This window comes from Elephas maximus, chromosome 5 (assembly GCF_024166365.1).
Source record: "Elephas maximus indicus isolate mEleMax1 chromosome 5, mEleMax1 primary haplotype, whole genome shotgun sequence".
NCBI classification, from domain to species: Eukaryota; Metazoa; Chordata; class Mammalia; order Proboscidea; family Elephantidae; genus Elephas; species Elephas maximus.
This window is the reverse complement of record NC_064823.1, coordinates 156,197,522-156,268,696: the sequence shown is the minus strand read 5'-3', so window position 1 is coordinate 156,268,696 and position 71,175 is coordinate 156,197,522. Positions and strand designations below refer to the sequence as shown.

Genomic DNA, 71,175 nt, shown 5'->3' with positions numbered 1-71,175 from the left:
GTCCTGTGCACTGTAGGATGTTTAGCAGCGTCCCTGACCTCTATCCACTAGAGACCAGTAGCCTCCCTAACCTCACCCCAGTTGTAAACCGAAATTATCTTCAGACATTGCCAAATGTCTCCTGGGGGGCGAAATCACCCCACGGTGAGAGCCATTGTCCTATTCCACTGAGTCCCACCCCTCATTGCGGAGCAACTTCAGGCACCTGTACTCTGGCTGGACTAAGTGGGTGAGGCAAACAGTTAATAATGCACTTAGCAACTAACTGAAAGGTTGGAGGTTTGAGTCTATCCAGAGGCATCTCAGAAGAAAGACCTGGTGATCTTCTTCTGAAAAATCAGCCATTGAAAATTCTATGGGTCACTGTTTTACTCTGACACCCATGGAGTCGCCAGGAGTCAGAATCAACTCTGTGGCAACTGGTAAGAGATCTGCATGGTCCCCACTAGACTGAAAACACCATGCTTCTATTACACTTATTCTCCAGTCACAAGTCTCCGAAAGAAGGGTGGGAGTGGGATGCTTTATTGATGATTGTATTGAAGCAAAGGCCAACTTTCATTATGGCAGCAAGGGATGAATTGATTTATTACGAAGAGGGGGAGGTTGAGTCGAGCTCATCTGGAATTTTGGATATGGACTCTCCATGATTACGGCCTAAAATTTCAGTATTGTAGATGGTGTGCTGGGGTCACCAGTACTGGCCATTACAACGAGCAAGGGAGCTTTTTAAAGATCCACTCTTGGAGAGTCAAATTCAATTGGTGTGAGGTAGGGCTCAGGCATCAGTATATTTTCAGAGATGCTCAGATGTTTTTCATATGCAGCCAAGGCTGAGAGCCTCTGGGATATATAACTGTCCAACCTCCCTCTGGGATGATACCAGTGGAGGCAGGCATGGGCTTTGCAGGGAGGCGGGCACGAGCTTTGCAGGGAGGCGGGCATGGGCTTTGCAGGGGGGCAGGCATGGGCTTTGCAGGGAGGTGGGCACAAGCTTTGCAGGGAGGTGAGCACACGCTTTGCAGGGAGGCAGGCATGGGCTTTGCAGGGAGGCAGGCACGGGCTTTGCAGGGAGGTTGGGTAACTTTGAGTCCCACTGCCTTTAAGTTAATTATGGGATGGTGGGGCTGTCATTTTATCTCCCTGAGGTTGCTGATTAAATAAAAAGATGCTTTAATGCACCTAGAACAATCCCTGGGAAGGAGGAGGTGCTCAGCTCATTGTCGTCTGCTCCTGCTCCCCTCATCCGGCATGGTGTTAGCAACTTGGGTGTCTCTTTCCCATTGTTTTTATTTAGGGTCCTATTAAAATATAATCATAATTATGCTTTATCTGACATTTATTGAGTTTTGTGATAGACACCATGCTAAGAGCAGGTATTAACTTATTTAATCTTCACAAAACCCCCCTGAGAATGAGTCTATGGCAGTCTTCAGGTAATGGATGGGGAAACTGAGGTGCCGAGAGGTTAAGCAACTTGTTCAGGTAGAAGCTGACAGACTGTAATTTTCCTAATTCTGAAGGCTAAAGCTCTTTCAGGAGGAAATAAAAATGGCATTGCTTTCATATATTACCATGGTGTCCCTAGAAAATTAAAAAAAATAATTCTTAGAATTAATATGGGACTTTAGCAAAAGTGCCAGGGTTAAAAAAAAAACATGGCTGTCGAGCTGATTCAGACTCATACCGACCCTACAGGATAGAGCAGAACTGCCCCATAGTTTCCAAGGAGTGGCTGGCGGATTTGAACTGCTAACCTTTCGGTTACCAGTCAAGCTCTTAACCACTGCACCACCAGGGCTCTGTATATGTACCGCCCTTGATACATCCAAGGAGCAGTCATTTTCCTGGTTAATGACAACAGTCAGTTGGAAAGCATATTAAAAAATAAAGAGTCCACTCACAAAGGGAATAAAAACATAAAATACCTAGGAATAACTGGCAAGAAATATCAGCTATTTGAATGGATAAAATTACAAAACTTTACAAAAAATAAATACACAAACAAAGCAGCTGCCGTGCAGTCGATTCCGACTCATGGCGACTCCACGCGTATCAGGGTAGAACTGTGCTCCACAGGATTTTCGAGGCTGTGATCTTTCAGAAGTAAGTTGCCAGGATAGAAAAGAACAGCATGTTTGCTAGAGCAGAAGGTCAGCAAAAACGAGGGAAACCCCCCATGAGATGGACGGACGCAGTGGCCGCAACAATGGGGACTCAAATATAGCAATGATGATGAAGACGGTACAAGACCAGGCAAGGTTTTGTTCTGTTGTACATAAGGCCACCCTGCGTTGGAGCTGCCTGAACGGCAACTGACAACAAAAACAAAACACTGGTAGTTAACTTTCAACGTGTCTCAACATCATCAGGGGGCAAAATGCAGATTCCCAGGCCCGGTACACAGTGATCAATGCATTGTGTATATATGTATACACCTGTGTAGTCAGGATTCAGATACAGAACGCCTCCAACACCCTAAAAGGCTGCCTCATGCCACTCCCAATCAGTAGCCCCCACGCCCCCCCCAGGAAATCATCCTCCAACTTCCATCACTCCAACTTAGTTCAGCCTGTTCTTGAACTTCGTATAAATACACACACACAGCACACACTCTCTTGTGTCTGGGTTCTTCTGGTCAGCATCACGTTCATGCCACAACGTGTTTCTCTTCTCTCCTGTTGGTGGACGTTTGGGTTGACCCCAGTTTGGGGCTGTTAAGAACAGCACTGTTTGCTGTTCTTACCTGTATCTTTTGCTGGACATAAACACTCCATTCTCTTGTATATACTTAGGAGTGGAATGGATGGGTCACAGGTTAAGTGTATGTTTAATTCTGGTAGACGCTGCCAAATAGTGGAAGTTTTATAAGGAGTTTCTAATGCAGGTAGTCCTGGACCATACTTTGAGAAATGCTACTTAGCTAAAAGCCCCCGTCCCCCACCCCCCGAACCCATTCTGACTCATAGTGACCCCCTAGAGTTTCTGAGGATGTAAATCTCTACGGAGGCAGACTGCCACATCATTTTCCTGCGGAGCCACTTGTGGCTTCAAACCGCCAACCTTTTGGTTAGCAGTCCATTGCTTTAACCACTGTGCCACCAGGGCTTCTTAAAGGCCCCAGTAACCAAAAAAACCTAATCCATTGCTATCATGTCAGTTCTGACTTAGAGTGACCCCACGTATGCAGAGTAGAACTGTTCCATAGGGTTTTCACGGCTGTGACCTTACAGAAGCAGATCTCCAGGCCTTTTTTTCCGAGGCACCTCTGGGTGGGTTCAAACTGCCAAACTTTCAGCTGATAGCCACCCAAGGGCTTCTAAATTATATGGGCTGAAATATTCCCTTTAGCTCATCCCTTCTTGGGGCACTAGTGGGGAAGAGCTTGGTTACAGAGAACACCCGCTAGGTGATTTGGGGAAGGGAAGAGAATGAGAACTTAACACCATCCATCTAGCACCTCTTTGGAATGAACCCTTACAATTTACCACTTTTGGCTGAGAGAGAAAGAAGCTGAGAATAGGGCAGCTCTGATGGGGCTGAAAGGTGAGAAGGAGACAGCTCACTGTGCCCATCATCCCACCCCAACCAGGAGCTAGAATAATGCTCATTGCTTTGCTGGTAGAAAGAGATGGACTTGGGAGCCTAAGTTATCCCTGTGGGAACTGGCTATCGCTTATCTTGCACAATATCACCCTGAACGGTTTCCCCCATCCTGCCTGCCAGACCATCCTCCTAACAAAGGAAAGTCTTCCCAGGAGCTAAAGGAGATGGCATTTGTCCTGCCAGGCGCAGCAGGTTTGCTAACAAGTGTCAGGGAGGGAGAAACTGCCTCTTTCAGTTGACTCTGGACTGTGGCTATTTCCACGCAGGTCCAGCCAGTTTCTCTGAGGTCATAAGGCCAGGGAGCTTGGATTCCTGTTGGCGGAGGCACAGGTGGCAGGGCCTGCCTGGTTTGTTGGCCGGTACCCTGCACCCTCAGCCCCTCTGCCAGGAGCCAACGTTGTCCTTCCTCTGGTTCTTGCAGCATGTAGGTGCAGACTCAGCCCACCCATGACCTCCAGCTGCTCTCTGCTGTTCTAGCTGAGCACTGCAGCTGGGGGCCTCGGTAACCAGAGGCAAAGGCAGGCATCCAGAAAGAGCGGGAGGACTTCCATGCCAAGGCAGGCAGGAAAAGTGTGTGTGTGTGTGGGTGTCGGTGTGGGTGTGGGTGTGGGTGTGGGTGTGGGTGTGGGTGTGGGTGTGGGTGTGGGTGTGGGTGGGTGGAGGGTGTTAAAGGACTGCCTGGGTAATGCAAATGGTTAACATTCAGTTCCTAAGCAAAAGGTTGTCAGTTTGAATCCACCCAGAGGTGCCTTTGAAGAAAGTCCTGGCAATCTACTTCTGAAAGACCAGAGCCACTGAAACCCCTATAGACACAGTTCTACTCTGACACACACAGGGTTGCCAGGAGTTGAAATCAACTTAATGGCAGCTGGCTTTTTCTTTCTTTTCTTTTGTTTTTTAGGAAGGGAGGGCTATTTTGTTTGTCATACCTAGCGTGGGGGATGCTGCTGGCATCTAGTGTGTACAGGCCAGGGATGCTATTAAACACCCTGCAATGCACAGGGTGGTCCTGCAACAAGGAATTGTCCTGTCCGATGCGTTAATGCTGCCGAGGTTGAGAAAGCCTGCCGTGAGAACATGGTCAGCCAGCCCAGCGTACTGGCGTCCGCACTGATCGCTGGAAACTGAGGAGCCAAAGCTGCCATTGAAAAACCTGCTCCAGTTAGGAGTGAGATAAAAAAAAACTGAAACGGACAATGCTGTGGATTGAACTCGGTCCTCCCCAAAATATGTGTTGAATTCCTGGCCATAGTACCCGTGGCTATGATCCTATTTGGAAATAGGGTTTTTCTTTTGTTAAGTACATGAAGTCATGCGTACCGGTGTAGGGTGGATCCTAAAGCTAATAACTTCTGAATTATAAAAAGATCAGGCTAGACACACGCACACACACATATGCACACATACATACATACACATACACACATTCACGCGCGCACACACACACACACACACACGGGAAGAGAGACGCTATGTGAGAATGGTCTACAAGCCAAGGAATGCTGGAAGCTACTGAGAAGGAAGCAATCAACACGGCCAAGACCCTGACTTGGATTTTTAGCCTTCAGAATTGTGAGATAATACATGTCTGTTCTTTAAAACCACCCACTTTGGTATTTGCGTTACAGCAGCGCTAGCTAGCTAAGACAGACAAGGATCACTTACTTAGAGAAGGCTTTACATCAGCAAAAATCAAAGAAATGGCACACCCGCGCGCCGGGGAGCAAGGAAATGGGTGGGGTTTCTATAGAACACGTCAACTATAGCCAGAAATGTGTTTGCATCTTGTGCTGTGACAGTGACAAAGGCAGCTTTTCTCCCAGGCCAAAGGTTGTCATTTGTGGCTATTCAGTTTGGCCAAACCTGAGTGTTGGCTTCATTTTGAGGAACAGTACTTTGCAACCTCCAAATATTATCAATGCTGTTTCCAAATCCAGTGAAGAAGATGCTATAATGGGGAAAAAGGAAGGAAGGAATGGAGGGGGGAGAAAAAGAGGGAGGAAGGAAGGGAGGAGAGGGGAGGGAGGGAGGGAGGGAAGAGAGAAAGAGAGGAAGGGAAGGGAGGAAGGAAGGAAGAAAGGAAGGAGGGAGGGAGGGAGGGAAGGAGGAATAGGGAGAAGGGAAGGAGGGGGCAGGAAAGAATGAAAGAAGGCAAAACTGTCAAAACTTCACATTACCTGAGGCATAGTGCTTGACCCGACTTCATGGACTACAAACGGGGTGATCAAGAATTTGGAAGACAAGGGAAGCCCCGTGTTTCCCATGCTCAGAAGTATGATTTTCTCCCACCCGGCACCTCTTTAAAAATAACCTTTCTCAGAGTCCTCGTCCCTGGGGGCCATTTTCATTCAGCTGTGCTCAGGCCCTAACAAGCCGACTACTATAATCAGTCGTCAATGACATGCCGCCATGCTCATCCGTAAACTGCTTACCTGGCTCTCCACGCAGCCCCATCGACGGTTCCAGCCAATATTCTTTGCAATCATTTTTGTTGTTGTTAGAAAAGCATGGTCTAATCTGGGAAGGCTGTACAAGTCTGACCTAGTTTATTTCTGGATTATGTTCTTTTTTTTTAAATATTTTTTTTATTGTGCTTTAAGTGAAAGTTTACAACTCCAATCAGCCTGGATTACGTTCTTAGTCAGCACTTCCTTGCACCTGTACCTGCTGCTGGTCTCACCACCACCCCTCCCCGGGGAATTTGTAGGAGGAGGGTTGCTTTAGTTATCTAGCACCACAAAGTGCCACAAATCGGGGAGCTTTAAAAGACAGAAATGTGTTGTCTCCCAGTTCTGGGGGCTGGAAGTCTGAATGCAGGGAACCGGCAGAGCCACGCTCTCCCAGAAGGCTTTAGGGCAAGATCCTCCCTCAGCGTCCGGGGGTCCCAAGCATTCTGTGACTTGTAGATGCGTCTTTACATGGCTGTGCTTCCTCTGTCTGTCTCTCCGTACTTCTTCTCTTTTATAAGGACACCACTCAGACTGGAGAAGGACCCATTTGACTCCACTCCTGTCGCATGACCTCATAATAACTGATAACATCTTCAAAAACCCTATTTTCAAACAAGGTCACATTCACAGGTATGAGGGGTTAGGACTTCAACCCATCTTTTATGGGGTGGGGGGGGACACAATTCAATCCATAACAAGGAACAGCTCATTTTATGCATGACGGAAGCGAGGTTCAGGGTGTACAATTAGCCTGTCCGAGATCCCTGTCGGTGAGAAGCAGATCCAGGACCAAAACCCATCCTCCTAAGAGTAGGGCTTTGTCCATCAGAAGCACATACCTCCTGGGAGCAGCCTGGCTGGGATGCCAGCAGTGTCTGGCTTTGAAGGTGGGTCCTGGGAAAGCAGGGCTGTTTATTCAGCAGCTTAGGCCATGACTGCTTGCTTCAAGCTTCATCTGCCCAACTGTGGTCGCCTTTGCTCCCTGAGCCCCGAGGCTGGTCCTGGGGTCTCAGTGCTTTGCTTATTGACAAGCCCTGCAAAATCTGGTCTGCCCTGGGGCAGTGGTAGGAGACCCATCCACCAGATACCCTCAGCTGTGAACGGAGGCTTCTCTTCTGGCCGCCATCTTAATCACTCTATAGAGTAAAAGTCCCCCAAACCTGGCTTCCCTGCAGTTCCAGTTCCCACATCTGAAAGTGGAGAGGATAATGCTGGCTGAGCTCACTGTGGCCTGTAAGGAAAATCGATCTTGTAACACCAGGGGATTGAACAACCCCGCCAGCAAACCAGGATACTATTTACACAGAATATGCCAGTGTGGTGTGCAAGGAGGAGGGGCTTGTGTGTGTGTGTTGTTTGTTTTTGTGTGTGCCTTAGGTGAAAGTTTACAGTGCAAATTAGTTTCTCATGCAAAAATTTATACACAAAGTTTTTGTGACATTGGTCGCAATCCCCACAACGTAACAGCACACTCAGCCTTTCCACCCCGGGTTCCCTGTGTGCATTTGACCAGTTCCTGTCCCTTCCTGCCTTCTCATCCTGTTTTTGGACAGGAGCTGCCCATTTGGTCTTGTATATTTGACTTAACTAAGAAGCACATTCCTAGCGTGTGTTATTTTTTGTTTTATAGGCCTGTCTGAAGAAGAGTAGTTTCAGGAATGGTTTCAGTTCTGGGTTAGCAGAGTGTTTGGGGGCCATAGTTTCAGGGATTCCTCTAGTCTCAGTCCAGTTAAGTCTGGTCTTCTTACATGAATTTAAATTCTCTTCTACATTTTTCTCCTGCTCTGTCTGGGACTATCTGTTGTGTTCCCTGTCAGGGCAGTCACTGGTAGTAGCCGGGCACCCTCTAGTTCTTCTGGTCTCAGGCTTGTGGCATCTCTGGTACATGTGGTCCTTTACTCCTTTGGGCTAGTATTTTGCTTGTGTCTTTTGTTTTCTTCATTCTCCTTGGCTCTGGGTGGCTTTGCCCATTTTTTAAATTGGCTTGTCTTTTTTGTTACTGAGGTGTCGAAGTATTCCGTAGATTTTAGAGATTAGACCCTTGTCAGATATGTCGTAGCCAAAAACTTTTTCCCAGTCCTTAGGTTCTCTTTTTACTCTTTTAGTGAAGTCTTTTGATGAGCATAAGTGTTTAATTTTTAGAAGCTCCCAGTTATCTCGTGTATCTTCTGGTGTTTGTCCATTGTTATTTACGGTTTGTGAAGTTTTTTTTTTTAAACCCTTTTTCTTAAGATGAGGGAGCAGAATGGCCATTATACAAGATCGGATATACAATCACAAAATGCTGCAACAGAATCTGAATTAAAAGACCCAACTTAAGGTTATTGGAGCTGGTCTGGAGTCCTTGAGTGGTGCAAATGGTTAAAGGGCATGGCTGCTAACGGAAAGGTTAGAGGCTCTTGTCCACCCAGAGGTGCCTCGGGAGAAAGGCCTGGTGATCTATTTCTGAAAAATCAACCATTGAAAACCCCATGGAGCACAGTTCTACTCTTGACAAACGGGCTCACCGTGAGTCGGAGTCGACCTGATGGCCGCTGGTGATGGTGGAACGACTCTGACTCACAGCACAAGGAAATGTTTGGTCTCATAGGCATCCCTTCTCAGTAGAGGGTTTCTAAAGTCTCCAATTCTCTTCAACCTTATTTCTTCCAAGGTTCTTCCTTTCAAAGCAAAACCTTTAATGGTTGCTGAAAAAAACGACAACATCAAAGTTGGATATATTGAAGAAAATATGGTAAGAAAGAATAAATTACAAGGACCTCAGACTCCAGATGAAACGCAGTTCCCCAGGACAACTAGTTAGCGTTGAAGGCTTTTAGGTCACAGTTGTGCTTTACAAGCAATAAAGACGAACACTTGAAGTCTTGATGTCTCGAGGGGAACTTTTCAGGACTAACTGCAGCAAGGACAGCGTTACGGTGACAAGGTGGTCTGGAGCTCACCTCCACGACAGAAAAGCCTCTGAGCTCTTACAGATGCACCTAACTTCTCTATTTACCTGACAAGATTTACTAAGTGGCGGCCCCCTCAGAATTTCACCTTGCAGTAAAACCTACAGCAGCTGCTCCTCTTCGCACTGTTTCCCTTTCCTCGTAGCTGCTAATTAGGAGGCCCACAGTCCTTGACTTTAGACAGAGTTATGACAAACCAGCGGCCCTGGAGGTGATTCTGACGCACGGAGACCCCACCTGTGTCAGAGTGTGCGACTGACTTTTCAGAAGGAGATCACCAGGCTTTCTTCAGAGGCGCCTCTGCATGGATTTCAAACTCTTGGTTAGCAGCCAAGTGTGTTAAACGTTTGTACCACCCAGAGAGACTCTAAAGAAACAAAAAAACCAAACTCGTTGTCATCGAGTCGATTCTGACTCATAGCAACTTTACAGGACAGAGTAGAACTGCCCCATAGAGTTTCCAAGGAGCGTCTGGTGGATTTGAACTGCCGAACTTTTGGTTAGCAGCCATAGCTCTTAACCACTATGCCACCAGGGTTTCCAGAGACACTCTAAAACCGAAAACCAAACCCGTTGCTGTCAAGTTGATTCCAACTCATAGTGACCCTGCAGGACAGAGTAGAACTGCCCCATAGAGTTTCCAAGGAGCACCTGGTGGATTCGAACAGCCAGCCTTTTGGTTAGCAGCTGTAGCACTTAACCACTACACCACCAGGGTTTCCAGAGACACTCTAGCCAGATGTAAATCAGAAAATAGAAGGCATAATACAAGAATAGAGAAAATTAGAGGTTTTTATATTAAAGACTGTGAAGTTTATAATTGTTTTACTCTCAGAATGAATGAATGAGTGAACCCATGCAAAAAGAACACTGGATGGGGATATTAAACTTTGCCTTGATTATTTTCCAGGAGTCACATCCTGAGTCCTGTTTGGCTTTCTTAAAGTGTTTTCTCTAACCTCTACCTCACTGCCATCAAGTTGATTCCGACTCATAGCGACCTTAAAGGGTTTCCAAGGTTGTAAATCTTTATGGAAGCAGACTGTCTCATCTTTCTGCCATGGAGCTTCTGGTGGCTTTGAACTGTTGACCTTTTGGTTAGCAGTAGGGTGCTTTAACCACTGTGCCACCAGGGCTCCTTTCTCTAACTTCTGTTGTTAGGTGCCGTCGAGTCAGTTCTGACTCATAGCGACCCTATGTACTACAGAAAGAAACACTGCCCGGTCCTGCACCATGCTCACAATCGTTGTTATGCTTAAGCCCATTGTTGCTGCCACTGTGTCAATCCATCTCATTGATGGTCTTCCTCTTCTTCACTGACCTTGTACTTTACCAAGCATGATGTCCTTTTCCAGGGACTGATCCCTTCTGATAACACGGCCAAAGTAGTCTCACAATCCTTGCTTTTAAGGAACTTTCTTGGTTGTGCTTCTTCCAAGAAAGATTTGTTCGTTCTTTTGGCAGTCCATGGTATATTCAGTATTCTTCGCCAACACCACAATTCAAAGGCATCAATTCTTCTTCGGTCTTCCTTATTCTTTGTCCAGCTTTTGCATGCATATGATGCGATTGAAAATACCATGGCTTGGGTCAGGCACACCTTAGTCTTCAAGGTGACATCTTTGCTTTTCAACACTTTGAAGAGGTCTTTTGCAGCAGATTTGCCCAACGCAATGTGTCTTTTGATTTCCTGACTACTGTTTCCATGGGTGTTGATTGTGGATCCAAGTAAAATGAAATCCTTGACAACTTCAACCTTTTATCCGTTTATCATGATGTTGCTTATTCGTCCACTTGTGAGGATTTTTGTTTTCTTTCTGTTGAGGTGCAATCCATACTGAAGGCTGTGGTTTTTGATCTTCATCAGTAAGTGCTTCAAGTCCTCTTCACTTTCTAACGTGGGGTGTTAATGAGTCTTCTTCCAACCCTGATGCCCTGTTCTTCTTCATATAGTCCAGCTTCTCGGAGTATCTGCTCAGCATACAGATTGAATAGGTATGGTGAAAGGATACAACCCTGATGCACGCCTTTCCTGACTTTAAACCATGCAGTAATCCCCTTGTTCTGTCTGAACAACTGTACACTTCCCTCATGAGCACAATTAAGTGTTCTGGAATTCCCATTCTTTGCAATGTTATCCATAATTTGATATGATCCACACAGTCAAATACCTTTGCATAGTCATTAAAACACAGGTAAACATCTTTCTGGTATTCCCTTCTTTCAGACAGGATCCATCTGACACCAGCAGTGATATCCTTCGTTCCATGTCCTCTTTTGAATCGGGCCTGAATTTCTGGCAGTTCCCTGTCGATATACTGCAGCAGCCACTTTTGAATGATCTTCAGCAAAATTTTGCTGGCATGTGTTATTAATGATATTGTTCAATAATCTCCGCATTTGGTTGGATCATCTTTCTTGGGAATAGGCATAAATATGGATCTCTTCCAGTCAACTGGTTAGGAAACTGTCTTCCATTTTTCTTGGCATAGATGAGTGAGCATTTCCAGCACTCCATCCGTTTGTTAAACATCTCAGTTGATATTCCGATTCAGTCAATTCCTGGAGCCTTGTCGGCCGATGCCTTCAGTGCAGCTTGGACTTCTTTCAGTACCAATGGTTCCTTATCATATGTTACCTCCTAAAATGGTTGAATGTAGACCAATTCTTTTTGGTATAATGACTCTGTGTATTCCTTCCACCTTCTTTTGATGCTTCCTGAGTTTTTTAATATTTTCCCCATGGAATCTTTCAGTATTGCAACTTGAGGCTTGAATTTTTCTTCAGTTCAGCTTGAGAAATGCTGAGCGTGTTTTTCTTCCTTTTTGGTTTTCTATCTCTAGCTCTTTGTACATGTCATCATCATCCTTTAGTCTTCTCAAGCAGCCTTTTGAAATTTTCAGTTCTTTTACTTCATCTCTAAGCTCTAAAACCTCTAGGGACCACCTATTCCAGGAAGCCTGCCCTGATTTCCCACCCAGAGCTGACCCTCCTCTGAGTTCCCTGGACTTCTCCTGGGGCACTGGTCACTATTTGTTGTGTATTATCATCAGTTGGATACTTATTTTGCATCCTGCATTGATAACTACCATACATACACTTCTTAGAAACAATGGTGGCATACTGGTTAAGTGCTATGGCTGCTAACCAAGAGGTCAGCAGTTCAAATCCACCAGATGCTCCCTGGAAACTCTATGGGGCAGTTCTACCCTGTCCTATAGGCTCGCTAAGAGTCGGACTCGACTCTATGGCAGTGGGTTTGGTTTTTTTTTTAATACAGTTCTTATAGTTTGTTGATTCCTTTCAAATCTCTAACAACAACTAACATTTATTGTTGTGACCTGGAGCCCTGGTGGCGCAGTGCTTAGGTGCTCAGCTGCTAACCAAAAAGTCTGTGGTTCAAACCCAGTAGCCGCTCTGCGGGGAAAGATGCGGCAGTCTGCTTCCATAGAGATTACAGCCTTGGAAACCCTATGGGGCAGTTCTACTCTGTCCTGTAAGGTTGCTATGGGTTGGAATCAACTTGACAGCCAAGGGTTTTTTGGGTATTGCTGTCACCATGGGCCAAGGACTGACTTAGGAACTTTACCTGGAGTATCTCATGTCATATAAAAAAAAACACAATTCTGAGGTGTGCCCTGTTACTATCCCCATTTTCCAGATGTGGAAATCAATACACTGATGTAGATACTGCTGATGGTCCCCAATATGCACCCCTTTTTTCCTTCCTAGTAAGTCAGCATAGGCTGGGCTCTGGTGTGGAAACAAATCAGCCCAGAAACCTCAGTGCATTGGTGACTAAGTGTTTATTTCTTGCTCACACCAGTCTGATACAAGTCTGATGGCCTTTCTGCACCTTAGGGCTGAGTCTCCTGGACCCTGTGGCCTCCAAGGTCAGGGCTAGAGAAGAGACGGAGGATGCACATGGGCTCTTAACCACCTCAGTCCGGCAGCATCCTGCACTTTCTCTCAGTCACAACGTCCCAATCAAGCTGCAGAGACTGGGAAATGAAACATCGAAACCCATCAATGCTTCGTGAGTACGAATTGGCTCTGCCATTTTTACTGCCCGAAGTCCAGCTTTGATCAGTGTGCCTCGCTGAGTCACTACATTCCTCAGTCTCCCTTGTGGCTAGCGTTGACCCAGTTCTGGCCAATGGAAGTCAACAGTTACTTCAGGAAAAAGTCTTGCTTCTGTGATAAGCACCACTCTTTCCTCCTCCATTTGCCATCTTCCTGCCGTGAACGCGAATATGACATTGAAGAGAGGGCTGCCAAATGTAATGAGACAAGAAGTATAGGATAAAAGACACAAAGATGCTGGAGTCAAAGACAAGAGCTGGGACAATGGTGGCATCATGGCGGCCATACACAGGACTTCCCCGTCAGTTGAGTCATGGTGGTTGCTCAGTCACTGAGGAAGTCACATAGATAGGGAGGGGAGGAAGCAGGCTCTCTGGCTTCTTCCTGTTGGGTTTGGCCAATGGAAAGCACCAAGAACAGCCCGATCTTCCAGTGCTGGCTGTCACTTTTGTTGGACACTTGTACTGATTCCCTCCCCTTGCATCTTCAAGCCTAGGGTTGCTGACCGCTGAGCTGGTTCCTGGGTGCTTCACCACCTGTTTCCGAGTCCCATAATCCTAAACCACCCCTCACTCCCTTGCCAAAAAAAAAAAATTAAAAAAACCTAGTTGTCATTAAGTCAATTCTAACTCACAGAAACCCCATGTGTGAGTAGAAACGTGCTCCATAAGGTTTTCAATGGCTGACTTTTTGGAAGTCAATCTCCAAGCATTTCTTCGAAGGTGCTCCGGGTGGGTCTGAACTACCAACCTTTTGGTTAGTAGTCGAGCACTTAACCATTTGTGCTACACAGGGACTCCTAGGCCCACTCAATTCTCTTCAATTAACACTTTGAGTTGACACCCATCTCCTGCACACAGTGACAGGCTGCCCATTGCACCACAATGCAGCCTGTCCCATTGACAGCGGCAATTTGTGTCCCTGTGGCCCCTACATTTTGGTCTTCAACCTGCCCTCTTGAACCACCAAGAACTTCTGGGGAGGATTCAGACAAGGCAGGCCTAATTTGGAGCACATATTTTTCGTCTGGTATAAGGACAAGGTAAGCAATGCTGTTTCCCAGGTTGTTACCCAGTTTCAGCAACACCATTTACTGAGTGATTCGCCCTTTCCCCATTCATGTGAAAAGTACCTTGTTCTGAACCCAAATACACACTGGGATGAAATGCGTTTCTGGACTCTGCTTGATGGTGGCACCAGCCTTCAGTACCACAGACTGACTTGAAGATCCTGTGAGGGTGGCCCCCTATTTCGTTTCCCTGAATTTTTAGCTTCTTTTTCTATAGGAACTAGAGAAGTAGTCTGATTAGACAGGAAGGGGGAAGATACTTTTTATTGGGATCGCATCACATTTATAGACATCCTTATGATGTTGTCTTCCTACCCGAGAATAGGGTATGCCTTCCATTGATTTGGAGGCTTGGGAATTCAGTTTTCTTTTTCATCACCTAAATGCATGTTACTCCCTACATGTGAAAGAGAAAGGTCAAGGAGTCCTGGCGGTACAAGGGTTAAACATGCGGCTGCTAACCAGACCGTTGGCAATTCAAACCCACCCAATGGCTCCGTGGGAGAAAGCCCTGGCAATCTGCTCCCGTAAAGATTACAGCCTAGAAAACCCTACAGGGCAATTCTACTGTCACATGTCCCACTGAGTCAAAATCAACTCCACGGTACTCAACAACCAGAAAGGCCACCTGTTTACCCTAGAACTTAAGAACAAGACGGGATGCAGGTATCATCTAGTCCAACATTATCTGCTTACAAATGAAGAAAAAGGCTCAGAAAAGGGGGTGGTGTGGCCCAGGTCCTGCAATGCTGGGAACAGGATTCAGGTATCCCGGCCCCTTCTCCGGGGACCCTTCTCCACCACGTGGTGGCTGTGACCTCCTAGCTTCCTGAACCATCTCCCTCTGGAGGCCTCAGGCTGGTGAAGGAGATCCCTAAATCCACCAGGGCCACAGGCAGCTTTCTGCCTCCCCGCCCCAGGGCCCCATCACACAAAGTCAGTGATCCACAACGAAGAGAAAAGATATTTAATGATTTCTCAGACTAATCTCTTAAAGCGCTCCAAGTGTTTTCACAAGTGCAAGGGGAAGGATTGTTCTCAGCCAGCATTTACCAGTGATTCCGACACACACAAAAAAACTCCAGAGCACGGTGCTTTATACTTACTTTTAATTTCTGCACTGAAAATGAAAAGGTGAAAACGATGACAGGTTAGTGAGTTGGCCCTTAAATTAATCTTTGCTCTTAGGGACAGGAGGGAAAAGGAAGGCAGAAAAACACCAAAGCATGAGTGGGCGTGAGATGCAGACGTCTGTGTGTGAAGACGGCGCTGCCAACACGCTGGCTTGTAAACACCGACAGGCAACAGTCAGATACATTAAAAAAAAAAAAAAAAACCCAAAAACAAAAACCACAATGCCGTTCTTAAAATCAAGCACAAAAACTGACAATGAATACACCCCAGGTTTGTGTGGGCCCCCTCTGATCGGAAGGAGGCTTTCTGGAGGCAAAACCACGGAAACAAAAACACCCGGAAACACAGATTTCCAGGGGTGTGGAACTGCACCAAACATTCACTCTCCCCGAGCCCAGCAACGTTCTGCAGGTAGAAGGGGCAGGTGTGGCTCTCACCTGTGCCCCTCCCTCGGTAGAGAACAAGAGCCACAGGTCGGTGTCTCACCAGGCTGCTGCCCCTGGAATGTTCAATACGCTAAAGGCTCGGCTGGGCAGCTGGGTTTTAGTTATGCTCCACACGTGGTTTAAGTGCTCGTTTTATTTTTCATGTGCAAACTGTTACCGTCTAAAGCTTTCAGGACACGTACAGATATGGACACCCTGTGGAGACGAGGATCTCGCTCCTTACAGCCCTCCTCCTTGAGGCGGGGTGGGGGCGGGGCGCGTTACAGAAACATCAAGAGAAAGAACACGGTCTGCTGCAGTGAAGTTCTAGTCCCTGATTGGCTCGGTCCGAGGGGGCGGGCCTCAGTAGATGATTGTCCACTCTTTGACGGAGGCATCGTGGGAGGTTGTGACCAGCGTGTGCTCGTCCAGCCAGGCCAGGCTGCTGACGTGGTGTAGCCTGTGTGCGTCTGTGAAGAAAAAGGCTTGGTTTTAAGGAAAACTCCAACTTAGCATCTACATATACCTCGGGCTAGGAGGACGGAACCACCTGTGCCTGCTACAGTGACAGGACCCCAAGAAGGAGACTCCTTTCCCTCCTGCAGGAGGCTGACTCAGAGCGACCCCGTGTGTTACAGAGTAGAACTGTTCCACAGAGTTTTCTTGACTGTAATCTTCATGGAAGCAGACTGCCAGGCCTTTCTTCCACTGTTTTATTGGCGGATCTACACTGCCAACCTTTAGGTTAGAGCCCATCGGAAACTACTTACTCCACTGAGGGTCTGCTTCGCCCTGCCCCCAAGGGGTGAAAAATCTATTTGCTTTTATGTATAGAGTAACAATACACAGATAAACAGCGTATCTGTGGTACTATCCTGGGACGGCGATTAGGAAAAAAACACCTAAAAAGGCGATAATAAACAACAGGGGGAGGACATGTCTGACTTATGAGTTGGTAACGTTCCCCTCTGTGAGGGCCACACCTTGGTGACCACTTGTGATTCCAGCAGACAACGCCGATGTGGCCTGGGCGTTTGCTCTTTCCTTGTGGCCTGCACCCATTTCTGAACCCTCCCAGGAGGAGGCGGACCCTGCTCACTTTCTGCTCCCCCGCCCCTTGCCCCATGTGGCACACAGGCCTTGGGCTCTAAGGCTGCAGCTCGTCTGGCCAGACTCCGTCCCACAACCCCAGCACAGCCCACGGCCTGAGGCCAGGAGCCCAGCTTCGGGTAGCAAGTGGGTGCTGATGTGGGAGAGCCCTACAGAGCCGCAGGGTACAACTTGGTGGGACCAGTGGGGCTGGAGCGTCCGTCCTTACCACCAGGCTGACCCCTGACCCTAACGTGGAGAATTCATCTGTGTGCACAAAAACAGCTTAATGCTCGGGTCAATGGGCACTGGGTTACCTGTGACCCATGCCCCGAGCAAACTAGGACCTAGACTAGAAACGGTGTGCCAGTCCTTGGGCTGTTGCCTACCATAGCAGCTCTCGCTGCATGTCTTTCTTGCCCTACTTCATTTGTGACCTTACTTGACTCTCACCCCACAGCTGTGGATTTCCTTACAGGCCCAGACGGCCGTGTCTGCACTGTGTGCCTCCCTTGCCTGGCTGCTAGCAAGCCCGCCCAGGAAAGATATCTAGGGGGTGGGCTGAGTTACTTTTAAACAGAGGAAGTTCAGGAGCCCATGTGTGCTGCAAAAAAAGAAGACCACCTGATGTGTAGAAAATGGAGCAAAGACTGTGGGGGCGGTGAGTCAGATGGGGGTTGGGGTGAGATTCGAGGCAGGAAGAGGACCTGTGAACCCCCTCAGAGCTGTGCTGTCCGGGCGGCAGCCACTGGCCCCACAAGACAACAGGTCTTTGAAATGGGGCTGGTGCCACACATGGAAATGAGACTAGGCTGGGTTAGACAAAAATATGTTATCAAAAATACTTTCCTCTGCTTCTTTTTACTTGTTAAAATGTGGCTACTAGAAATTTCTAAATTGCATGAGCAGCTCACATTCTTCTCCTAGACACTGCTGCCAGAGAGAGAGCAGCTGGTGCCGAGTCCAGGTTTAAGAGGTGGGCGGGATGGGGGACAGGAAGGAGATGTCCAGTGTTCCCATACTCAGCACACAATGTCCTATGCAGGGAGCCGCCTGCTCCCTCATGGGGAACACAAGGGCTGCCAGGTCTCCTGCGCACGCCTAGCACGGCCTAGCAGAGCACCTGGCGTTGGCTGGAAAGGAGGAGGAGCCCTGCCTCCACTGGAAGCAGAGGGCGACACTCGGTGCCCAGGGACCCTGCCTCGGGAGGGCTGAGGTGCAGCACAGACTCACCTTGGAACCTGACTCTGCTCTTGGGGTGCCCAGGGACCCGGCCTTGGGAGGGCTGAGGCACAGGCGTGGACTCACCTTGGATCTTGACTCTGGTCTCGGGGTCACTCAGGGTCCAGACGTACACCATCATGTCCATGCCGCCGGAGGCAAAGTGCTCGTTGTCCGGGGACCAGGCCAGGCAGACAATCTTCGCGTGGTGTCCGTAGAAAGCGTTGTTCTCCTAGTTGGAGGTTGAAGAGAGAGGAGGGTATGCCAGGGTTCAGCCAGAGTTCCCACATATCACCCCACATAGCCCTCACAGCCACAACGGGAATGGGCACTCACTGAGCACGCACGCTATGCCAGGTGACACTGGGTGCCTCACTGACCCTCTGCCAATTCCCGAGGCAAGAGAGGTACAGTCCAGGCCCCTGGGGCCCCTCTGTTACACACAGCTCACACAGAGCTTCCTGAGCCCTTGGTCTAGTGAGGTCATAGGCAGAAACACTTGCTAAGAAACGCAGAAGAGCAGCACCAGGAGCCTGTGACAGCAAGACTGGCCTGCCGCCCCCGGGGTCCTCCCTGGGCGGGAGGCTGAGACCTCGAGGCTGGCCTGGCTCCCCCTGGGTCCTCCTTGAGCAGGAGGCTGTTACCATGAGGCTGGCCCACCTCTCCTGGGTCCTCCTTAGGGGAGGCAGGCTGAGCCCATCTGTGCATCTGGGTGGAACCTGCTGGAGGTCAGGTGAGATGCATTCCTGGGAGCCACAGGCTTCGTCCCTGACCATGCTGGGAGTGTCCCCACCGGCACCCTGTACATCGGGACTTAGGGGACGTTGCCCAAGGGGTAGGTGTGGAGAAGAAGCAACACTTTTCCTAACGCAGAACGTTTCTTCTTCAAAGCAATCTTGTCCTTGCTTTCCACCTTTTTTAAATCCCCAGAGGTGGTCGGCCTAGACAGGCTTTGCTTTTTCAAGTTTACCTACTTCATGCTTTGCTACTCCACCCATGTGGATTATCTGAGCATGCCACTGACAAGCCTGCCACGTCACATCAAATGACAAGGTAACATGAAATCTGATCAGTGCAGTCCCTGTGCACACAGTCTTGCTCATCAAGCCCCCATGGTGCCGAGGCAGGAGGGAACCTTTTCGGGAGGGGGGTGTTCTGCATCTTGCTGGGGGTTGGGGTTACACGGCGTACACATGCCCCAAATGTGTGCTTACACTGCCCTAGGCCTTTTACTATACGCACATTTTTCAACAAAAGGAAAACTAGGCAACTACTGTCCTCTAGTTAATACCACGCAACAAGCTTCAGGACCGACGGGGACTAAGCGGCAAGCTTCCGTACCGACGGGGACCATGCAGCAAGCTTTAGTACTGACGGGGCATGTACTGATGTCTGTATTTACAAGGCACCAAAAATAAGACAGACTGGTGGACATCTGAGAGTACGGAAAATGTTAACGGTAGGTTCCTGATAAAATCTTCTGACTTTGCTGTCGATTTGAGAACTGTTGGCAGTAAACACTGGGGGTGGGTGGGCAGCTGGTGCATTGGACAGTTGGGGAACTGGGGTCCCCCCCCTGCCTTGGGCTCCCATGTGGGTCACACCCACCATTTTACACTGAGCTAGTGATTTACTCCCTCCAATGCATGGTCTCCTTATCTGTAAAACAGGACTGATACCACTCAGCTCAGCTCTCCTGAAGATTCAACGAGCCGACTCCTGCACCTTCACCGTGAGCTCACTCAGCTGCCTTCCAACGCCCTGCTTTGCCCAGAAGGGATTCACTTGCAGAGGCCTTTAAAAACGGACCCTCACCTCCCCGGTCTCCCAGTGACCCAGGTGTAGGGCAGTGCTGGACAGCTAGTGTTCACGCCTGACGAGATTTCAGAAGCAAAAGAGGCTCAGGTAAAAAACATCTAGCTTAGCCCTTTCACAGGAGAGAAAAATAAGACAGAGGGGTCAGGAAGTCACTCAGGGCCCTGGGTGACCCACAGGCTGGTCCCCTTAGAGGGACATGCCACCTCCTGAGTCCCCAGCTTTTTGGTAACTATGTTCTAGCTCGGCCACAGGCCACGTGCTCCTCTAAGGCAGGGTGGTCTCCTTGTCCAAGTCACTCAGGTCTAGTAGCAAGGCAGCTGCCCAGTGGTGACCACAGGAGGGAATCCTGGGCCACGCAGCAGGCCAGTTGCAGCCCCCCAGGTGCCTCCAGCCAAGAAAGGAGGCTGGGGCCCACTCACCGAGTAGCCATCAGCCACACTGAAGACCGTGACCACTTTGCTGGCGTCACACACAGCGAGGAAGGCACCATCCTGGGAGTAGGCCAGGTCCGTCACGGGGCCCTTGGCCTCCAGGGTCTTGCCCTCATTCTTCAGAGTGGAGCCCAGGATGGAGTAGAGGTGGACGTTCCCATCCTGTGCAGAAAGGGGACAGAGGGGAGTCAGGATTTCTACTGGAGGAGAGGCGGGGTTGGTGTATGAGTTAAAATGGGCTTCCCTCTCTGACACCTGCTTGACAGACCACAGCACACACCCTGGCCCCCTGCCCCTCCCTCCCCCACTCCCCGCCTCCAGATGAGCGGCTCCACCCTCCACAGGGCACCTCCAGTGGCTATGGATGACCACGAAAGGTGGGGTTCCTCAGGAGTCATTGTAGTGTGGGTGCCCAGGCCCAGACCCCCGATTCTGCATGGCTGTGGGCACTTCTGCCACCCTGTGCTATGCTCTCCCCCACACCCGAGCACCGGGGCAGGTTCCAGGCACCAGCTCCACCTCTGGCTGCCCTAGCACAATCGCCCTGACCAGCAGGACTGTCTCTCAGCAATCGCCACCCCACATCAGTCTTCCTTGGGAAAGCAGTGTCTGCTGTCTCCCAGGGTGCATACCACCTATTCCCCAGCCGTCACCACTGACCCCAGGGGTCCCCAAAGCAGGAACACCCGGGGACATACAAACACGCCCCAGTGCAGCCTGCTCTCCTCAATCGCTCTCTAGGAGCGGCGCTAAGCACCCTGATTTGTTATGTCCCACTGCAGTCCACACCCCGGCCAGGGTGGCTGCGTCCTTGAACACCTCCTGCTCCATGGCACTGGTCTCCTACCCCTCATTTCTACCCCTTCATGAATGTACCATGAAGGCTTCAAGTGAGGAGACAGGAGGGACCAGGGACACAAAGCCACAGGGCAGGGGACTCACTCTCCTCCTCTGGCTGTCACAGGGCCTCCTGGAGCCCACAGAAAGGTGCCGTGCCCCTGGACTAGAGGTGAGGAAGGGTCCTCTGGGCGTGGAGGGCCCCTTGACCACCAGATGGACCCCTGCCTCGACTGGGGAGAGTTCCAGCAGTGTAGGCTGGCACTGTCCCGTTGACCACTGCGTTTCTGCCCTTGACCCTCTGCAAGGCTGGAGGGGGGGCCAGGAATGGCGTAGGTGGGATGGCCTGGGGGTGAAGTGGCGGAGGCACGGCTGGAGACAGTGGATCCCAGGTCTTCCTTCCCACGGGCCAGGCACTGCACCCCTCCCTGAGACCAGCCCTTCCCTGCTCATAGCCGCTCACTCTGGGAGGAAGGCTGGCTTTCTCATTGTCAACCACTAGCTGGTGGCAAAGCTGACCTGAGCCCAGCAGGCAGCCCTGAGAGCCTAGCTGTCTTACAACTGACATCTCAAGGGGAGACAAGCTGAGGCAAGAAGATCCTAGCGTGTGGCAGGCACCCCCAAATGCTGGCTTCCATCCCTACAGGGCTCCGAGTCCAGCCATTCCCGCTGTGGAATTTGGTCAGTAGTGGCACCACCCACCCGGGGCTGGGTGAGGATGAAAGTGCTCAGACCCGGGGCTGGTCGACAGTAACCGCCCAGCAGATGCTGGCACCCATGATCACAGGGCAAGAGACCCACACCATAGGCACCCAAAGTCAGTAGGCAAGGAGAGCCACGTCACCACCACGTCAGCACTTTAGTTTGCAGGTATGAGGGCAATGCTCGTCACTCTGCCCAGCAACCCACAAATGCTAAGCGCCAGTCGCTCTGTTCCCAACACACCCCTCGCCCCCACTTGCTGGGCAGACTCCAAGTGCCCTCCCCCTCTCGGCCAAGATAGCCTTCCCTTGGCCTCTGCCCTGTGAGGGCTCCTTGCAACATGTCCCCCACTCACTGCAGCCCTACTGCCTGAACCACCGGCCTCCCATGAGTCTGGGGATGATGGGGGCGGGACCTAGTCCACCTTCTTCCCTACTGCACCTAGCCCAGCCAGCACTCAGCTCATGGAAATGCTAACTGGACGCTGATGGAATGACCAGAGCACCACTGCCCCTCAAGGCTCGCTCTCATCCTCTGCCCAACTGAGAGGACAGAAGGGCTGACACCACCCCAGTGTCACTGCTCGGACACTGAGCACCCACTGCCTGCCCTGCGGCAGGGCCTTGACAGGCATCGCCAAGGGCCAGGGAGCCTGGAATGGGAGGATGGGAAGGCTCTTCCACGGGGGCTGCAGGAGGCCGCTGGCTCCACATTCAGGATCCTTGTGCCCCTCTCAGGCTGGTTCTGGGGAGCCCAACCCCACTTCTTCTCTCCTCTCCAAGACAGTTCCAGGACTTGCCCCATTCCTGCCATCCTGCAGGCGAGAGGGCGTGAGGGAAAGGGGCCTTACCGTGCCACCAACAGCCACTGTGTCACCCCCGGGGTGCACGGCCACCACCTCAGGCTCGTAGTTGGGGTCGATGCTGAAGCACTTCTTCTGATCTTTGAGTAGGACAATCTGCAAGACACACAGAGAACCAGTCAGAGGAGCAGGGCGTGCAGGGCAGGGCCCCACCAGCCAGCAGGAGCCCTGGGTCCACACTCAGGCTGACTATGGGCGCCATCCAAACCTGTTAGGGGGGTGGGACCGTCGGGGGTGGGGGGGGCCCCAGCTTGGGCTCTGAACAACCAAACTGGGTCCAGTCCTGGTCTTGGGACCCTGAATGGTGTTTCCTCCTTATCTGTCAAAGGGGATGATGACAGGGTCAGTCACAGGAAGTACCTCAATCAATACTGGTTGTTTTTGATCAAAAATTATTCTACAAAAAAATCTTTATCAACAAGGGGGAAATGCAGAACAGAATTTCCAATTCTCATGGACTCCAGACCTTCTGGAGCCATGGAGGCTGGATGAGCCCCTCAAACTACTGCCCTGAGACATTCTTTACACCTTAAACCAAAAACATCCCCTGAAGTCTTTACACCAAATAACAGTCTAGCTTAACTAGTGAAAAAGGTCTGCGTTGGGCATTGTGCTCTCTTAAGAGCTGTCTCTGTGGAATCAGAGTAACAGCAGCAGCTTGAAAGATGAGATAGGAACCTTAGGGGGCAGTGAATTTGTGCCAATGGGGAAGGACAACTCAGAAATGCAGGGTGAGAATGGATGCACAACTGGGGAATGTAATCAGCGTCACTAAGTGGTACGCGCAGAAATGGCTAAATTGGTATATGCTTTGCTGTATATATACTCAACGATAACTACAAAATAATTTGAAAAAAAATATGGGCTGTTACTATCATCATCACCATTACCGCCAGCTACACCAGCTGTGAGTTCTAGGAAACTCATTTTGTTTGAACTTCACTCCTCTATAATTAGACAAGGAGTGTAAAACAGTTCTTGTGAGGCTCAAGGGGACAAGACATCGAAGTGCCAAGACTCGAAGCCAACATGGACGTGAACACATGCACTCCATTCCCTGTTCCCGTAAGGACTCTATGTTCTGGCTCCACAGGTCAGAAGAAACACCCTTACCCACCTTACCGTGGAGTGCGTAAGACACCCCAACATAGGCCGGCACAAATGATTCCGCACACGGGGCCTGCCTGTCCCTCAGAGAGTCGGGAGCAGGGACAGGTGCTAGGACTGGGGTTGGTGGCAGGGGTAAGGAGCAGTAAGGCACCCTCCCCTGTGATCCGTACACAGCACCAAGAGGAAGAGGTGCAGCCCCCAGCCCCTCTTCTGCAGAGAGAGCCATCCTGTCTTCTCCTCGCTTCCTGGGGCTAGTCAGACCTCAGGTAAGCTGCTATAACAGGGAAGGAAAGAGCCCCCAAGGACTTGGGGGTCCCAGCTCAGCTGCAGCCTGCAGAATCATCAGGCTTTGGGCATGGTTTTCTCTGGAAAATGGGGGCCAACATCAGTGGCACAGGCTGCTCCAAGGAACAACCTCAGCACCTCCTGAGTGGTTGGCACTGAGCTCAACCTCTCTATGAGCCTCAGCATGCAGCCCGCACTCTGGGTCTCAGCACATGGCCCTCACTCTGAGCCTCCACATGTAGCCCAAACTCTAAGCCTCCATACGAGGCCCTCACTCTGAGCCTCAGCACGTGGCCCTCGCTCTGAGCCTGGAGGCAGGGATAGCGGTCATTGCCATCACTTTACAAATGAGGAAATGGAGGCCTGGAGACACCAAGGGCTGTACATAAGGCCTTGCAACAAGAAGCCGAGCCGGAACCACACACCCATGTTCTTATCACTACAGTTGCAAAGTCCAGGCGTGGGCTCGGAAAGAAGCCCCCATCCCAGCTGCCCAGACCTTCTAGAACTTTTCACCACTCTGTACTGTCTATTCCTTCTATACCCCACTGACCATCGAGGCTGTCTGCAGTAATTACTTGGCAGGATGTTCTTATTATCTAGGACACACAGAAATCCATTCTCCCCAAAGCAATTAAGCTCCAACAGTGAAGTTGGGGTGGGGGTCCTGAATGGAAGCTTTCTTTAGTGGCTTGTTGCTGGCGCCCACGAGACTGGGTCACACCACCTGCCTTCTGCGGTCTCCACGCTGGGATGCCCAAGGCTGCTGACAGATAACATTTGCTACAGAAGGAGTTCTAGATGAAGTGGGTCAAGCGTGGAGCTAATCAAGGGTGCTTTGTTCCAGACATTCCAAAAGAAACGGCTGGTTGCTGGCCTTGCTATCTTCCAGCCCAAGTGCTGCCCCACTGTTCACATGGCCTTGGGAAAAGCAGCCAGCAGCTCCAAGCCTCAGCTTCATTTGCAAAAAGAACACTACTTGTGTTTCGTCGTAACTGTTCCCGCCAGCTTGTTAGGGACGGGAGAACGAGAGCTCAGAGAGGCTGAGGAAAATGCCTGAAGTCACACAGCTCCAACAGAGGGCTGGGATTTGAACATGAGCAAAGATAGCACAAACCCTGTTATGTCTCCTCGACCACATGGCTAGTGGACACACAGCGTAGCCTGATGCTTTGAGAAGACAGCTCTGGACTAGGCTGGCTGGGTTCAAATCCCAGCTCTGCCCTTCACTAGCTAAACACCGTAACCTTTTTTTGTGCCTCAGTTTCCTCATCTGTAAAATGGGGATAAGGTATCTAACTGGCAGGACTGTGTGAGGATTAACTGAGTGAATACATGTGAAGCACTTAGCACAGAGCAAGTGAGTGCTCAGCACCATGCTCTGAAAGCTACTGTCATTGTTATCACCAGTGGGGAAGTCAAAATGGGGAATGAAGGAAACTGAGAAACCAAACCCTGCAAAGCTGTAAGCTCCCACCTGTTACTCCCGTCTCTTCCAGCCAAAACTCAGGACACCACGTACCTGCCCGATGCACACAACCACCGTGTATCCCCCTGGGCCAACGGCCACACACTTTGGTTGAATGTCCAGCTTCACCACTCCTTGTCCGCTGATAGAGAGAGAAGAGAACCACGTCACTTCAGTGCCAAAGTGGCTCCCGGAGGTATTAAATACACACTTTCTGTGAAATTGCAGCAACTTCGGCTATTGAGGAGGAGGATTTCTACTGAAGGAAGAGTTGCTTAAGTAGAGGAAACCAAAACCAAACACACTGCCGTCTAGTTGATTCAGACTCATGGCAACCCCATGTGCTACAGAGCAGAGCTGTGCTCCATAGGGTTTTCTTGGCTGTAGTCTTTATGGAAGCAGACTGCTAGGCCTTTCTTCCGTGGGGCCGCTGGAAAGGGAGATAAAAGTGACCCATTGACTCTGAGGGCAAATAGATGATAAATCACAGTGGAAGTGGAAGACTGGGGGTGGGGAGAGAAGAGGCAGCGGTGAGAGGAAGTCATGGAATCCTGGGGACCAGAATGCCTTCTGATTATTTGTGATGTGGTCCCCTCAACCCCACCATCCCACCCGGTCACAGCTCTTGTCCCTAGTCTGTCGAGGCTCATTCAACAGGCCACCTGCCATCAGGTGACCTCCCGCAGCAAGGGCTGTCTTAAGGAGTCCTGACAGGATTTGACTCCCTGGAAGGAAGCAGGAGCTGGATGTATAGAAACCCTGGACTCCCTTTTCAACGTGGACAGGCCGAACCAGCATACCAGTGGGAAGGTGTTCACTAGGGACACGTTAAGTGTATGGAGCCACTATAAGGAAGTAGAAAGAGACAGACCAGGGCTGGAAAACTGAGTTCTGGGCAGGTTCTGTCACTTATCGTTGGGAGAGAATTGCTGACAGACAGTTGAAATCGGGCAGAGGAGCTCAGGCAGCAAACACCCCTGTCTGCTGTGAGCCAGGCAGTGTGCAGAGGTGAGTTACCAAGATGTCCTCCAGAAGGTTCCACCTCTAAGGTGCGACAGGTCGCTGGGGGTCAGGACAGAGGTCTGTGCACAGAATCTGTGGTGATGTGTGTTGGGGGGGAGCACTGGAGATGGTGAGCCCTTGGCACGATTTGAAAGCCTGCACTTGGACCAATCTCCTCCGTCCTCATCCTTCATAAGCCTTCAGGTGATTTGCTCACAGTCACCGTCCTAGCGCCAAGGACCGCCAATCAAAGGCTCCAAAGCAAAAGCCAACAAAACACTGTCTTTTAATCAGCCTGTGGAAGTGCCTGCCCCCTCCGTGAGGACGGTGGCAGCCTTGTACCTCTCTGAGGGTGCCGGACACCGGCTCACTGAGGCAGGCTCCATGACCGTCACCTTCCTTTATTGGTAAGGCAACCGGGACCAGGAGAGACCTTGGCAAGCTGCACAGTCTGCATTTGTGCAGTGTCTAGGCAGGCTAGGCTTGAGCCCAGCACCAAGCCAGAGGCCTGGCAGGAAAGCAAATGACCGGCACAAGAGCAAGGAGGGCAGATGGTGTCCTGGGGACAATGACTGCTGCTGGTCCCGGCCCTTCATGGGCCCTGCCAGCCTCAGCCCCAGCCCCAGCCCTTCGTGGGGCCCACTAGCCCCAGCCCCAGCCTGCTGGTAGCCCTCACCTGTAGTCCCGCAGTGTGAGGTTGGTGTACCGCACGGTGTCATCCATGCTGCAGCTGACAAGCTGCCCGGCCTCATCGACTGTCATCCTGGACACCTGGTTCGTGTGGCCTTTCCCAGCGAAGGAGTCGTTCTCACCCGTGTCAGAATCCCAGTAATGTGGGGCAGGAGGTTAAGGAAAAGCCTGACCTCTGGGACTGTGGTACCTGCACTGTGGCAAGGCCGCAGCCAATGCCGAGTCACAGGCAGCCAAAGAAGAGCAGCAGGCTGGGGACAGGACCACGAGCATGGGCCTGAGGGCCGCCCCCTCACGTGGCTCTTGTAAGCCAGCAAGACGACCCAGCTGCCAGTCAGCGGGGCACTGTGACCCAGCACGCCCAGCTCCACACAGTTGAGTCTCCTTCCTGCTCACGGAGCCAGGGTGAGCCATGTGGAGCCATGCAGACGGGCTACTCTGGAGCAGCCTTCTGCGGTGGGGCCCTACAGCAGCGTAACTGCACCCCTTTCAGAGCAGATGGTTCCAGAAGACGTCATCTTCCACTGGGATTCTCTGGGCAACCGCACCAACCTATCGATCACCTTGCTGTCCCTAAAATCTACGTGTAAGCCCATGAATGCAGCAGGTGGCCTGCTGCCCCCGCCACCCGGCTGATGACTGCCCAGATGACACAAGCGACAGCCTGGGGCTGACCCACATTCCAAGTGCCTGGTTTCTGAGTCCAGGCACTCCAGGCGGGACTTCAGTAATGAGACCGTTCTTTCTCACCAACAAGTGAGAGCCTCACTTCAAAGGAGTCTGCTGCCCCTTATGAAACGAGAGGCAGGCTCCATCACTCCTGTTCCCGACGGGGATCCTGGTTGACACTGAAGGAGCACTTTTAAGTACAGGGGAAAGAGGCCCCTGGTGCCCTGATGCTGCACTGGGGATAGGGCGGGAGAGGGGGTGCCATCAGGAGGGGACTGGAGACCCAGCATGACCAGAGGAGGGACTCCTGTGCTACTCCAGGAGGGAGGCAGATCCTAGTGTCTTCTCTGCCACCAACTGTGATGGGGCCTTGGACATAAGGCACCTGCGCAATCTCTTTAGTTTAAGGGGGCACGGAGAGGGTGTGGAGGTGCTGATGGCGTGACTTATCTGTTCTGCCCCCACACTTGGGGCTGCCGGGAAGCCCCCGCCCCGGATCTGCATGAACTGTGAAATGCTGCAAAAACAAGATAGACACTTGGGGGTTCCTGACAGCCATTTCCAGGAGGGGTCTCTCCAGTGTGGCACAGCGGGACTTCGGAAAACTGTCATGGGCAGAAAGGTAGCCTTTCACACAGCAGGAGTGCTTGTCTGGAGGGGCAGAGTGCCCAGCACCGGCAGGGAGCCACAACACATGTGCACACATGTGCCTGTGCACCCGGCCTCTGCAGACTGCTGCGCCAACATGGGTGACGGTGCCGTCAGTGCCCGGCCACAGGAGAGACTAACTGTTAGGGAGAGCTGAGAGGACTGACTTATAGAAAAGACAGACGGGATTCGTAAGAGTTGCCTCACATACCTTCAGGGACCGTCACTGAGAGGCCAGAGAACCACCTCGGCAGTTGGGAGACTCTGGTTCTGGTCCCAGCTCTGCTGCCGACAAAGCTGTGTGCCTCTGTGGAAAGCATTCAACCTCTCTGAGCTTTGCTTTTCCCGTTTTCAAAACATGAGGACAGATGAGAGATCTTCACATCCTTTTGAGTTCTAAGACCCAATAACTCTAATGCTAAGACACTGCTATGGACAAGGCAGGCACTAGCTCTAATTCACAGCAAGAGAAGCAGCTCGGGTTCAGAGACATCAACAACGTTCGAAAGTCATACTGCTAGAAGTCACCAACAGCCACAGCTGCAGCTTTCCTCAGCCAAGGCCCTGTGGCCCCGAGCTGATGGAGCAGAGGATGGGGTCCCTGTGTGCAGACACCGCCGTGTCTCAGACACAGTGTGGCTGGAGGGCTCACAGCTGTGGCCAGTGCTGCCTGGCCAGCCTCGCCTTTGACACTGTGGGGACAGGAATTTGCCACCTTCCTGCCAGTGGCTCCGGGTCCAGCTCTGCGTCAAAGGATATTGATGTGTCCGTCATGACTCCCGGAATAGATGTAGGACTTGCCGCCGTTTTTGTGTACCGTCAGACACTGGATTGACTTACTGTGACCCTGCGAAGGAGACAGACATGGCAGGTGAGCCAAGGACATGCCATCTGCCCTCACCACCGGGTGACCGTTTTCTACCAACTGAGCCTCCAGGTGATAGGGAGCAGAGACAAGCCCCTCAACCCATCGGGTGTGCCAAGACCCCCACGGTTTCCCTGAAAACACGCTGCATAGGTTGGGCTCTTCTCATGCTGGCTGACCATCTGATGAGCCCCATATTACTGTCCCTGTCCTCCGGCCTGGGTCAGGGGTCTACATCAAAGTCTCCGTGGCTGGGCACCTGACGTGCAGACGCGTGACCCATGCCTGACCAGCCCCTCACAGCCCCTAGAGGAGGAAGCAGCATGGGGCTGACTCACACTGTGGTGAGAAAACCAGGGCCCGCCCACAGAGAAGCAGACAGTCACGGGCCCTCTGTGCAGGTTTGTTGTCTATTCTGACACACACAGTCTAACACTCTCGCCTCAGCCCTTGGGTTGGGTTCTCCTTTCCTAACTCCCTGCTCCAGGCCCTGACCCTCTTCCTAGCAGCACTGGGGCCACGACCAGTCAGACAGCGTCCACTTCAGGAGTGGGCACTGAACTGCTCCCATGACTGCTCGGGGGTGAGAGGAGCTGGCCATCACATCCAGGCAGGGTCCCTCTGCACTGTTAGAAACACATACCAGCCAGCTGGCATGACACTTGGACAGGGCTCTCTCCCAGAATTTTGTGAGCATTCTGTGGTTTGCTGCCACACTATCTTCTGAAAGGTACACACAGTTCTTGTGGGAATGGAGTACCGGAAGGAACACACTGTGTTGCTCATCTTTCCCAAGACAGAAATGGAAGGAAATGGAGGTGTCCTGACCCAGGGGCTCCTGACACCAGCTCCCTTTCCAGCACAGCACCCTGCTGGTCTTGCCACTTAAGCTGTGGTTCTCAGATCAGCATCAGCTCCACTGGGGCTCAGGAACCCCACCCAGGCCCCAGAATCAGCCCGTGCCCAATGAGAGGCTGGGGGACTGTATGCACACCCATGCCTGAGGGGCTCCATTGGGTGGCAGAATCCCCTGGGAGCTGGTCACGGGCACAGACAGCTGGTCCCCACCCACAGATGAGCCCGGGAGCTCTGGGGTGAGGGGGGCAGCATCCAGGCTGTAACCAGCTTGCCTCTGTGTCCATAGATGAGCCCAAGAGCTCTGCGGGAACCCAGTGCCCAGGCTGTAACCAGCTTGTCTCCGGTGGTTCTGATGCTCCTGGAGCTCAAGAGTGGCTGCTCTAGCCGCCCATCAGAATTACCAGGTGCTTTTTTTTTTTTCAAATACCCACACCCAAAACCCATCCCCAGACGTGTGAGCTGTGTCCACCTGGGCCGGCCAGGCACCAGTTCACGTGTGAAGCTCTCGGGTGATTCCTATTGCAGCCAGGCTTCTCCTGGGCTCACAAGATCAGCCCAACACCTCCCCATGATGCATGTACATGCAGTGTTAGGACCAGGCCACCAATTTCTTTCCTCACAACTTTAAAAGCCCGTGAAATTCCTGCAGCCGACTTGCTAGAACAAGAGCCTGACAGCACAGTGCCCGTGAGCGGGCAGCAGGGAGCGCCAGCTCGGGGCTGACCACACAGGCTTCCCTGACTGTTGGGGTGGCTCATCCCTGAGGAGCAGCCAAGGCAATCCTGTGGCCAGGGTGAGAGTGAGCAGGTTTGAGGACAGTCTGGGGGCCCCCTCAGGGGCAGTGCAAGGGAAACTGCTCTCTGGGCCAGAGGAAGCTGGCTGACAGCAATACCTGAAATGCTCACCCACAATCAGGTCCCGCTGAAAAGTGATTCCCCAGCTCCCCAGGCAACAGCATCCTTGTCCCCTCAGGCACCCCCATCTGTGGACTCCCCCACTGTACTGAGAACCTGGTGGGGCTGAGATGGCGCTAGCCCCTCTCTGTCCCCAGGGCCACATCAAGTAAACCTCACAAAAGCAGATGGATGTGGGGGCCAAGAGGGGTCTCTGACCAGGTGCTCCTTACCCCTGGTACTGTGGTGAATGGTGGCCCCAAAAGACACATTCATGTCCTAACCACCAGAGCCCGTGAATGTGACCTAGGTAGAAAAATGGTCTCTGCATCTGTGATTAGGCTCAGGATCTTGAGATGAGAGCACCCTGGATTATTGATTATCCAACGCCAAGCGTCCTTATAAAAGACCCAAACCCGTTAAAAAAAAAAAAAAAACCACTGCCATCATGTCAATTCCGACCCATAGCGACCCTAAAGGACAGAGTAGAACTGCCCCATACAGTTTCCGAGGAGCGCCCAGTGGATTCCAACTGCTGACCTTTGATTAGTAGCTGTAGCTCTTAACCACTATGCCACCTTGTAAGAGACAAAAGACAAGACACAGTGAAGGCTGTGTGAAGACAGAGGAGAGACTGCAGCGACAGCCACGAGGAACACCTGGGGCCACCAGAAGCCGGGAGAGACCAGGAAGGACCCTCCCCCAGGCCTTAAGCCCTGCAGAACCCTGATTTTAGACTTGTAGCCTCCAGAACTGTGGAGAATGGATTTCTGCTGTTCCAGGCTGCACAGCTTGTGGGAATTTGTGACGGCAGCCCCAGGAAACTCATACATCCCTGAATGTGAGGTGAAGGGCAGCGATCCCGTGCACACTGAGGTGACCTGGCCACAGTCCAAAGAGGCTGAGCAGCAGCAGGCGGCTGCAGGCTCCGCCACTCCCTGTGGGTAAGTTCACCTGTGAAGTGTGGCCGATGAGAACAGCAGGTACCTCATGAGGATGTGAGACAAGCCACTCGGAGCCCTCTGCCCAGTGCTGGGCACCAGCTAGCAGTAAGTGTCCCTGGGTGGTGCAAATGGTTAAGCACTCGGCTGCTACCCAAAAGGCTGGAGGTTCAAGTCTACCCAGAGGTGCCTTAGAACAAAGGCCTGGTGATCTACGTTCCAAAAGTCAGCCCCAGAAAACCCAGTGAAGCACAGTTCTGCTCTGACACACACGGAGTCACGGTGAATCGGGGTCGACTCCATGGCAGCTGGTGACGAGTTTAGTGGCCTCCCCCTCCGGCAAGGTACACCTGAGCAGGTGTGCGGTGTAGCCTGCACTGGCCCTGCCGGGTGCAGCGGCTCCTCAGAGGCCTGAGTGCACAGCCCCACAGCAGCTGGGCGAGCCGCAGGGGAGGGAAGGGCTGGATTTGCCGCCCAGAGTGGCCCGAAATGGTCGAAAAAGGCCTGGCTGCCAGGAAGGTGTGTGCGGCGTGGGCCCTGACTGTGCAGAGCCGTTGCCCTTGGAATGGTGACTCAGAGACGTGGGGCTGGGGCACCCACCAAGGCCGCCAGAGCAGGGTGAGCTCAACCCCGAGCTACCGCTTCTACAACGCCCCACCAGCTCCCCAGGAGAGGAGAGTCGGAAACAGGGGATACTGCTGGATCGAGGACTTGAGGGCCCAGAAGAGAGGCCTCTGATCTCAGGAGCAAGTAGTTTGGCTAAAGTTCCCCAGAGACATCAAAAGCACGACCCCACCCCAGAGGCTGGAAACAGGGCAGACCCTGGTAAGCACGTAGCCCGAGCCAGCCCCTCCTGGTGACAGAGACAAGATCAGCTTAACAATCTCCCCCATCACTGTTCCAACCCCTGGGTCCAGCCCCACTAGTTTAGGGGGCTCATTTCCCCGAACCCCAGCTCTCCCTCCCGCGTTCCTTCCCTGGCTCCCTCCACACAACACTCACTGACCCTCATACTTACCCAACAGTCAACGCCTGGATCCAAGGCGGCCCCTCCTCATCCTTCTCCAGGCTCTGCCCCCCACCTCTCAGTGCCCAACTCGCCCTCGGGCTTGGCAGGCCCCATGGTCATGGGGTCGTACATCCTGTTTCTGTACCAGCCTGTGAGCTCCTGTGGGGGGTGGCGGGGGGGATGGCAGCCTCCCCTTACGCCCCAGGCTCTGAATGTCCAAATCTAAAGGGACTCAACCTCTGGCCTCCCTTCTCCTCTGCTAAACACACACCCTCGAGAAGCACTGGCTTCCTATCGCACTCCTGAAACAGCGCTGGGCCCAGGGGGCTCTGGACAGCTTCTCCTCGGTTCCTCCCTTTCCTGGGTGGGCCACACACTCATCTCTGCACAACCCCTGAAGGCAGGCTACTCCTGGGTCCTCATCCTTACCTTGATGACCCGCAGGGGCTTGCTGGGGTTGTTCTTGTCCAGGTAGTTGATGTAGCCGGAGAGCGAGATGCTGAGCAGGTGGTCCTTCTGCCACAGGCAGCCGAGCTGCTGGTCCAGAACGTTGGAGCCCATGGTAAACGTGCTGACGACGGAATTCACGTTGACATCCCAGATCTTAGAAGTCTTGTCTCCGGAAGCAGAAAGCAAGTGGGTGCTATCAGGACTCCAGCTAATCTATTCACACAAAAACGGTGTAGCCTGGGTCAGAGAATTTCAGGGTGTGAAGAGACCTCAAAGAGCAGCTTGCCCACAGCCTCCGCTTCCAAGGGGTGAAAACGAAAGCCCAGGGCAGTGAGGGGACACACATGGTGGGAACAGGACTAGAGTCCAGGCCTCCTATCCCACCCACTGGCTCCTCCCCACTGACCACCCTCTTCCATGTAACCTTGCAGCTCGACACCACTGTTCACTTTTAACCCCTCATTTCCAAGCCTAACTTCAAAATGAGTACCAGCGACTGCAAACAGCCAGATTATAGCCCCTCACAGAGTCACACAACGCAGGTCCGTACTTACAGCATAAATTCCTCCGTCGTGAGCCTTGCTTCCTCCCAGGGTGCTCACTTTCTCTCCCGTCTTTCCATCGTAGATGTATATCTTCCAGGAAGTAAAAACATAAGTGGGTCATACGTGGCTGTGTGCTTGTGGGAATGTCCTTGGCATGCCATGTGAGATGGACTCCCTTGCATCTACCATTTCTCTATCAGCAAGAGGGTCTGGGATCGTGCCTCTTAAAAAAAAGAATCAACCTAAAAATAAAAAGTGCTTATAGGTTGAGTGGGGCCCTGGTGGTGCAGTGGTTAAAGCACTCGGCTGCTTTCAAAACCACCAGCCACTCCGTGGGAGAAACATGTGGCAGTCTGCTTCTGCTAAAAGATTAAAAACCAAATCCACTGCTGTTCAGTCGATTCTACTCATAGTGACCCTCAAGGACAGGGTAAGACTGCCCTATAGGGTTTCCAAGAAGCAGCTGGTGGATTTGAACCGCCGACCTTTTGGTTAGCAGCCACGCTCTTAACTACGGTGCCACCAGGGCTCCTAGGAAACCCTACGGAGCAGTTCTACTCTATCCTACTAAGTTGCTATGAGTTGGAATGGACTCAACGGCAATGGTTTGGGTTTTGGTTTTACAGACTGAGTTTCAAGTTCTATTTGAAAGGAAAGAGATGGAGACACGTCTGCTTTGCTTTGATGGCACAACCCTGCCTTACGGAGGAAGTGACATTTCTAAGCTCTGTATATCAGGACAGGCAGTAAGTCTGTCTATTCTGAAACCGCTTCACAAGACCAGGAAATCAGCAGCCACATCCATTTCCCCCCGCCCCCCCAATCCAGTCTGTCTAGAACAGAGAGTGCCGACTTACCTGGCCGTCAGCGCTGGCTGTGGCAAATCTGTTGCCATCAGGAGAGAACCTCACACAGTTGACAAAGCGGCTGTGGTCCTGCAGGAAATGAGACAATTATCGTCCTGGACAACAGGCCACAGTCCAGACACTGAAAACATTCTCTATGAAATATAAAGTCTGCTTCAAATACTAGCTAGTATTATCAAGCCTGTTTAGCCCACTGGAAAATTTCAGTGCTGAAAAAAACACACAAAACAAGCCCACAGGCCATTCCTGAAGAAAGCTGGCTGGCCTGCCTGTGTCAGGCCGCCACCTTTGCACAGGCTGGTGTCTCTGGAAGGCCATTCCTGTGCTTGGCCTGAGCATACTGTGGCCACCGTCCAGCCAAGCCTTACCTCCGGTAAAAGCCCTGCCCTTACATCCTCACACAGAAATGCCCCCCATGTCTCCCTGGGCCAGAGAGAAACGGTCAAGACCATGAGGCCTCTGCTCCAAGCCCACCGGCCCAGCACACAGTAGGTGCCTGGTGGGCATTTGCTGAGTGAACGGCTGACTTGTTAAAGAAAGTGAACAGTGGTCATGACCTTCCTCAGGAATAAGGGTTTGAGTGACACTGAGGAGAAATGGGCCGCAGAAGTGACTGCCTTGAACTGAGTCAGTAGACGAATCATTCGTTCGTCTGTCAGGAAGCGAGTGTATCAGAGAACGAGCCTGTAAAAACCCCCATTGCAAAGCTGCCCCAATGCCTGCCCCTCCCTCCCCACCTGCAGGTGCTGCTTCCCAAGCAGCCAATTCTCGGTAATTATTAACTCTTCACTTTTTGAGGCGCTGGAGGGTAAAGGCCTCTGGCTATGAAAACCTCACTTTCAGGAAAAACAACTGAACTCAGTGCAATAACTCCCACTCCCAACTCCAAGGAAACCACTGACTTAATTTTAAGACATGAGCTGCTTGTGTGGAAGGAATTTCACGTGTTTGTATATTAAATGCTATCTCTAATGCTCATGATAGCTCTTCAAGGTGAATTATGCCCATTTTAAAGATGAAGAAACCCAGGCCTGGGAGGAAATCCACGACCACGGTTCCAGTGAGGCCGCCAGAGAGCCAGGAATCAAGGAAACCTCATGACTTCAAAGCCCAACGTTTAGCCTGCGAAGTGGGCAGTCTTCCCCAAGGAGAAGTAACTCTCACCCCACGGAGCCACATGATTCAGATCTGGGCTCCAGGTCACCCACCCTGCAGAGGACAGGAGGACACTTCCTGGCCAGAGGAGACACAGCCCCTGAACACCATGGACAACTGCAGCCCTGGGCTTCCTTCCCCTCTCATCATATTGAACAGTTGACTTTATTCCACACCCCCCAACCCACAACGAAAGAGGCAACCGAAACACCATTTCTGTCTAGCGGTTTCCCTCAGGGGCTGTCCCTGCCTGCTCACAGATGTGGTCCAGCCCCGGCTGACAGCCATCTGCAGCAGAAGCAGGTATAAAGGGGTGCTCCCATCCCACGGACCAATCTAAAAAGAATCGTTCTAAAATGATGAAAACTTGTCTTGGTTTCTTGGTTTGGCGATTTAGGGTCATGGCTTCATGGGACACCCCAGTTAATTGGCCTAGTATCACGTTTCATGCTTCTATTCTAGCTCCTAGCTCATTATGTAGTGCCTGGGGTCTTAAAGGCTTGCAAACGGCCATCCAAGGCACAACAGTTGGTTTCTATTCGCCTGGAGCGACAGAGGAAGGAGAGTTGGGAACAGGAGGAAATGGAACGTGTGGTTAACTGCCTCCACGAACAACTGCCTCTTGTGCCATAAGACCAGAAGAACTGGATGGTGCCCAGCTACCATCTCTGAATGTTTTGATCAAAGATTCTATACAAGAATCTTGATCAAAAAGTGGGAAATGCAGAACACAGTTTCAAATTCCCACGGAATCCAGACTTTCTGGAGCCACAGAGGTTGGACAAACCCCTGAAAATACTGCCTTGAAATAATCTTTAAACCTTAAACCAAAAAATTCCCCGAAAGTCTCCTTAAAACTATATGACAGTTTAGCTTAACTAGTAAAGAGTGAGCATTATGCTCTTTGAAAAACTATCTATATGGGAACTGACAACAGCAACTCAGAGTTTACGTTAATGAAGGAGGACCAATTCCGAGGAGGGTGAGAATGGTTGCACAATTTGAAAAATGTAATCAATGTCACCCATTTGGACATGCAGAAATTGTTAAACTGGTGTGTATTCTGCTGTGTATATTTCTCGACAAAAATAAAAAGATGGTGAAAACTTGAGAAATCTAAGTATCTTGACAATAGGACATCTCAATAATTAATTGATCGGAATTTATGGAGGGCTAATACAAGAATGAAGGCAATGGTGCCTCAGTGGCAGAATCCCCGCCTTCCACACGGGAGACCCGGGTTCAACGCCCAGCCGCTGCACCTAAAGCGCAGCCACCGCCCTTCTGTCAGCAGACCTGTGCGTGTGGCTATGCTGTGCAACAGGTTTCAGTGGAGCTCCCAAACTAAGATGGGCTAGGAAGAAAGGCCTGGAGACCTACTTCCAGATGTCAGCCAGTGAAACTCTATGGGTCATCATGGAGATGGTGCACGATGGGGCAACGTTTTGTTCCACTGTGCATGGGGTTAGCTCGAGGGCAGCTACCACTACCACCACCACCACAAGCATGGTTCCAGCCCAGCTAGGTGAGCCTCTTCCTACACACCCGACTGTTCTTCCTGCCTCCTTTCAGTGACCACCATCTTGGGACCAGGACCTCGTCATCTAACTAGAGGAGTCTGCTTTCTTTGGGCTCATCACCACTACCCATGATGGTAAGGAGCCCTGGTGGTGCAATGGTTAAATGCTCGGCTGCTAACCAAAAGGTCAGAGGTTTGAACCCACAAGCTGCTCTGCAGGAGAAAAGACCTGGCAAACTGCTCCCATAGATTATAGCCTAGGAAGCCATCATATAGGGTCTCTATGAGTCAGAACAGACTGAATGGCACACAAAACCACCCATGAAGGATGGCAGTGACAAGAACGGGGACATTAAGTGTTGGGTCACTGTCTCAGTCTTAACTTGGACTTTAGGTTTGTGACTGTAGGGAAGGGCCACCTTTCTGAACTTCAGGTCCCCATTACAAAGCACCTGGTAACAGCTTTGCTGTGTCTCGCCCTCCCAGCTTAGTGATGAAGTGTGAGACCTGGGGGCACACAGGGAACCCAGAGGAGGGGCCAGGGTCACACGGAAGCCACCAGAGGTGGCCGCTGTACCCCCGGAGTAGTGATGACGAGCACTCTTTAAGCTCGGCTGCGCGTCTGCTGTTTTAGTTTCTTTTGTACATTTTATGCTATTTCTGAGGCTTTTCTGCTTTTAAGGATATGTGTTCTGTGTTTTCTAGCGTTTCTATGGATTTGGAGCTGGAGGAATGCAGATTCCCAAGTAAGCTCAATCGGCCAAATTGTTAACTCTCCCAATTGGTCCCTCTGGGGGTCTCCGCACTGCTGCCGTCTCCACCACAGTCACATACCAACGCTCCCCCGTAGAAGGCCTTGGAGGGCCTCCAGGCCAGGGTTTCACAAGAGAAAGCCAAGCCCAGAGGGTCGTGTAACTTGAACTGCACCAGCTCCAGTTTCCCATCAGGCTCTTGGGGCCCGGGGTAGCTGGTTGGGCAAGCCCAGGCGTGCCCTGGCAGGGAGCAACCCCAGGGATTAGACCCTTAACATCGCACAACAACTACTACCTGCTGTACCAGCTTTGAGGAGGCAGCCACACAGCAAGGGCCCAAGTCCGCTGTCCAGGGCAGCCAACAGGAGGGCCCGCCACCGCCCCCTCAGCTGCATAGGACCCTGGGGTTCAAAGTTGGGGGTACAACGACCTCAGATACAAAGCCTTTCCAGACTTCTCCTAACCCTCACAAAACCACACATGGCAGGGCTGGGCTCGCACAGCTTCCCACTTCTAGGCAAGGAAAACAGGTTCAGGGAGGCAAACAACCCGTCTTAAACATCAACCACTGTGATTTAACAAACGTCCGCTTCTAGACTGCTGGCCAAACCACTGCCTTCTCTCGCCTCCCCAATTGGCTTTTTTCAAGCACACAGGCCTCATGCTTGCCCTGACCTTGTCCTGTCGTCTCATCCCACCACCACCCCCCACCCCCGCTGCTCTCCCACTTCCTGGACTGCAAGTCAACACCTCCTCAGGTCCCTCTGACTGAGCAAGTGCCAGCCTTTCTAAGAGCAAATCACCAATGGAGCAGAGCTCGGGAAGAACTGACGCCTTTCAACTATGGTGCTGGCAAAGAATGCTGAATGTATCATGGGCTGCCAGACGAGCAAACAAATCTGTCTTGGAGGAAGTACAACCAGAATGCTTCTTAGAAGCGAGGGTGGCGAGACTTTGGACATGTTATCGGAAAGGACCTGGTAAGGCAGGGGGTCAGCGAAAAAGATACCCTCAAATGAGATGAATTGACACAGTGACTGCAACAATGGGCTTAAGTGTAACGATGACTGTGGGGATGGCCCAGGACAGGGCATTGTTTTGTTCTGCTGTACACAGGGTCGCTATGAGTCAGAACTGACTTGAGGGCACCTAACAACAACATTGAGGGGGCGCTGATTTTTCTTTGCTGTGCCTAAGGAATATGCTATGATTAAAGCCACCTTTCAATTCCAATTCTTAACAAACTCCAATTTCACTGGTCCCCTGCGATCAGAACACAAGCTGACCCCCTACCCACGCCCAGATCACAGAAGTGGGGACACACTGCCGAAAAGCCGAACGAGGCATGGGCACCGCGACAGTGAGCCTGTCTGCAGGCACCTTGTGTTGGTTCCGTTGGCCCTCATGCCTGCAGTCTAGCTGCTCACAGCAGCTGGACCCATCCGCTATGACGTCAGCCCTCTGCCTGACCACCCTGGCCCGTCTCTCTCGACCTCGGCGCTCTCTCTCTCCAGCACAGCACTCAGCAGTCCCCACCGCTGAGTGTTTCACTTGCTGGCTGGCTTGTCACCGTCTCCCCACCAGGATGTGCTGCTGGCAGGGGCCCTGTCTAGTCCCCTCCCACCCCTGGAACGACGCCAGCTCATGGTGGGGCCTGATGAGCAGATACCCAAGGGCCCCGGGGCTGTGTGGACTCCAGTGTCCAGCTTCAGAACCTCATCGTGGGAGGTGCGTGAACTCGCCATCCTTGTCAGTTTTTCCTGCAACTCCAGCCAAGAGTGGAAATGAGCAGGAGACTGATGTCTGCTCCAGAAATAGCCGCTAACCAGACATTGAACAGCCCATTAACCAGAGAAAGTGGCTAAAAATAGCCCTTCCTCAGGGAGGCGGGACCCACACAGGAAGGGGTAAGTGTGGGAAACTGGCCAGCTCCTGGGCTGGGACTCGGCCCCTCTGACCCGCCCCACCCTGCCCCAGCCACTGCAGGGTCTGCTGGGGAAGCCTCTGGGCTCCTCCAGTGCCCTGTGGGTGTGGAACGCCTGATGACCGCACGCCCTCCACACTGCAATGACCTGTGTCCACCTGTCTCTTTCACCTGGCTACAAGCTTGCTCAGGAGTTCCTGGCTGGTGCAAATGCTTAAGTGCTCAGCACTAACAGAGAGATTGGCAGTTTGGACTTACCCAGAGGCGCCTCAGAAGGCCTGGTGATCTGCTTCTGAAAGCTCACAGCTGTTCAAACCTTATGGAGCAGAGTTCTACTCTGACACACATGGGGTCGCCATCAGTCAGTCGCCTCGATGGCCCCTGGTTTTGGTCTGTTTTTGAGCTCCTGACTGATCATCTGTGCTCACTGCTCCCCCTCCCTGAGCCTCACGGCGTCGCGACGGTCAGCCTCCAATGATGGGTTTACACCATGAACTGAAACGTGGGCGCCTTCCTTCAGCCCACCACACCTCAAAATTTGGCCATACCTTCCCTGTGAAGTGCTAGGGGAGCACTACTCCTTCACCCTGCCTCCTGCTTCGTAAGAAGCAGAGGGGACCCTCCCCCTCAACAGATCTGCCCAGCTGTTATCTTCCTCAGGGGAATGTCACATTGTCAAAAAGGACACACAGGGGGATGTGGTGGTGGGGGGCTGAGGGAGGGCCAGATGGTTGGACCCAAACGCTTGTTCTTATCCTCCCTGGGCCACCTGCTGTCCACGTGGCCTTAGCCGTGTCACTCACCCTGCTCTGGCTGGGGCTTGCTCATGAGCAAACTGGTGAGGAGACGAGGGGGGAAGAAGATGAGACTGCTCCTTGGTTCTCCCAGCAGGACCCCCAGCTCACAAGGTGCTCTGAGAAACTAGGGCCAGCCAGGACAAGGGGGGGGGAGGAAAGACAGCCAAGGACAAGCAGGGGCACTCTGTGCCCAGCCCAGCGCCAGGTACAAAGCAGGCGTCTAGGAACCACTCAGAGAGCTGGAACTTCTGTTTTCTGCCTCGTCATGAGTAAGGAAACAGAAAGAAAAAGAAGAAACAAGCAGAAACCCTGCACATTTAGAGCTCAAGCTGCATTCAATTATCTAGGAAGGCAACACTTCCAATAATAACCAAGCCTGAGATAAGTGCCTCGGTTCATCTACGACTGTTAAGAAAGACGTGGGAAACTCCACGTCTGGAGACAGCTGTGATGTGTAAGACTACACACAGGATGGCACGCAAAAAGCCTGCCCCCGAGCAGAGCTCCACATAGTCCAAAACAGGCTGAGGAGACCATGAGTCATCACTGACGCAGCTGTGCGCCTCCTGGTCCCCAGCATGGAGCCAGACTGGGCAGTAGGTGTCCAGGTTCAGGGAGGCCCCGGGTGGTGAAACCGTGAACGCAGTCGGCTGCTAACCAAAAGGTTGGAGGTTCGAGTCCACCCAGAGGCACCTCAAAAGAAAAGCCTGGTGATCTACTTCTGAAAAATCAGCCACTGAAAATGCAGGGGAGCAGAGTTCTACCCTGACACTCGTGAGACGGAAACGACGACACGTTTTGGCTTCAGCACGTCTCAAAATTCGAAGCAAAAGTTACTCATTTTCGAGGACGCAATGCAAACCCTCCCTCTTCTGGTCTTCCCACCCGCCTCCTGTTCTGCTGGCCCTTTTCTGCTCAGGAAGAGAAGTTCAGAAGCAAACACCCCCTCTCCAACAGCGGCTCTCATCCCCTCCACTAGTGCCTCCAGTTCCCAGACCATGCAGGCCTCTGACCTGAGGAGGGAGCAGCCAGCGAGGGCGGGGGGGTGGCCGCCAGCTCCAGGCCAGAGCTGCCCACGGGCTGCCGGCCCTCAGAGGGAGGTTCGAGCCGCCAGGCCTCCACAGCCTGCAGTGGTCACAGGCTGGAATGAAGAGACTGGGGGAGAAAAGACCACGCCATTTGGACTTCACAGGAAGAGGGATTTGATGTCTTCTAAAAAAGCCCCCCACACATTTAGTTTTTACAACCTCTTACAACAGAGGCTCAAGGAGTTACCCAAAACCCCTGCATCTCCAGGCTTTTTACTACGTAACGTCTGGAAGCCTGTGGGACACTCCATGTGCAGGGTGCGTGGAAATGCCCTTTTATATTACATTTATTATGCCTTTTGCTCCCATTTCCCCTTCAGTCTGCAGTTATCCCTCTAACCTGGAAGAGAAGATCGCTCTGGGGAAGAAGGAGGCTTTCCTGCCCTGCCCCTGATCACCAGGCCTTAAACATGGTCAGGAGGAAGGTGGTGGGAGCTGGACCTGGGACAGGACAGGCACCCCCCACCTGTCATTAGATGTTGTCAAGTCAATTCAGACTCATCGTGACCCATGTGACAGAGTAGAATTGTTTCAGTTTCCCAGGCTGTAATCTTTATGGAAAGGGGCCCTGGTGGTGCTATGCTTAAGTACTCAGCTGCTAAGTGAAAGGTCGGAGGTTCTAATGCACCAGCCACTCCACGGGAGAAAGACCTGGCGATCTACTTCCATAAAGATTGGTTGTTGTGCGCTATTGAGTCATTTCTGTCTTAGAGCAGCTCTACAGGACACAGTAGAGCTGCCCCACAGTGTTTCCTAGGCTGTAATTTTTGTGGAGCAGAAACCCTATGGGGCAGTTCTATTCTGTCCTATAGAGGCTGCTATGAGATGGAAACGACTCAACAGCACACAACAATAATCTTTATGGAAGCAGACCACCAGGTCTTTCTCCTGTGGAGCCATTTGCTAGGTTCGAACCACCAATCTTTTGGTCAGCAGCCAAGTGCTTAACAGCTGAGTCACCAGGGCTTTAGTACCTGCCTAGCCTTCCACAGTCATAGCTTCAACCCCTGGGCTATAAGGCCTAAAGGCAGATCCACAGGGAAGAGTCTGGGTTTGATCCCAAGACTAGTCAGCACCTAACAAGGTGGCCAGGCCAGCAGAGCCTGCAAGAATCTTTTCCAGCACACACGTGTGGGAAGGATGCTCCTGCTAACAGGTGGGACTTCCGTGGCATTCCACACTGTCCTTTCCACTACCTGGGGGCAGCCGTGCAGGACCATCCCCAACCCACTCTCCAGCGCGGGCCTGGAGGCACGGCTGGCCCAGAGGCCGCAGAGCCAGTGGGCTGCCGCTCAGGAGCTGGTTGAGGTCCATGGCCCTCCCAAAGCTACCCTCGGTCCTCAGAGGGCACTCTTGGGTGATGGGCTCTCCAGGATGTCTTCAGGAGAAGATGTGGTGTCCACCTGGAGACAAGATGCCAGTCAGACAAGCGTTTCTAAGAGAAACCGCCAGGCCAGGGCCGAGGGCTCTGTACTCAGGTTAGAAAAGAGAAAGCATGCTCTAGAAGTCCCAGAACGAGCCCTCAGGAGGACAGCAGTGGTGAGGGGCACGGCCTGAACTAGAATCCTGGCCCCACCATAGAGAATGAACACTCAAGAGGATGGCAGTGGTGAGGGGAACAGGCAGGACTGGAACCCTGGCCCCACCACATGGAATGAACACTCAGGACAGCAGTGGTGAGAGGTGTGGCCTGGACTGGAACTCTGGCCCCACCACATGGAATGAACACTCAGGACAGCAGTGGTGAGAGGTGTGGCCTGGACTGGAACCCTGGCCCCACCACATGGAATGAACACTCAGGACAGCAGTGGTGAGAGGTGTGGCCTGGACTGGAACCCTGGCCCCACCACATGGAATGAACACTCAGGACAGCAGTGGTGAGGGGCACGGCCTGGACTGGAACCCTGGCCCCACCACCTAAGTGCAGTTCAGTGGCCACCCCATGCCTTGTCTAACCCCCATCTGTAACGTGGACACACCCCTCCTGGGGCAGGTAGAAGGCCCCTCTAGGCATAGCCTCCCCCACAAACAGCCCAGACTAAGGCCAGATGAAACCAGAGAGAATGTGTGCAGACGCAGAGGGAGTAGCTTTGCCTCAGACAAGCAACAAGCAAGGACGGCTTCTTGTTGCCGCAGAAGCCTCTTATCTCTGTCCTTCCTCTCCCGGGTTCAGACCAGGAGACGGAGTTCTGTGACTCAGCAACACTCACCTATGCTCCACAGTACTGCTAGCCCCACTTAAGCAATGACCTTGAACCATAGCTTTCATTCAACAAAGCCCCCAAAACAGCAAGATTTCTACTACCTACTAATTAAGCGGCAGCCACAGGAGACAGCAGCTAAGGACCGCAGGCTGCCTGGGGGGGGCCTCTCAAGCTGTACACACTCCCCAGGCATGAGAGCCTGCCTTGTGCTGCCTACGCAGCCCTCCAGGCCTGCTCGGGGGCTCTGGGGACACAGGGAATCTTTGGAGGGCCCTACTGTGCTCTGAGCCAAGACCTGTCTCTGGAAGTCTGCCACTTCGCACAGTCCTGCCCTCCTGGACAGGCTAAGGGAGACTGCCTGCTATTCCTGACTCATGGCATGGAGTCATGAAAACGAGCTCTCGCAGGACACCAGCTAACTCAATCCCCTATGACGCACAGACACTAAAACCCAAACCGCTGACATCCCTGAAGACCAGTCCCAAGACCTTGGTCCAATCCCCAGTCTTCACCACCACCTAGGACACGATCAGCCCGTAACTGTCACTTCCTAGTTAACAGTGGTCACTGTGATTATCTTCTTGTCTGTCACCAGCACTGGTGCCGGCTGCCTTTCCCACGGTGATTTCAGAAGGACACCAAGTTCTCATCACTTCATGAGTCATCAGGCGAGCGAGGACAAGTGAAGAACCACAGGCTGCACTGAGATCTGGCTGCAAGTACCCAGCCCCCACTCACTGACTCCCTGTCCTGCACTCCAGCTGGACAATATGGGCTTCAAGCCCCTGCCAGGGAAGAGGAGAGCCATGCCCGGTCTGGGCCTGCTGGGCAGCTGCGCACGGTTCACCCGGCTGATGTGAAAATCCTCTGTGCCAGGCTCCTCACACGCAGAAGAGGAAAGTAAGGCTTAGAAAGGTGCAGCCACTAGTCATGGGGCAGGTGCACAGCTGGGATCCCAAAGCCCAGTTGCTCACACTTCAGGCCTGAGATGCTCCGTGAGGGCAGAGGGAGAACTGTCTCTTTCAGTTGTACATCCTTCCGCAGGCGCTCTTTACCCTGATCCTCTCTCCCTCTGTGGGAGGCAAACCTCGATGTTCCCGAAGGCTCATTTCTTCCCCTACTTCGGCAGCTTAGCAGAGACCAGGGAGCAAGCTGACCACAGCCCCTGGAACCCCCAGGCTCCCCTTTCTACAAGGCCACCTCCAGACCAGGGAGCGGGCCTGGGTACATAGGCTCACAGATGCTCCCTAAGCCCCACCCTAGAAACTGATACATCACTCCGGGGTGCCCTCCATGCCGGAACCTCTGCCATGGTAAGTGCCATCCACAACCAGTGGAAGTCATGGGATCAGACAGGCTCAGGGCACTGGTGCACCCTCCCGCGCCCTGCCTGATATTTCCCAATAGCCCTGCTCTGTGCCCACACATCTTGGCATTCACAGCGCGTGCCTGCTTGCCACCAGCATCTAAGCCAGTCTAAACCTGCCAGCTTTACATAAGAAGCACAGAGTCCACCCAAAACCACCTTAAGGGGAGACGTCGACTTACCCCAATGGTGAACTTGAACTTGAACGGTGGCCCCTCGAAGAAGGCAGCGCAATTATCGTCGCTGCCCGTGGCCAGCCGATATGGCCTGGTCTGTTTGATGTCCACACTGTTGATGACTTTGTTGTGTCCTGTGATCTCGCCCACAGAAGAGCCACTGTCCCACAGGAAAACGGCGCCAAACCTTCACCAACAAGAAGGGTCAAAGGGAAGAAAGTCAAGGCCGTGGACGGCGGATGTGAAATGTGAGAGCTGAGGACCCCAGGCACGGGATGGGGAGTGGATGTCGGCAGTGCAGCCCTGGCCCACATCCGGTGCTTGAAACAGAATGACCTGGAAGAGCAAACACTGAGAGTACTGGGATTTGGGCTTTACGTGCTATTTGTCAAAAAAAACCCAAGACAAAGAGCAACCCCAGGGCCTCTGGGTCATGACGGGACTCGTGTCTGGCCCAGCGCCCCACCCATGGAGGTGTCTTAGGAAGCACCTGCTAGGGAGCATCTTTACAGCTTCATTGCTTTTGTAACACGTTTTGGGGGGACCAGAAAGGAGATAATGCCTTGCTCTCGGCTGGCATTCAATGAAAATGTGTCATTTCAGTTACTATTTGGTACCGAACGAAAAATGAATTGTGAAAACCAACAGAAGGATTTGAAAAATCATGGAAGAATTAATGCCAAAAAGAACACTAATTTAAGTTTCCAGGTAGGGGGAGGGGGCAGTGGTAGTTCAGTGGCAAAATTCTCGTCTTTCATGTGGATGACCTGGGTTCCAGTCTCAGCCAGTGCACCTCAGGTGCAGCCACCACCCGTCTGTCAGTAGAGGCTTGTGTGCTGCTACGATGCTGAACAGGTTTCAGTGTAGCTTCCAGACTAAGACTAGGAAGAAGGACCTGGTGATGTACTTCTGAAAATCAGCCAATGAAAACCCTGTGGACGACAACGGTCTGCTTCCATTGCTCATGGGGTTGCCATGAGTCAGGAGCTGACTCAACAGGAGCTAACAACAACAACAACAACTGGTAAAGGAAGTAAAGACATGCTTGCCTGCTAAGTTCAAGGGCTTGCAGGCAGTGGTGGTGTGTGGCAGAACTAACTGAACTTGAACAAGAAAACCTGGGTTCCAGTACTGACCCTCCAAGTCACCGGACACATGGGGGCAACAGCCTCTGATTGCCACCTACCAATGCCCACTGGCCCCTCTTTCCTAGTAAGGGAACCTTAGGGAACATGTCCAGCCTGGGAAAAACAGCCAGCCTCCCTTGCAGCTGGGTGTGGCCATGTGGGAGTCGCTGGGAGGGACCCCCCATAACAGTTCTTAAAAGGTGTGTCTCTTTTGCCTGCTCCCTTTCCTCCCTCCTGCTATCTGGACGTGGACGTGACAGCTGGAGTTCTAGAAGGTGAAGGGCCAAGGACCCAGAGAACAAAGAGACAGTGCCAGGCCCTGGTGGCTAGTCCCAAGGTGTTCACCTGGTGCCGCGTTATGTGGAGTTGCCTGTTACGTGTAGCCGAGTAGAACCGCTTCACAGGGTTTTCTTGGCTATAATCTTTACAGAGCAGATCACCAGGTCTTTATTCCAGGAACTAGCTGGGTGGGCTCGAACCACCCACCTTTAGGTTAGCAGCCTATCACAAACCGCTTGTGCCACCCAGGCTCCTTGACTGAAGCCAAGCCTGAAGGAGCCCCCCAGCTAGTCCCACGTGGGAAGGAGGCTGGTGTAGCCAGCACCTGTCAGGAGCTCAGCACACACCACAGACGTCCCGCCCGCCACGCTCAGAGCAGCTGAGGGGGAGACGTAGGGCTGAGGGCAGAGCAGCGGAGCAATTCCACTTCCTGCCCGTGGGCACGCTGAAGGAGGCAGTGTGCACCCCTGCCCCCGGGCACCCCGGGAAGAGAGCACACCAAGGGAGGGGCTGAGGCCAGCAACTCACTTCTCCCTGCCTTCGCCGACCACGGCGATCCTCTTGCTGTCTTCGGTCCACGCAATGTCTTTGATCTTCCCAGCGAAAGGCTGGTACTCGTACTTCAGGAGGTGCTCCTTCTGCGTGGTGTCCCAGATCCTCAGCTTCCCAGACACATCTGTGGACACACCAGGGGGCGGGGACACACATCAGCATCTGGCAGGGCCCCAGGGTCACAACACAGCCACGTGGCTGGGCCCCGGGGGCACAGGCTTCCTGGAGTGTGGCCAGGCTGTAGCTGGGTGGAGAGAATGTGTGTTAGGTAAATCAGAGCCTGTGGCTGCTGTGAAGACTGCACTTGGGGTCTTGACAGGTCAACAGAAACCATGTGGAGGACAGATGCTGCTGAGGGGGCACAAAGCACAGGGACAGTCCTTTAGCCTCAGAGCATGATGGTAAAACCCCAAAGCAGCACCAAGCAGCTCAGTTTTGTTCAGTATTTCTTTCCTCCTATGGGGATCTAAGGAGTCCCTGGGTGGTGCCAACGGTTAAATGTCTGACTACTAACCAAATGCCTGACCTACTCAGAAGCACCTAGGAAGGAAGGCCTGGCAATCTGCTTCCAAAAGGTCACAGCCTTGAAAACCCAATGAAGCAGTTCTACTCTGCGCACATGGGGCTGCTCTGAGTCGCAACTGCCCCAATGGCAAATGGTTTGGTGTTTGGTTTGGGGATCTAAGGGCGTGTGGGCCTCGGGCAACACCCCTTGCCACCACTCGGTACCTAAAGCTCTCATCTGTGAAATGGTGGCAGCACTGGCCATGCCCGCCTCTCCTGTACAGCCGCTCTGAGAACCAAGAGAAACGGACCTGCAGACGTGTGGGTGGTACTGGGACTTGGTATGGGGCTAGCACCTGGGGTCTATCGACCCAGCACCCTCGTGGCTGTCCGCCAGCTGACCTTCTGGCAAGTCAGCAGCCCGCTCATTACGGCTGGGAAGGCTCCTACAACTTGTAGTAACTGAAGCCTGTGTAGGAGTCTGCAGTGAGACAGACAAGGTGGGTGTTGGAAGGAAGGAGCACTACTGCAACGGGTCTGGAATAGAAGTCACGCCCCTCCCTTCCCTGCCATGGTCCTGTCACCAAGCACAACACCGGCACACCCCTGCCTAAATTAGCACGGTGTCGGCAGGAAAAACGGGAGCACTACACACTTAATTCTCATGGCTTACAACTGCAGCCCAGTCGGGTCTAAGGCAAGTCTCCCAGGCACTCAGACTTTTCCAGAGGGTTCCCTGTGGCTGATCTCCGGGAACGTTTTGCTTTCTTGTTTCAAGTCACACCAGCTGGGGGCTGCGCCAGAGGCAGGGCAGGAGGCTGTTATGAGCCAAGAACCCCAGGCATCAGGTTCAAATCCTGCTCTGCCATCCCTGGGCTTTGCTGTCTCAAACGAGCTACTCAACCCCCTGGGTGCTGCTTGCCTATGAGAGGGGAGGAACTGCTCTAGTCTCCCAGGGTTGTCATGGAGGTAAAACAAGGTGGTGATACGCCAAAGTCCTAGGCCACCCTCAGTACACAGCCACTGCTGATCAGTGGTTAACTAAGGCTCTGCAGGAGGCCCACAGAGACCCCTCACTTATGAGCAAACACAGAGCAGGTGTGCCAGGTCAGAGGCCTCAGGGGACACACCGGGAGGTCCTGGAACTCTCAGCCCAGCCACGGAGCAGATGGGGGGAGGGGCGGAGATGCTGACCCTGTGTGAGCAGCACTAACTGAGGATGTCTCAGAGACACCTGCTCCTCTCTGGGCACAATGCCCGAGATGAGCTCCAACCATCACCTGGAGTTAGTTAAATCCCTTCTCTGAGCAAATAGGCAAACGGACAGGAAGTCAGCAACAAGGGACAATTCAGAAAGGAATATCAGCGACATAGCATGGAGCCACCGGGCATAGGGCAGCAAGCAGAGGCTGACAGAAAGTGAGCACTGTATGTAGGAAGGGCACAGACACACACACACACACTCACACACCTTCCAACTCACAGTCACCCTCACACACCTTCCAACACACACACACTCACCCTCACACACCTTCCAACACACACCCTCACACACCTTCCAACTCACACCCTCACACACCTTCCAACACACACACACTCACCCTCACACACCTTCCAACACACACACACTCACCCTCACACACCTTCCAACTCAGTCACCCTCACACACCTTCCAACACACTCACCCTCACACACCTTCCAACTCACACACACACACCCTCACACACCTTCCAGCTCACACATACTCCACACCTTCCAACTCACACACGCTCATACACTCTCACTCTCCAACACCAGCTCACACTCACACACACCTTCAAAGTCTCACACACTCTTGAACACACACTCCCATACTCTCAAACAAGCTCACGCTCTCAAATACACACACCTTCAAACTCACTTGTATACTCAAGCACACTCTTACATACACACACCCCTTCCAACTCACACACACACACACAGAGTGATGTGGTCTGTTGCATGCAGGCCAGTCCAGGAAGCCACAAGGAGTCACGGCACCCCTACACTCAGTGGGACCTGAATCACGCGATGCCTGCCCCCGCCACCCCTCCGGCCCACCAGGTAACCCATCGGCAAGCACAGCACTCCCTCCTCCCTCCTAACGCTACACACCATGCTATTTTTAGCCCAATGCCCCAATCTCTGCAGCAAATGTTTCATTGGAGCCTGTAACAATCAATTCGCTCCACTCAAAGGAACAGCATGCTATAAGGCTAAATGTCATCTCCATCTCCACTTGAATACAAGGACTGGCAGACAGCCCCAATCGCACCCAGCTCCTGCACCAAGTCAGGGCCCTCTGAAAAGGGGAAACGTCAGGCTGATAATTTATGTGGCCTGTCCTTTGCAACAGTCTCTGTGACAGCCTTCACTGATTCTGCATTAGCATCTCAAGGCCATCGATTTCCGTCTTGTTGAACGCCCATCTGGGGACCTGGGAGAGGGCAGGCCGGGCTCAGCCCTGGTTACTCAGCAGCCAGCAGGATTGCGGCTCAGGGCTGGCAAGGCAGGGACACCATGCCAAGCAGGGTGGGGGCCCTTGGCAATGACATTCTTCCCCCCGAGAAGACATTTCTCGGAGCACCTGGCTCTGTGTTAAACAATTTAAAAGGGCACTCGGGCCAAACCTTGGGGCTTTAATTGAAGAGGCACTTTGTTGGGAAGCTGAACAACAACAACAACAACAAAAAAATCACAGGGCTAAAATAAATCATGGGATGTGACTACAGCAAGTTTTACAGATGTAGTTGGAGTAGGTCTGAACACAAAAACCATGAGTGCCTACTACATGCCAGGCTTGGCCGCTCCTCCGCCTACAATAATGCTGTCCAGTCCATCGTTAACCGCTAGCTGCTGTCCTGGCTGAGTTACTAGCAGTAACAGAGCCCCTGCTCTCTAAAGCACATCCTGGTTTGGGTGACATAATGTGGCCAGCCTGACAGTAAGTATGTACAAGTGCCATGAGCTGCACAAGGCATCTCACACACATGGCCTCATGGGATCCTTCCCTACACGGTAGGTACTAGCAACCCCAGTTTACAGAGAGAAGATTAAGGCCCAAGAAGGTATGTTATTCCATTAAGGCCATGTAGCTAGAAAGGGGTGAGCCCGGGTTGTTTCCAGTCTCCCACATACACACACACGCCAGGTAACATGTCCCTTCACCACCTATAGGGGAGCTAAGGGCATGCGGGCCTTGGGCAATGCCCTCTGCCATAGGGAGGGAGTGCAGTGCAGACAAAACGGCTGCAGTTCCCACCTTAGACCAATGTGTATGAATCCTGGCTCTCCCCCTACTGGCTGGTTAGGTCTTTCAGCAATTCTTTACTATCTGTTGCTCTCCCTCATTAACTGGCTCTCCCTGGTGGTGCTGGAGATAGCCTGGGCACCAGCAAGGCAGCCAATTAATACCTGTTGAGTGAAGAATGGATGAGCAGATAGATGGATGGATGGACAGATGGAAGGGAGATGCAGGGTAAGGCCCTCTAACTTCTATGCCTCCCTTTCTCATCCGTAAAAGGTAAGATACCATCTACCCAAAGGGGGCTAGGGACTGAAGTGGCTAGGCAGCCAACAAATGTAAAGCTCTTTACGCCTTCCTCCTCTTGCCCAGCCTCCTATGGCACTGCACAAAAAGCCCTGGCGGGGGAGAGCAAAGGTCTATTCCACAAAAAAGACGCAAGCTTTGAGGCCGGCATTGTGTTAGGTACTGGGAAAGGAGCAGTGAACAAAGCTGACTCAAAACAAAGCTACAATTCACACACACACACGCGCACACACAGCCCAGCGTGGACTCAATACATCCTGCTATATATAGCCGCCCACAAAGGCCTCTGGGCAGCTCAGCAAAACCAGAGCATTTCTGCTGACCTCACACCAGAACTAGCTGGAACACTGCAAACTAGAAAGTATGCAGAGCAACTCCACATAAGGCTGGTTCCAGAGCGGGGCTTTCTGGTGAATTAGCCCTTCCCCAACTTGTCAGCCCCCAGTACAGTTAACTCCATCAGTTCCCTCGCCGTTCAGCTAACCTCCCGGCCTCCACCCTCTTCCACCCACCGCTCTCCAAGCCAGAGTCCAGCTTGGACTGGGCCTTGGGCTCTGGCCCAGCCACACCACCACGAGCCGTGCACTCAGGCAGGTACCTCCGGAGGCAACGTAGAATCCGCTGGGCGCGTACTTGGCCACCACCACCTGATGGGCGTGCTCCGTGTAGATGTCAGCGACAGCTGGGTTCTGCAGGGACGAGACCCCAGAACAAATATAAGTAACCTAAAAGTAACCACGCTGCTTTCATCTCTCCAGATAAGCAGATTGAAAAAAAGACATGTACACACATACACATATACTTCAGTCAAAAATGTCATAAAGGAAATCCTAGAAGTATGCTTACTTGCCTCCACGCCTACCTGGAGGTGACAGAATTTCAGGTCATTTTAACTTTTTCCTTTAGTCTATGATTACAGAATTCGAAGTAATTTTCTTTTCTGCTTTTTGGTACTTTCTGTAGCACAGAACAAATGCGTATTTGCGAAACACAGAAAACCGAGGCTTCATTAAAGAAGCTATGATCCTAATTGTCCCCGATGTGTAGGAACCTGGCAGTTGAAGCTGCATTCACCAGTCAGCCTTTTTCCAACTCTCCCAAGGCTGACTCTCCCCATATCCCAGGCTGCGCGTCAACCTATCAGACTTCGTGGGTGTGTAGATCAGAGCCTGTCTTTGTGAGAACACTTGGCTTGGGAAGAAATGGTCCACTCGCTCTTGTTAGCACACGTCAGTTTGGTTGGACTTCGTGGCAAGACTAAGGCCAATGTTTGGTGAATCGTCACAACCTAGCGATAAGGTTTTAACATACAATTTACTAAAAGCAGATCACCACCCCCCTTCTCCCCTCGATACACACACACCAGAAGGCATCAGCAAAACCAAGACCCACATACAGAGAGAGCTCTTCAACGTGGCCACACGGTCCAGCCTTATTTCAGGAGGGAATAGACAGCCATGTAATCCCCTCTACCTGCTGTCAGCTTCCTACTACCCAAGTGCTCTTTTTAAGAGGAGTTTCCCAGACTCGAGGCTGAGAACCCCCCAGACCACTGTGAGCCCACCCAGCTTTCCAGAAACAGCAGCTGCAGGCGCATCTAACCTGACCCCCAACGACTCCCAGCCCAAACCCCTCTGCTTCAGTCCCATGGCTGGTCTCTTCCGTCTCCCTTCTACCTTACACCCCTGACAAAACGACAGAGGCTTGTGCTGTTCTCAGACTCCTGACCACAGGCCCCTCCTAAACCTCATGCCACCAGGCTGAAACCAGGAAAAAAAACACAGAATTCCAGCCCAGTCACCAAAACACTAAATGAACCATCAGCCACCAGGGCGTACCTGTCTGTCCCCCATGTCTCTGTGAATGCTGCTCCCTCTGCCAGCAACACCTCTCCCGTCCTTGGGGACACCTACTCTCCATCACACCTTACTTAAGTGTCAGCTCTGCCACATTGTCCCCGCCTCCCTCTCCTGTGCATCCAAAGCGCTGAGAAAGGCCCTAAGACACTTACAATGCACACTATACAGTTGACAACATTTTTGCCCACCTCCTCCAACTTTCCGTGACCTGCTTGATGTATCGTTAACCTCTTCAGCCATCACAGCGCCTAGGAAATAACAAGTGCTCGAAGGGTTTTTGGGGAGGAAAAAAAAATTTGCATAGTCCTTTCCTTTCATCTCTAAGACTGAACACTTAAGGTAGGCGTTTATATATGATTCATAATTTAATCCCTTTCTGAATAAAACATTTGCTAGTGAAATCAGAAAGGTACCTAGTACCCAAATTTGCCAAATGAATGGCAAATAGGCCCATGAAAAGATGCTCATCACCATCAGGCTTTTGGGAAAGGCAAACCAAAATTACCACGAGTATCACTCACTACACACCCACAAGAATGGCTAAAATCAGCAGATTGCCATCACCGAGTGGTGACAAGAAGGGGGAGCAACTGGAATGTTCCCATTTTGCTGGTGGGAGTGCAAAATGGTATAGCCACTCCAGAAGATGGTATGGAGTGTGGCAGGTTACTAAAGTTAAACACTTACCGTACACATTACCAACCCCACTCCTAAGTATTTACCCAAGAGAAATGGGAAATAAAAGCATGTTGAGCATGAAGGTTCATAGCTTTCCCCAACTGGAAACAACCCAAATGTCCACCAACAGGTGAGCGGAGAGATCAATGATGGAAATAGCTGCTCAGTGCAATACTGCTCAGCAATAAAAAGGAACACTCTACGAACACACTCAACGACACAAATGAATCTTAAAATTATTACGCTACAGGAAAAGCCAGACACAAATGTCTACACGTCGTACAATTCCTTTTTATGAAATTACAGAAAAGGCAAACCCAATGTGACGGAAAGCAGATCAGAAGTTGCTATGGGCTGAAGGTGGGGGAGCAGACTGAACACAAGGAGTTTAGAGGGCACTTTCTGGAATGACGGAAGTATTCTATGTTCTATATCACCACTGTGGTGGCGATTATGGGATGGTACGTATTTGTCGAACCTCAAGTTGTCCTTGAAATTGACAAGTTTTATTGTATGCAAATTATACCTAAAAAAAAAAAAATTTTTTTGGAAAAAAAGATCCTGGGATCTATTAAACATCTGCCCAATACAACCCTCTCCTGCCCAGACTGGCTCTTCAGATTGTAACACTGACAAGTTCCCTCACAAGGAACCTGGCAGAGACAGTCTGGGCCACAGGCCGACATCATCAGGCAGATTTTTCAGGGGTCAATGTGGGGCAGGAGACCCTGGTAGCACAGTAGTTAAGAACTACTGCTGCTAACCAAAAGGTCGGCAGTCTGAATCCTTGGAAACCGCATGGGGCAGTTCTACTCTGTCCTATAGGGTCGCTATGAGTCGGAATTGACTGGACAGCAACGGGTTCGGTTTTTTTTAACGTGGTGCAACCGTAACCAAAAGGTTGGAGGTTTCCATGGAAGAAGAGTCTGGCGATCTGCTTCCCTAAAGATTACAGCAGAAAAACCCTATGGGGTAGTTCTACTCTGTAACGCTTGGGGTCGCTATGAGCAGGAATCAACCTGACGGCACCCAACAATAGCGTCAAAGCTGGCTGAGTGATCTATACTCAAGCGAGGACGGAAGCAACTCTGAGAGGACGGTTAGCTTGTCCACACTTGCGCTCCCAGCCCGGGTAAGCCTGGGCCCTCCTGCTGCCTTTACAAGGGCAGCTGCCCCGGTCTAGGAGATGCCTGGGGTAGGGGTGGAAAGTTTGCCCTTAAAATTCCTTCCCCTAAATGGTCTAGAAAGATGTGTAAAAGTCCCCAAAGGTCACTCCTAGTGGGCTAAGCACCAGAAACCGGAGGACGGATGAATCACACACTGTTTGTATTCTAAATACAACTGGGTCAGCGGTGGGGAGTGAGACACTCCTAACTGAGTAGAGTGACTAACTGGCATCTGAGCCAGCCTGCATCCTCCTCCCCACACTACTCATCAGAGGAAGGCAAGCTACTACAGCCAGAAGGACACCTCCCCTGTCCCACCGTATCACACTGAAGGGGACAGCCCCATCTCGGTGCCCCACCAGCACTGGGAAGCCACCAGGATTCAGCCCCATGCCCCTCTCCAGCCTCTCAAAAGGTGGCAACTCTTCCCGGTCACTAACTACTGCCCCTGTCTCAGGCTGGATTCCTGAAGGTTCAGAACCGAGAATCAGGGCTTGGGTGTAGTTTACTTGGAGAATTACTCTGGAGTGAGGAAAACGAGACAGGGAGGGAAGAAAGATGATTCAAGGGCACAAGCGGGCAACAACAGCCTTGTGCAGAGGCTCTATCTCCCTAGGGGCCTGGGGAGAATACCCTCGGGCCAGGGCACTGCACTTCATTCCTCCCCCTGCTGCCTGGGGCCCCTGAATCAGGAGGAAGCTCAGGAGAGACCAGGCGCTTGCAGGAAAATAGGAGCCCAGGCCTTGATCCACCGGCCACCACCTCCCAGGCCTGGCCCTCCGCCCCAGCCCTGTCCTTCTTCCTTCTTAAACAGCTCTCCAATCCACCTCTTCCTTCCATCCAGGGCCACCGGTTCAATCCAATTCTTCACTGTCCATTCCAGGAAAACACGACAGTAGCTTTTCAACTAATCTCTCTGCCTTCTACCAATCTCAACGCAATCCGATCACCTCACTCCCCTGCCTGAAATCCCCCCATCTCCGCAGGAGCTGCCACACCTGACTCCCCAGCCTACCTCCTTCTCCCCTGGCTTTCAGCCACACTCATCAGGCCTTCCCAGGCCTCCCTGGGGTGGCAGGAGCTGCTCCCTGGGCCAGACTGCCTCTACCTAACCCCTTCACCTGGCTAATTCCACCTCAGCCCCCAGTTCCACCTGGGGGTAGATCAGGAGCTGCCCCATTAGCCCTCTCCCCCACCCCCCTCATACCGCTCCCCACACAGCGTCACCTCCCCCACCTCATGTGAGCTCCTAGTGCCCAGAGGCCACCTGCCCAGGGCCCAGCCCAAGGCCGGCACTGGTGCCGCAACATCAGCTGAGTGGCGCTTGGCTTCTGAAGGTCAGTGGGCCTCACAGAAAGCAGGAGAGAATCACAGAAGTAACCAAATGACCCACGACCCACCGCCAGGCCACGGCCAGCCTGACTCACATCTACAGACCCTCGAACTTTGCAAGTAATGGACCTGAGAGGGCCCAGCCTCTGTCAGAGCCTGGTTCAAGACCTAGGAGTGCCAACTTCAACAAAAGCCTTGGACTCGCCCTTAGTCCTGGTCTAGCTCTGGACTTTCAACTGGTCTCCACCTCTGCACCAAGGCCTCCTTCGCAGGAATAAGTCACCTTTTCCCCTCCTGGGAATCCTGTCAACCAGGAAACTTGAACAACCTCCCCAACCTTACATCTTCTGTCCAACTGTTGCTGAGACTCACCACGATACAAACATCATGCAAATAAGCTCATAAAAGGGAAAGTTATTTAGATGCGCACTGGGAGTCCTTGGGTAGTGCAAATGGTGAACGGGCTTGGCAGCTAACCAAAAGGCTGGAGGTTCAAGTTCACAGGCACCTCAGAAGACCTGGAGATCTACTTCCGAAAAATCAGCCACTGAAAACCCTATGGTGCCCTGTTCTTCTCTGACACACACGGGGTTGCCGTGAGTCTGAGTCAACTCCAAGGCAACTGTCTTTGTTTTTTTAATCTGCAAGTTCCTAGAGCTTTTCTGTTATGTCCTCTCAGTCTCATTTTGGGTGGTGAGGTGGGCCACAGGTTACTCCATTGTTTCATAGTGAGGTTAAGGTGACGCCTCGGGTTGCAGGGCTTGTACTACATAAATCCAGAAGCCAGGTCTTCAGGCTCTAAACCGTGTTCCCCCCCACAGATCCACAATGTCCCCCGCGGCACCCCCATACACCGTGATCACAGGGAAGGCTGCTCACTCACGGCCCAGCCCTCCTGTGTCTGGACACAGTTCCTACTCACTCCTTCATCTCCTCCATCCAGCGCCCGGCCACTGAGAATCTGACAGAACAGGCTGGAAGGGTGGGAAGTCACACCAACCAGACTGCGTCACCAGCCTAACCAGCCCTGCAGAAGGAGCCCTGAACTCTGCTTGCTGATGTTCCCCTGGAACCCACAGAGAAAGCCCTGGGCTGTCTCTCAAATCTGAGGAGGCCAAGTCAGCCTGACCCTCTGGGAGGAGCTAAGCAGCAACATGATAAATGAAGAAAAAGCTGAAGTTGTCGAGGATTTCATTTTACTCGGATCCACGATCAATGCCCATGGAAGCAGCAATCATGAAATCAAATGACTAACTGCATTGTGCAAATTTGCTCCAAAAGACCTCCTTAAAGTGTTAAAAAGCAAAGATGTCACCTTGAAGACTAAGGTGCACCTGACCCAAGGCATGATGTTTTCAACTGCCTCACGTACATGCAAAAGCTGAACAATGAATAAGAAGACCAAAGAAGAATCGACGCCTCTGAATTATGGTGTTGGCAAAGAATACTGAATATACCATGGGCTGCTAGAGAAGGAACAAATCTGTCTTGGAAGAAGTACACCCTTAGAAGCAAGGGTGGTGAGGCTTCATCTCTTGTACTTTGGACACGGGATCAGGACGGATCAGTCCCCCGGAGAAGCGCGTAAGAGAAGACTCTCAACGAGATGGGACTGACACAGTGACTACAACAATGGGCTCAAGCATAACAATGATTGTGAGGATGGTGCAGAACCTGGCAGTGTTTCGTTCTGTTGTTCACAGAGCTGCTGTAAGTCAGGACTGACTCAGCAGCACCTAACAACTTTAAATACCTATTAGTTCTAAAAGCAACAGAGGCTGTAACCGGTGATTGCTGTAGTGGACCTGTGTGTCTCACACAATTGTGGGCATCCTTCTGTTCGCGGGTGACTAAGGTCAAACACGAATGACTGCAAAGGAGCCCAGCTCCATAGCAGCACTGCCCACCTACGCACTCCCAGGCCAGAATTTACACTCAGGCAAATGTGAATCCAGGGCCTGAGCCCCTAACCACTACACATACTGCCTCAAAACACGGCAAGCGGAGTATGATTCGTTCATTCTTTCAAAGAACTCCGCGGCATCTGCCCTGTGCTTGGCACTGGGGAAAAGGCAGCAACCAAACATCTTGATGCGAATGGTGCCCAGCATCAAACTTCCCAGGATGATTTCTGCAGCCAAACCCATCACTGGCTGACCTGGCAAGGTGGCCACAGCCTGCTCAACAACCTTCAGTGGCTCCCCTCACGCAGCGCAAGGTCCAGTCTCACCACCAGTCATCACCCTCTGTTCTCCGGCCCTAACCATCAGACCACTGCTCCACATGCCTGCCTTTATCTGCTCCCAGCACGAGCCTCCATCCGGGACATTTCCTCCTTCCTAACCCCCAAACCACAGCTCCCTAATTATCTTCCAGGACCAGGCAAAAGCCACCTGCCACAGGAGACTTCCCGGATGCCCCCAGCTATAAACAACCTCTCCCACCCTGAGCGCCCAGACTATTTCTCCTCACCATCTACCCCACACTCATTCCTTCCTACCTTGCAATACAATTTTGTGACCCTCCTATCTCCTGCACTAGACTGGGCCCCATGGAGGGCAGGGCCCATGTCTGAGTCACCACTGCAGCCTACAAACAGAAAGACTGCTGGGTGTGGCTGCCCGCCCCCCCCCCCCACCTCCCAGGCCGGGGCATTAAGAAATTATCACCACTATCATCATCCTTTAACTCTCAGAAAGGCCCTGGTAGAACCTTTCAGGTGATTCTCTTGAAACCTCACAAAACCTCTGTAGAGTAGGTAACCTTATACCTCCATTTTACAGAAGAAGAAACCAAGGAACAGAGACACCGAGTGGCGTTCCCCTGGCTACCCAGCTGCTAAGTGGTGGGGACAGGCCTTGAACTCAGGTAATAGTCCTTATTCCTCTGGTTTTATTCTCTTACCTACGGTTGGTGCAAACGTTAATCAGACTCTTTAACTCAGAGGACATAAGTTTGACTTGGCCGACAACTCTGTGTCCCAGAATTGCATGTGGCCAGGTCACGCCCATGACTTTCTCTTCCTGCTTCCCAGCCCCACCCTGCCAGCACACCCTTCCAGATAGAGCAAGCCACACCTTAGAAGTCAGGAACCCAGAGGACTCACTGAGTGGCCTTGGGCACACCACGGGTACCTCCCTTCCTGTTCCCTCTTTCCCTCGGGCCACCCAGGGCCTGCACTGAACCATGCTGAGGAGGGTCACGTGGGGAGACTTTGAGGGTACCTCCCCCAGCTCTGGAGTCCTCTCCTGTGACAGGACACAGGCCACACTCCCCACACAGGGGTGGGGAAGAAGAAAGCACACTGCGCTAGTCACAGGCGAGAGCCTGTCCCGGTCTGGGCCGTCTTCTGAGGACACTGTGAATGGACTCAGTTAAATCTCACACTGAGCCTGGAATAAGCATGTTCACAGGCTTTAACAGATGCAGAAACGGAAGAGAACGAGGCATACATGCAAGTGCTCTGCAGGTGCCCAGCACCAAACGGCACTAGGCAAACATCAGCCCTGGTTGCAGCGTTCTCGAAGACCCTCAAAGCAGGACGGGAGTGGGAGGTTGCAGATGGCGTGCCTATGTTGTGTCTAACCTATGGAAGAGGGGCTAGCCTTTTTCTGGGTGCGGACCCCAGAGAGCAGAGCTAAGAGCTGTGGGTGGAAGCTACAAGCCAGCTGACAACAGCTTAGGATCTGAAGGTCTTCCTATTGAAGGCATGCGAGAAGGGGTGTATCACTGCAGGCAGTGAGCTAACCCGCAACGAGACATTGCCAGAGGGGCCAAAAAGGGCACTTTCAACTCTGGAGTCTACCTGAGGCAACAAGGCCCTGCCTCTGTCCGGAGGTCAGGCCTGGGTGGGGAGCAGGACAAGCCCTGCTCCCACAACCCAACAGAATAGGGCTGCAAACTTTCCTCTTGCCTCAAAGACGGTTTCCATATCCCTCCCCTTCCCGAACAGGGTAAGAAAACAAACACGCCAAACCAAAAAAAACTAAACCCATTGCCGTTGAGTCAATTCCAACTCATGGAGACCCTATAGGACACAGTAGAACTGCCCCAGAGTTTCCAAAAACACCTGGGGGATTCGAACTGCCAACCTTTTTTGTTTGGCAGATGTAGCCCTTAACCACCACTACGCCACAAGGGTTTCCAGCAAACAAACAGGACTACTTAAAACTGCCCGTTGTAGTGCTTAGAGAAAACAAGTCCAACTTTTCCCAACCTCTGTGCGCAGGCTGTTCCCTCTCGCCCAGGCTTTCCCCAGCTCTGCTGTGTGTCTTGTCTCATTCCTCTTCCTGGTGAACTCTTACTCACCCCCAAGACCCAGCTCAAATGCCCCTTCTTCAGACGTCTTTACTGCTGCTCTGTGGCTCACGTGGTTCTTCCCTCTTGTTCCCCAAACACTCAGGACATTCTTCTTTTAAAGTGCTTAACCCAGAGTTTTACAATGGTATTTACCAGGGATTCTCAACACTTGCACTACTGACCTTTTGAGCCAGATACTTCTTTGCTGGACAGTCCTGAGAACTGTAGGATGTTTAGCAGCAACTATGGGGCCCTGGTGGCACAGTGGTTAAGAGCTCAGCTGCTAGCCAAAACCTCGGCAGTTCAAATCCACCAGTCGCTCCTTAGAAACAGTACAGGGCAGTTCTACTTTGTCCCATAGGGTCGCTATGAGTCAGAATCGACTCGACAGCAATGGGCTTTTTTTTTTTAAACGGGGCAGTTCTACTCTATCACATGGGGTTGCTGTGAGTGAGAATCAATTCAACAGCACCTAACAACAACATGGCCGCAACCCACTAGTACCCCCAACCCACCTGTGACAACTAAAAATGTCCCCAGACATTGCCGCTATATCCCTTAGGGAGCAAAATCGTCCCTCACTGAGCTGCACTAATCTAGACCCTAGGCACTGTGGCTCCAGACACACCAAGGTAGGCGCTTGGTAAATGTGTGTTGGCCACACTAGAACCAAAGGTTGGCTATACCCGCTGATGAGCGCTAGACACAGAACAAACTCTACTGCAGATATGCTGTTACTTTTTCGTGGTCTCAGTGACCTCTGTCACAGGGCTACTTGGCTCGCCCGCCACCAGCAGAGCCCTGCAGCACGCCAACCTTGGTCACAACCATGCACCTCCCACGGACCGCTGCAGGTGCTGACCAACCTCCAACCCTCAATGCATCCTGCCCTCTGCAGCTCCAGGCTCTGAGCACTACAACCTGGGCCTGGAACCCTCTTCCCCACCGGGCAGGACCCAACTGATCCTTCAGGGCTATGCTTATTGCTCACTTCCCGGGCAGGCCACCTCTGACCCTACAAGCCACTCGGATCCCCTGGGGCGCCCTTGGCTTCCTCACTTAGCCACTGACCCTTGGTTTCCCTGCTGGACTGCCATCTCCCGTGAGGACAGGGACCTCATTTGAGCTCCAACTCCAGCACCTCGCGTGGGCTTTGCTACAAAGCAGATGCCTGATATGAACTTATAAGAGAACTAACCCGTTCTCAAAGTACAGGAGGTGAAAGAAGGGGGAAAACAAAGAGGGAGGGGGACAGAAACGGAAACACCTACCCTAAGCTGCCTACCACTCACGGAGCCCCCACTGTACACCTGGAGACATGGAGGACACAGGTGTTCCAGGGCACAGTGCACTGAAGGGTCGCTGGCCTGAGTCACCAAGCTGGGTCCTCACTGCAGCTAAGGCCCCACCTGCCTCAGTTTCCTCACCTCTGAAAGGAAGTCAGAGCCCAGGCCCGGGAACGGTCCAGCCCGACCTCCATCACTCAGTGACGAGGGGGCCTCACACACACTGCCACCTGGTCATTTTCTGTCCCTGCTTCCATCAAACACACCACTTCCTTCTGCCACCCAATGGCTCATGTCACCCACACTGAAGACCGTGAGCTCCATTCGGGCAGGGCCGAGGACTGTCCTGCCCTCCCCGCAGAGACTCAGTAGGGACTACATCAGTCTCTCTCAAGCCATCTGTCCCTGCATGCGCCCCATCGCACAATCTTAGCGGATGCGTGGGAGCAGGTCACGATGCACAGAGCTCACAGCACGAGTTCCACATCCCCCAAGCCGGTCTATATCCTGCTCAAGGAGACAAGTCCACCAGTGACGTGCCTGGATGCACAGCAATGGCAAACTGCTATAAGCGTTGGGCTTCCTAAAATCCACTTTCATAAGTTCTTGTTGTCAGCTGCTGTCACATTAGCCCTGAATCACAGCAACCCCACGCACAAGAGAACAAACTGTTGCCCAGGCCTGCGCCATCCCCACGATCACCTGCAGGTCGGACTCTGTGGTCCACAGGTTCTCACTGGCTAGTTTTCAGAAGTAGATCGCCAGGCCTTTCTTCCTAGCCCGTCTTAGTCTGGAAGCTCCACTGAAACCTGTTCAGCATCATAGCAACGCGCAGCACAGGCCTCCACTGCCAGGTGGGTGGCGGTTGTGCCTGAGGTGCACTGGCCAGGAATTCAACCTGCTTCTCCCCCATGAAAGATGAGAATTTTATCGCAGAACCACCTCTGCCCCACAATCTTACCTATTTTTTTCAAATATGTTTTAGTTCTGGAATCTAGAACTGAACACTTTTAAAAAGCAGGCCCCAAACCTGCCCACAGAGCAAACCTGCTGGCTGCTTTTGGCAGCAGGCAGGGGTGCCATGGGAAGCTCCTCTGCAAAGAGCTGTCAAAGGGTCGGCAGTTGGAATCCCCCAGCCGCTCCTTGGAGACTCCATGGGGCAGTTCTACTCTGTCCTATAGAGTCGCTAGGAGTTGGAATCCACTCCACAGCAACCGGTCTGGTTTTTGTGTTTTTACAGGGAAGTCATCCCGGGTGGTTTTGAATCATGAAGCGTTTCCTTCACAGCCACTGGGCATAATCTTTCCCAGCCTTTGCAGAAGGCAAGGGGAGGGCAGAGGAGATAAGGGCCTCCAGATAACAGCACATCAGGCAACACTGAGTCCACAAGACAAGGCCGCTAGGAGCCACCCCCAGGCCCCCCCCAGGTACCAGGCCACCAGAAAGCCCTCCTCGATGCCCCTGGTCCCCAAATTGCGCCATCTCAGTGGGAATCTTCTCTCGAGCATGATGTACATGCTAATTACTGACACCATTTCTGGAGCTTCCCGCTCTGGAGTGTTTCTAGGTGGCCACCATCTCCTTGCACTTTTAGCTCTGAGGAGAATTTCCTCTGTAGGGTGTGGCAATAGGATGTGATGAAAACAAAAATAGAAACAGCCTTTCTACGAGCTGAAGGAGTGCCACCGGGCTAGGTTGGCAAAACAACTTTTAAGTCAACAGCATGAATGACGAAGTAGCTCCAAGTCAGCCAGGGTGCTCTGACCCTGTTCAGTGGGCGAGAAGGTGGAGTCTACAATTTTTAAGGTCCAGCAATCTAAACCGCGTGCAGCCTTTTTGTACTCCCACAGTGAAACTTCCATGGCTGCCTCTTATCTCCACGATGTGGCCAGCTTTCAAGGCCTTTCAATCAACCAATAGCTTATTGAGCACCTACTGTGTGCCAGTCACTCTTCTAGGTGTGAGGACCAAGTGCTCAATGAAATCAGGCGGGGGGAGGGGGACCCTGCTTTCATGGAGCTTATGGTCTAGTTAGGGAAGACAAGCATGTATACACACTTGTAGTTTGTGGTGGCTGGCTTTCTTGCTTCGTACTGTTAGCACTGAGGGGTAGAGAAGGCCAGCAAAGGGGGTGCTATTTTAAGAAAAGCCTCTCTAGTAAGGTGACTGACATCCAAAGAGAAACCTAAAGGAAGACAGGGAGCAAGGCTTGCAGCTGTAAGAGGAAAGACTAACCAGGCAAAAACAACAGTAACAACCAGGTCCCTAGACAAACGAGACAAACGTGCAGCATATTCAAGAAAAAGCAAGGAGGCGACTTGGCCGGCACCCAGCAAAAAGGCGAGAGCTGTGAGCTGAGATGGAAGCAGAGGGCTAAGCGGTGGTGGTTCTACTCAGCAATGGGAAGCGTTAGGAGCAAGGAGCAGCTTGCTCTGGCATATCTGAACGTCACCACTCTTACTGCTATAGGGGCGTAAGGGTGGAAGCAGCTTGGGGTCTTTTTGCAATGACTCACAAAAGAGAGAATGGTCGCTTGCATGGGGTTGCAGGCAAAGAAGCAGTGCAAATGTCTTAGATTCCCAAGACACTTTGAAAGGAGAGTCAACAAGATTTGCTGAAGAACTGAATGTGGTATGGAAAAGAAGGGGAGGTGCCAAGTAGGATTCCAAGGTTTGGTGCCAAACAGCTGGAAGAATGGAGCCCCCCTTCTGGGGGAGAGGCACACAGGAAATCCAGAACGTTTGGGGCATGTTAAGTTTGAGATGTCAATTAAACATCTGTTAGGCCTTCCATGATCTGGTCCCAACTTCCCTTTCCTCCCTCTTCTCTATCTCTGAGCCTGTATTCCAACCAAACCACCTGCTTTCCTATACCCTGAGTGTTGATGAGAATGTTTGTCTTACTTTTTCCTAGGAATACTCTCCCTAAATAAAAATGGTAGGTACTCATCTTTACTTGATTACAAAGTGTCCATCAATCAAGCTAGGGAGAGCCTAGGTGCCTGATTCATGTCCGGCATGGGGAGCAGCGCATCAGCAGCATCCATGCTGTCCTGGCTCTGCAGAAACTTAAAAAAAGATGCGAAGGGAAAGTGGGCACACCCTCAGGAGAAAAAATAACTCAGAGAGGGCAGATGGACTTCCCAAGTCAGGGCATCTTCCTGCACGGGGTCCTGCCCGTGGCCACGAAGAACAGTCTGCACAGAAAGTAGCTCCAGCTGTCGCCCTCTTACACCTGGCTCAGCCTTGGGTGCCTCTTCAGAGTAACGGGCTCGTTGTGGGGGTTCCAGGGGATGCTCCAGCCAAAGGACCTTTCACAGTACCTGACACACACGGGTACTTCAAGCCAGGCCTCTTCCCGACTCCCTTCCAGCCTACCTGGAACTGAAGACTGCACTGACACTGTGACCTTGTTTTATTTTAAAACCTCACGTGTACGCCTTATTAGGGGCAAACTCAAGTATTCTCCTGCTCTGTACGGCTGAAAGTACTTACTGTATTTTATTTGTCCAGCTAGTATGCGAGGATCTGTTGTTGCTTTTATGCCATCAAGTCAATTTCAACTAGCAACCCTATAGTACAGAGTAACTACAACTGCCCCATGGGGTTCCCTAGGCTGGAATCTGCAGGAGCAGACAGTCAGGTCTTTTCTCCCACAGAGCAGCTGAAGAGTTCAAACCAACCTTTCGGTTAGCAGCCAAGCACTGTAACCACTGTGCCACCAGGGCTCCTAACTGTGAGAACCTACTTAGGAACATCTCAATTTATCCTTTCTCAAAACCTCAGGGCCTCACCCCGGAGACTTCTGGATCATTACAATCCAAGTCCCTAGTGGTGCTTCCCCCAGTTCTTAGCAAGGCTGGGATGAGCTTTCTAGGAATCCCTGTGACTAGCTGAGGAGTCGTTAGCACCTTCAAAGCGCATTCACACCAACCCACCCCCTTGTTTGAGGTGCCCAGCAATCCTGGGCAGGGCAGCAGCAACCAAAACGGAGCTCCATCTTCTGGCAGGAAACAAGAGGGACAGAGGAAACAAGAGGGACAGAGGAAACAAGAGGGACAGAGGAAACAAGAGGGACAGAGGAAACAAGAGGGACAGAGGAAACAAGAGGGACAGACGGGCTTACCCAGGCTCAAAGAGCCCTTCATCCCTCCAACTGTGTGGCTCTGGGAGGCCATGTGCTTCTGATCAGTTACTATGCCAACCCACAAGGGGGAATCACAAGTGATGTGAGTTTGAGTTGGCCTCCCTTTGGGAACATCCCTGAATCGAAATCATCCAGAATGTACTGTGCACAAGGCCCACCCGACACCAAGCACCAAACTCGGGAAACACCCCCGATGGCCATGCTGCACCTCCAGCTTCCATGGGACTCCCTCACTCAGGCTGAGGAAGGGACCAGCAACATCTAAGTGTGCAATCCTGGAACTAGGGAAGGCTGAAAAGTGGACTCGGCCATTTCAGGAATTACAGATGAATAACATGAATTCGCAAGAAATTCCCAAGGAGCTGGCTTTAGAAGCATTTTCAGCCTGGGTACAGGACGCGTGCAGCCAATGATTCACAAGAATAAACTGGTTCCTGTTTTGGCACAGGGGGCTCAGATCGGTAGGGGGCAGATCTGGCTGGAGGCCAGAGGCCTGGGTGTTAATCCCGGCTGGGTCACAGAGGGAGACCCGGAGCATTAATAACTGCCACTTACCAAGTGCCCAGGGAGTACTAGGCACCGGGTGGGCCTGGGGGACATCTCATTATCTCATTCACTCCTCACCCGCAGACAGGGGACTCCGGGGCAATTATCATCTCAGTCTTAGAGATAAGGAAACGGGGGTTCCGAGGGAACCAAGTCACCAGCCACCCCAAAGTCAAGCAGCAACTAGTGGGATCCAACTGATCCCTCAAATCCAGAGCCCTGGTTTTTAATAACCCGGCTAATCTGAGTTTCGGTCTCCCCACGAAGAAAAATTAGGGCTGGGTGAAATGAAACCAGCTTCCAGGCTCCGGGATGTGGTCTCCAGGCGAGGGGGGCGTGGCACCCTCATCCTGGTCAGCCACTGGGATGGATATGGGGAGTGGAAAGGAAAGGAGAATTAAGATCCCAAGGGCAGCGCGCAGAAACGGAACCCAGCGCCGGAGGGGGATGGGGGTGTTACTCACGTCGATGTTCCTCAGGATGACGCACTTTCCATTGGTGTAAAGAAAATTGTTGCCCTTAGGGTCGCCGCCAATGATTTTGGAGACACCCCTCTCCACCTGGGGGAGGCTGGCGAACACTTTCTCTGCAGAGACACAAACGCAGCGGCGCTTCAGGGGCCGCCCCTGCCCTGGGCCCCAGCCCGGCTGGGAAGGGAAAGACACCCTGCACCGGTCTCAGCCGGTCACCTGTTGCCTCCGCCGGGAGGGGCGGCTGCCACTTTTAAGGAGCGCAGGGGACGGCGCGACTGCCTGGTCCGCGCTCCCGACCAGGCCCCTCGGGGACCGGGGCTCCAGCGGGGCCGGCCCGCGGCGCCCAACTTCGGGGCGACCCCCAGGCTCGGGGTCGCCGCCGGTCACCCCCGAGGGCTGCGGCTGCTCCGCTGGCCTGGCCGCACCCTCCCAGCGCCCGGGGACCCCTCCAAGCCGCTGGCGCCCCCGCCGCCTCCGATGGCCGAGGGGGTCCGGGCAGCGCGGGACGGCCGGCGGGGGCCCGAGCCCGCACTTACTGATCTCGAACGGCATCCTCGCCACTTGTTACCGCCGCCCTCGCCGAGAGCCCCGGGCCGGTCAGCACGGACCGCGCTGCAACTCTGACTCGCCAAGCTCAGGCCGGGAACGGGCCGGAAGGCGGCGCCGGGCGTGCCGGGCGGGCTGGGGGCGGTCGCGGGGACTGGGAGCCGGCTCGCGCCCTGCCCTGCGCGCTGCCGCTGCGGACGCCTCGAACCCGGAAGCGCGGCCCCGCGCGCGGCTCGCCCCCAGCTTTGACCATATATAGTCAAGCGCTCGGCTCGGCGGCTGCGGCCCCGGCGCGCCTGCGCGGCCCCGGCCCGCCCCTTCCCCGGCGGGCCCCGCCCCCGGAGACCCGCCTCCAGGAAGTGACGTCGCGAGCGCGCCGCCCGACAACGCGCAAAAAGGCGGTGCGGGGGTTGCTCGGCTGCAGAAAGGTCTTTGGATCAGGAGCGGCGGTGTTGTGTCTGAGGGAGGGCAGGGTGGGCTGCTGCGGGTCGTTCTTCACTTCAGGGGGCGCTGAAAGCACGGGCGGTCTTGGATGTGGGGCCGGGCAGGTGCCTTTTTTGCGGTCGTGTTTGCCTGGCTATCGAGGCCGTGGGTTAGCGGCTCGCGCTCCGAGCGAACTGCCGGCCTACAGGTGGACTCTGCGCCCCGGTGTTTGCAGTGCTAGCTTGGTTTTGCAAACATAAGAGGATAGCTTTACCTCATTTTTTTTTTTAAAGCGTGACCTAACTAAGGAAATTACCCTTCCTCGAAATAGTTCCTGGGATGCCCCTTGCGGGGCCCAAGGGCTGTCTCAGAACTTCCTTTTAGAAAGCTAGTAAGAGCAGAAAGGATGTAGGTTCTAAGAAGACTATTTCCTAAGTAAAGCAAGAGGAGAAAAGGGAAACTCGCTTGTAAAGTCGGTTGGTAGTTCATTGGAAAGGGGGAAAGAAAGCCGGGGCGCTGTGGTGTGTGGATACTTTGAACTTCACCTTTCAGTCTGATGGATAAGGTCCTTCTGGGTTGTTTTTTTTTTTTTTTCGGGTTGTGTGGGGCGGGAGAAGGGGGGAGGTAAATGGGAGAATATGTAAGACACCTGTGGGTAACTCAAAAGTTCTGAAACCCAAGCTAGAAAACCTTGGAGTGATTCTACCTAATCAGCCAGGAGATCTTGGTCTTACTTTCAAAACCTGATTCCGACTCACAGTGACCCTATAAAGACAGAGTAGGACTGCCCCTATAGGGTTTCCAAGGAGCAGCTGGTGGATTCAAACTGGTGACCTTTTGGTTAACAGCTAAGCTCTTAAGCACTGCACCACTAGGGCTCCATCCAGGTTTAATCAGTTCTCCTTACCTCAGCTGTTGCTATGCCAGATCCAAGTCCCTATCATGGCTTACCTGGGTTATTGGCACCTGTCTCCTGGTTTATGCTTCTGCCCCTACTCCTTCTTTCCCAGGTCTGTTCTCTAGGAGCCTGGATGAGACTTTCAAGCTAAAATCTAATTATTTCTCATCCTAAACGCTACCAGTGCATGTGAAAGCTGGACAGTGAGTAAGACTGAAGAAGAATTGACACTTTTGAATTGTGGTGTTGGCTAAGAATATTGAATATACTATGGACTGCCAGAAGAACAAGTCTATCTTGGAAAAAGTACAACCGTGATGCTCCTTAGAAGCAAGGATGGTGAGACTGTGTCACACATACTTTGGACATGTTTTAGGAGGGATCAGTCCCTGGAGAAGGACATCGTGCTTGGTAAAGTAGAGAGTCACCAAAAAAGAGGAAGACCCTCAATGAGATGGATTGACACAGTGGCCACAATGAGTATGAGGATGACGCAGGACTGGGCAGCGTTTCATTCTGTTGTGCATAGGGTTGCTATGAGTCGAAACCGACTTGACGGCACCTAACAACAACAACCCCTACCAAAAACCAAAACCCATTGCTGTTGAGTCAATTCCAACTTAGTGACCCTATAGCTGACTCCTAATTTCGTAGAGTAAAAGGTAAGGTTCTTAAAATAAACTACTAAAACTTATGTGATACGTCTCGGAGTTATGTCTGACTTGTCTCCTGTCCCCTGTCCTCATCTGTACCTGCTCCCTTGCTTGCTGAGCTCCAGCAAGTTGGCCTCATTAGTGCTCCAGGAGTGCCCCCAACATCTCCTGCACCAGTGTCGTAGTGAATCTATTCTCTACCTAAAATTACCTTTCCCAGAGATCTACCTGGCTGGCCTTTTGTCTTCAAGTGTCCTTCATTGCTTACACGTTACCTTCTCAATGTCACCTACGCTTACCACCTTATTTAAAATTGCAGGCTTCCAGCCTGTGCAAACACTTGTCACCCCTTCTTTCCCTATGATTTATTGGTTGTGTGTAGAGTATATGCCTGGCACATAGTAGGCACTCATCAAACGGATGAGTACCCCCCCAATCCGTAATGAAGAAACAAGGGATGTGAAGGTTTTGTGAACTGAAGGGCCCTAGAAATTCAAGTTTTTGTAGGAAATCCTGAGATTCCTAAAACAGAAGCACAAAACACAAATTGCCTACATGTTGGGGGGCTATATGTGTTCTGAGAAACCAGGATTTGTTTAATTAGGGACACGTGCTTAGTGGGTCAGGGATTAAGAGCAAGTGCTTACACCTGAATTCACGCTAGCACAGTTACGTGATGGCAGGACTGTTGGGAGGAAGTGAAGTTATCAACTTCAATCTCTTGCAAGTTCTTTGTGCACACAGCCTTTTTGGAGTTAAAACTGCTGGATATGAGGCCACAAAACAAACTTGGGCAAAACGTTCCCAAATCTCCAGCAGGCAGTGCTGGGCTCTATGGCTTATTTTTAGCTGAAGAGAAAGTTATGTTTGTCTGGGGCTTGA

General features: G+C 52.3%; 1 protein-coding gene across 1 annotated transcript; it reads right to left on the bottom strand.

The window, feature by feature from the left end:
• Positions 1 to 15,111: 15,111 nt before the first annotated feature.
• WDR1 (WD repeat domain 1) lies at positions 15,112 to 68,513 on the bottom strand. Its single transcript, XM_049886505.1, has 15 exons — positions 68,310 to 68,513; positions 67,765 to 67,886; positions 52,587 to 52,677; positions 47,893 to 48,040; positions 45,965 to 46,145; positions 34,969 to 35,046; positions 34,121 to 34,201; positions 33,546 to 33,779; positions 29,305 to 29,397; positions 27,220 to 27,371; positions 25,596 to 25,683; positions 22,667 to 22,774; positions 20,266 to 20,439; positions 18,116 to 18,260; positions 15,112 to 16,188 (listed from the first exon to the last, which is right to left on the bottom strand). The coding sequence occupies exons 1-15, from the start codon at positions 68,323 to 68,325 to the stop codon at positions 16,082 to 16,084; spliced, it is 1,818 nt and encodes a 605-aa protein (XP_049742462.1). The 5' UTR covers positions 68,326 to 68,513; the 3' UTR covers positions 15,112 to 16,081.
• Positions 68,514 to 71,175: the final 2,662 nt, after the last annotated feature.

Excerpts from the sequence above, each read along its gene's own strand:
- WDR1 (XM_049886505.1), bottom strand. Across the intron at positions 33,780-34,120 it reads ACGACGGAGGAATTTATGCT|ATTAGCTGGAGTCCTGATAG; the intron begins GTAAGTACGGAC and ends TTGTGTGAATAG. Across the intron at positions 22,775-25,595 it reads TGGTTGTGTGCATCGGGCAG|ATTGTCCTACTCAAAGATCA; the intron begins GTACGTGGTGTC and ends TGTGTCTTGCAG.